The 72,089-nt window shown below is 39.4% G+C and overlaps 3 protein-coding genes and 1 pseudogene across 29 annotated transcripts in view; 1 reads left to right on the top strand and 3 right to left on the bottom strand.

The window, feature by feature from the left end:
- Positions 1–2,185, bottom strand: part of LOC148874496 (L10-interacting MYB domain-containing protein-like) — a 4,935-nt gene extending 2,750 nt beyond the window's left edge. Inside the window, exons 1-3 of one of the 10 annotated variants that reach the window (XM_088964350.1) lie at positions 1,918–2,037; positions 1,433–1,493; positions 111–306 (exon numbers count right to left, since the gene is read on the bottom strand). The gene's annotated coding sequence lies outside the window, so the exon portion shown is untranslated. Of the gene's footprint in view, positions 1–110; positions 307–1,432; positions 1,494–1,917 lie in introns of all 10 variants that reach the window. The other 9 variants (XM_088964351.1, XM_088964347.1, XM_088964349.1 and 6 more) reach the window with 9 other exon arrangements.
- Positions 2,186–11,986: 9,801 nt separating this feature from the next.
- Positions 11,987–16,687, bottom strand: LOC148874495 (L10-interacting MYB domain-containing protein-like). 16 transcript variants are annotated; one of them, XM_088965437.1, is made up of 9 exons: positions 16,187–16,406; positions 16,009–16,044; positions 15,701–15,831; positions 15,515–15,559; positions 15,373–15,428; positions 14,248–14,301; positions 13,529–13,885; positions 12,933–13,445; positions 11,987–12,851 (listed from the first exon to the last, which is right to left on the bottom strand). In XM_088965437.1, exons 7-9 carry the CDS (start codon positions 13,877–13,879, stop codon positions 12,240–12,242), a joined length of 1,476 nt encoding a protein of 491 aa, XP_088821563.1. In that variant the 5' UTR covers positions 13,880–13,885; positions 14,248–14,301; positions 15,373–15,428; positions 15,515–15,559; positions 15,701–15,831; positions 16,009–16,044; positions 16,187–16,406; the 3' UTR covers positions 11,987–12,239. The 16 variants fall into 16 exon arrangements, with proteins under 16 accessions (XP_088821563.1, XP_088821560.1, XP_088821561.1 ...); XM_088965434.1 differs by having other exon boundaries at positions 15,984–16,065; positions 16,187–16,403; XM_088965435.1 differs by having other exon boundaries at positions 15,701–15,834; positions 16,009–16,065; positions 16,187–16,403.
- Positions 16,688–34,141: 17,454 nt separating this feature from the next.
- LOC148874493 (uncharacterized) lies at positions 34,142–52,309 on the bottom strand. 3 transcript variants are annotated; one of them, XM_088979743.1, is made up of 3 exons: positions 50,661–52,309; positions 50,331–50,449; positions 34,142–34,464 (listed from the first exon to the last, which is right to left on the bottom strand). In XM_088979743.1, exon 1 carries the CDS (start codon positions 52,204–52,206, stop codon positions 50,785–50,787), a length of 1,422 nt encoding a protein of 473 aa, XP_088835869.1. In that variant the 5' UTR covers positions 52,207–52,309; the 3' UTR covers positions 34,142–34,464; positions 50,331–50,449; positions 50,661–50,784. The 3 variants fall into 3 exon arrangements, with proteins under 3 accessions (XP_088835869.1, XP_088835864.1, XP_088835876.1); XM_088979750.1 differs by lacking the exon at positions 34,142–34,464 and adding an exon at positions 48,983–50,167; XM_088979738.1 differs by lacking the exon at positions 50,331–50,449.
- On the top strand, positions 35,013–36,818 carry LOC148874494 (THO complex subunit 5B pseudogene; annotated as a pseudogene).
- Positions 52,310–72,089: the final 19,780 nt, after the last annotated feature.

Genomic DNA, 72,089 nt, shown 5'->3' with positions numbered 1-72,089 from the left:
CTACAAATTCTTGTTATCATGCATCTCCATCCATATCATAATACCTGAAAAACTCTACGTAAAATCAAGTCAATTCAACCAAGCATCAATTCCAGCTATTGATAACTTACTTTCATAGGCCCACTCTGAAACTCCACTCTATTGACAGTATGTCTATGCAGGTCCTTTTCTGCAATTCCGCTCAGCAGTCTTCACTATAGAAAAATAACTTTTAGATACTTCAGTAATTATAGGGCCACAGTTCACTGCATCTGTTCCAAGAAAGAGATGTAAAAGGGGGCCGTGCTACAAAAACATGAGCTTCACCTAAACAAAATTCATGACACCTTTTTTAAGTAAAGCCAATAGGAGAGCTAATATCATGCAATATCAACAATAGTTCCACCAATACACCATTCAAAGACAAACCACTTGATATGAGAAAATAAGTAAACTACATGTAGCCATGCTCCATATCCACCCTTCACCTTTGAAACACTGATGGACGTTTCAAAGGATTGACGCTGAAAATGCAAAGTAATGTATTGGAGGTGTGAAATGTGACTAAATTCCTTAAAGTAAATAAAATGTTAGATGAGAGATAAACCCTGTTTCGGAAAAATTTAATATTCTTTATCTTGATGTAAATTTCACTTCTTAGGAGAGGTAACATCCCGTGCCTCTCCAAGGGCTGGTTGTAATGTTTTCAATATTTGATCTATTTGATAATCTATCAAAATAATCTAATATTGAGCCCTCCATTTCTTGAAAGTTGAAGCCATGCTTCAACAGGAAGTCTAAAACATGTTGTCTTCATAAATGTGGAAGGAAAAAGTCCCAGCGTCATCTCAAATTTTACAGAGACAACCATAATATCAACATATAGTCTTTTGGTCTTCCTTTACTTTATTCATAACAGAATAAAAAATTAAACAACCAAAGATTGCTCTTTTTAGTTTTAAATTTGTGGGATATGGTAATCAAATTATATAAGCAGTAATTTAGCAGTAAGCAGCTTGCACTTGAAATAACAAACTAAAAATCCCAAGAGGGTTTCCTTTGATGATATGAGCTTTATGTACCAAAAAAGTGCTCGGGTCACCTATCCTACAGTTAAAATTCAAAAGTGTTCAAACTGGAGAGAGAGAGAGAGAGAGAGAGAGAGAGAGAGAGAGAGAGAGCATCCAGAATTTGCACCTTCAATGTTAGGAAAGTCTGAAGTTAGAATTGGCTATATTAAATTTTAATAAGAAAAGCCATACGCAAGTAGGGAAGGATATTATTGATGGATGAAATCACGATCTTTATACTAGCTAGTTCTGATATTCCACAATCGAATGAAAAAGATCGGAACCTAGTCGTTCGAGGCCGACAAAGAAAAAGGGAAAACACAGAACCAATGCCAAAAACATAGAAAAAGAATCAAGGGCTTGAGATTAAATAAGTTCAGAACCTCGACGGTGACCAATTCGTGCTTAACCGGACAACTCAATCATTTCAAAGGAATCGAAACCCTGGAAAAAGAATACTCAACATTCAGGGTAAGACCAAGAAAGGAGGGGGGAGATGGTTACGATAACATCTCCAAACTCAACATTGTTAGAATGTTGATGAATCGTAACAGAAGCAACAGGATTGATGAAAAGAATAAAAAAGTTAAAAAAAAAAAAAAAAAACTGAAGGATACAGTTAAATCAAAACCAATTAAACTTCCTTTAGGGGAAAAAACAGTTCTCAAAGAACAATGAAATTTGAGATAACCCAGAGGAAATTGTGCCTGAAAATCGAAATTGAAGTTGTAAAAAGTTTGAAAACCCCTGCCAAGGCATTCATGCGATAGATCCATTCGTTCTGAGTTTTCAATAAGCTTGTAATACAGGGATTCGTTAAGGTATGAGAAAGAGAGAGAGAGAGAGAGAGAGAGAAAGAAGGCTTCACCTAGTGTGGAGTAGAAACAAGGACGCCGGAGTTGAGAGGGTCGATGCCGGAGTCGGGCCTGGATCTTATTTCGTCCGCTACAAGTGGAAGAAAAGACGTTTCCAGGTTTCGAAAATCCACAATTTTTGTTTTCAAAAACGACTTTAATCTCTTGTGGAAGTGGAACCCGTCCGTTTTCCATGTGTTATGCGATTATGAAAAAAAAAGGAATTTCAGACAGTTTGTAAGACTGAAATGGCTGAATTGAGCTGAGCTGAAAGATTCAGCTAAGGTAGTTCAGTTGCTTGAAACGCTCTGAATAAGTATGTATTTGGTATAGCTTTTGATTACTTGATTTGTTTGTATAACCAAAATTAATAATAATGAATAAATTAAAAAATCATCGATAGACATGCACAAAAATCAATGCCAATTTATGAATCAGCATGATGGTTTAAATGATAAAGTAACGCCTATGTAACAGCATTCAACGCCCATTTGGAAGGGAATTAGTATTAACTTGAATGCTATGAAACTCTAGTGATATAATATATGATGTTTACAGTGATAAATTAAATGACTGTGGTCCAATGTATTCTTTTACTTCATGAATATCCAATTAATTTTAATTGAATCTTCAGGTTAGCCAAAAAAAAGTAGGTTGTGAAATCAATGACAGTGTCTGACACCAGCTATAAATGCAAAGTGAGGGATTGAATGGTTGTAGATTATATATAATTTATGACTAACAAAGGCATACAGCCATTGCATTTAGTTATCTAATCTCCCCAAATAAAGAGAGGGAAGCAAATGCATTTGACTGATAGTTGAATTGGGCTCTCAGGATTTTTCACTAAACACAGTTTATCCACCTTGGAAAGCCAGAAACAGAAATAGAGCTGTTTCAGCTACAAAATTCTCAAAACATTGCAGAATCATCAATCATGGGATGTTTGAAAAGGATTTCCTTTGGATTCCTTCCAAAAGTTTGTTGTTCACGAACATGTTTCCAGTGATTTTGTAATCATTAATGATTCACGGTTGTATAGTTTTGGCCCGGCAAAAGACCAATTAATAAAAATTACGTTCATGGTTGATCGATTCCTAATAAACGTTTTCATATCTGGTTATTGCCGATTCTTGGATAGCCTTAAGCTTATAGTCATTACCCTGAAGCCACTTTTTTCGTGTTCCCAAAGCTCAGAGCCAAAATATAAGGCTCACATGATACAAGTAAAGAATTTTGCTGAATCTCAAGAAACAGAATTTGGGCTTTGGGTTTTGGGAACGAGAGAATGACGGTTCAGCCTAGGGTCAGAATTTTTAGGCCCAAAGTATAGTTGGGGTTGTATAGAGTGGGGGTTTTTGACATTTTGAATGTTTATAGCTTTACAGTGAAATTCAGAAATGTGCATTGGGTTTCTCCGTACTTTTCCTATATATATATATATATACACACACACACACTAGCGGAGGGGGCCCTGCATTGCAGGAGCTCACTCATAAACTATCAGGCTCGAACTCGATTCGATTTAGAGACTTGAGCTCGAATCAAAAGCTCGAGAGTTCGAGCTCGGCTACCTTTGATTGCAGGTCTCTCAAGCAGTCGAGGAGCTGAGCCGAGGTCTCCCTCAATTGTCGAGGTGCCAAATCGAGGTCTCCCTCAACTGTTGAAGTGTCGAGTTGAGGTTTCCTTAGCAATTAAGGTATCTAGCTAAGGTCTCCCTTAGTTGATAAGGTGTCGAGCTGAGGTCTCCCTCAGTTGTCGAGGTGCTAAGCCGAGATCTCTCTCAATGACTGAGGTGCTAAGTCGAGGTCTCCCTCAGTGGTCAAGGTGTCATCTAGCTCGAACTTGATTCGAATTAGAGACTTGAGCTTAAGCTCAGAAGCTCGAACTCAACTACTTTTGATTGTAGGTCCCCTAGTAGCCAAGATGTCGGGCTGAGGTCTCTTTCAGTTGGAGAGAGAGTGGCATTCTTGTAATTTATAAGGAGAGAGAGAGAAATGACACTTGTAATTTGTAATAAAGAGAGGGAGAGAGAGAGAGAGAGAGAGAGAGAAAGAGTGACATTCTTGTAATTTTTATGAAAAAAAGGAAAAAATAATACTAGATTCCATTTCCCTCGTCCATCTCAATGACTGTGTGTGTGTACACACTTGGGTAATTTTTATTTTTTTATCAACAAGATCTTGTAACTTTTATTTTTGGTGATTAATAAATATTTTTATCACTCGATTAATGAAAAAAAAATTAAAGATATACAAACAATTGGATACGATAGGAAAATGAATATAAATCACATAAATACATTATTAACACTAAATGTAGAGTTGATTTATTTATTTAGTTTTTTGATTGAAAACGTTTACTTTCATTAAGAATATTAAATAAGCATCTTACACTATCAACCACTTAGACAAAGAGTGTTGACCCCAAATTAACATCAAGATTTATAGTACAGTCCAAAATAAGTTTTCCCTAAAGGTCCCCTGTTTTGCCAAGCTATCTGCCACAGAGTTTGCCAAACTCCTTACCCATTTGAATGTTACTCCAACTTCCCTTACCAAGCAGATTATTTCCCTTATTTGCTCTCTAAACTTCCATACACCCAACTTCTTTGTTTGCAGCCTCCCTATTAACAATTTAGAGTCTCCTTCCACCTCCAAGTTCTGAAACTCTCATTGCTTGGCAAATCTCAGGCCTTGTAGGAGAGCCAAAATTTTAGTTGTCAAAGAGTCTCTCACTCCTATGGGACCAAAGTATATTGCCATCATTCTTCCTTCCCCATCCCTAAAAACTCCCCCAGCTCCCAAAGGTCTTGGATTACCCATGGAGCTTCCATCAAAATTCAATTTTACCCTTTGTTGTGCTGCTGGTGTCCAAGAGGGCAAAAAGACAAATTGTCTAGTTGAAGAATTTGCCATTGCTAACCAGCCCCTTTGTATATCATCCACTGAAAAATTTTTAAATAAATCACTTACTTTTAGTCAATGTATGACTTTAATGGCTACACGGTCAATGATTTGTTCTATTGATCCTTATGCCCCTTGGAATATTCTGTTGTTCCTTTCTTCCCATAAAGACCAAACAATGGCCGCTCTTGTTGCCATTCACATCACTGGTTTGATCTTCTTTTTTGTAAATTATCTAGAGTATTAATCTTCTGAAGCACCACCTCCCAACTAAAGGCTCTTATTTTTGGGGGTACAGGACTACACCAAACTTTGTGGGAAAGGAACCTCCTAAGTATGAGGAATGAAGGGCGGAGAAGAAGGCACAAGTATAGGAGCCAGAGGGGGACTCTAACCAAATCTTGCTGTCATGACAAGATAGGTCTAGGAAAATAGTATTAAGAAGTGAGATTAGTTCATCTACTAAGTCCATTTCATGATCCCTCAACCCTCTTCTTAAACCTAGATCCCAAGAATTTTCATTAACAAGCACTAGAGAAATCACTTTCCCTTTGTTAAGGGACAAAGAATGAATAAATGAAAATCTGTCTTTGAGAGGAATGTCCCCAAGCCAAATATCCTCCTAGAAACGAATTTTATTACCCAAACAAGCATCATACTTGACTAACAGAAGGAAAGAAGGTAGCAAACTGTGAATTTCTTTCCATGGAGAAGCCCTTGTTGCCCTAGGATCAAGACCAACATCCCATTTGTTGTTTGCCATGCCTTGAATGCTTACAATTACATTATGCCATAGGTTCTCTTGTTCCAAAGGAAACCTCCACAGCAATTTACCTAGTAAAGCCATATTTCTAAGCTTGATGTTTCCTAACCTTAGGCCTCCACTATCCCTACTCCTTGAAACCACCTCCCACTTTACCAAAAGATTCTTTTTTGTTTCCCTGGCTCGCACAAGAAGTCTTTCATCAATTTCTCCAATTTATTGGCCACTTTTATAGGGATCTAAAAGGTTAAGAGGTAATAGATTGGCAAATTAGTCAAAGTTGACTTTATTAGGGTTATTCTACCCCCTAGAGATATGTAGTTTCTCTTTCATCCAACAAGCTTTTTTGTGAATCTTTCCACTACCGGATCTCAGAATCTAACTGAAGTCGAGTTCCCCCTAAGAGTAGTCCAAGGTACTATAGAGGCCAGTCACCTACCTCACATCTCAACAAACTAGCTCGTCTTTCAACCTCTCTCATCTCCCTATTTAATCCTGCTACATTATTTTTGCTCTAATTTACTTTGAGATTAGAAATCCTTTCAAAATGGGTTACCATCCTTTGCAAATTTGTCATTTCCTCCCTTTCTCCTTCACAAAAGATTAGAATATCATCTGCAAATTATAAATGGGTAACCACCACATTAGTCCTCCCAATTCTCCAACCTTGTATCAGATTATTGTATCAACCCTTGAAATCAAATTGCTAAACACATCTGCTATTAAAGTGAAGAGGAAGGGGGAAAGGGGGTCACCTTGTCGAAGGCCCCTTTTAGCTAGAAAGAAATCTCTGGAAACCCCATTAACCAAAATGGAACAATGACAGGAATAAATACAGCTCTTTATCCATTTGCACCATCTCTCTCCCAAACCTTTCAACCATAGCACTTCTAGAAGGAAATCACAATCCACCAAGTCATAGGCTTTGTCTAAATCCAATTTGCAAACTAGCCCTTTTTCCTATCTCCATTTTTCAAACTCCACACACTCGTTTGCAATAAGGATTTGGTTTGTTATTTGTCTTTCAAACACAAAAGCCCTTTGATGTTGAGAGACTAAAGAGGGAAGCACTTTTTTAATCCTCTTAATTAACACCTTGGATACAATTTTGTACATGATACCTACAAAGCTGATGGATCTAAAATCTTTTGGGTGGGAGGCTGAGCAATAGGATTTCTTCTTTTTCTCCCATTTGCTACTAAGTGGAAAAAGCTTGTATTTGCCATCACCTTCCTCTAACCATCGACATCTAGATTTTTGTCTCTAATAAATCTCCTCTTTCCTTAGAATCTCTTCCAGCTCATGCTTCAATCTCCATCTTTCATATTTCTCTTCCTCTCTTATTGTCCTTTCCCCTTTCAACTCATCTAATTACCCTATTCTATGTGAGATGTGTGTCTTTCTTTCCTCCAATATCCCAAATACTTCCTTATTCTACTCTTTAATCATACCCTTCAATCTTTGCAATTTTTAGTAAAATCTAACACCCTTCCATCTAAACTTCACTTGGTCTTCTTCCCACCATTCTTTTAATTTTGCTTTGAAATCTGGATGAAGCAATCACATATTCTCAAACCTAAAAGGGCAAGGCCCTCCTCCCAATCTTTCTTCAGAGATGTTAATAGGGCAGTGATCCGAGGTAGTTCTAGGCAAGGCTCTAACCAGTAGGCTCCACCACCCTTCCTCCTAGTCTAAAGTAAAGAGAAATCTGTCTAGCTTGCAACAAATAGGTGTCTCTTGAAAATTGGACCATGTGAACTTTGCTTGAAGATGGGACAGCTCTCTCGGATCATTTGTATCTACAAAACAATTAAATTTTCTCATACTAGAAGTAATCCTATGGCTAGGGTTATTTGATTCCTGAAGGAACCTGATCACATTGAAGTCACCCCCCAAGCACCATGAGCCCTCCCACAAACCCCTGATTGCTGCCAGTTCTTCCCAAAAACCTTCTCTCTCCCTATTGGAATTCGGCCCATAGATATTGGTTAGAACCCAAACAAAGCCATCTGTCTTTATTTTTAACTTGATTGAGGCTAAAAAGTTTCCTATTAGTTCTTCCATGCATTCAACATTATCATTATTCCATATAGAAGATCCCCAAGATTGTGAGAAGGCCTAGTTGATTCCCCTAGCAGTCCAAATTTGTCTTATTCACTTCCATCAATTTAGACTCTTGAATTAACACAAGGTCTGGCTTCTCCTTTCTTAACATCTCTCTTATTGTTCTTCTCTTAGTTACTCTTCCTAGACCTCTTACATTCTAGCTTAATATTTTCATGCAAAAAAACAAGCTAAATTATGTCTGCTTTCTGAACACTCCCTCTACTTTACCTTTTCCTATCTTTTCTCCCAGTGCTCCCTTTATCATACACCACATTACAATGCAACTTCTCCACCTCAGTTAACTTCTTCTTCCTTTTCTTGTTTGAGCCTCATTTGAGCTTACTTAGAACCTTTTGCGCACTCAATTTTTCCTTTCTCACCCTTTTTTTACCCCCTGCCTCTACCATTACTTTTTCTTGACCCTTTTTTCTTTGTAATCAAAGCGTCAAACTCTTTTCACAACTCTTTTGGCCTAAACTAAGGACTGTCACCCTTCTCACCCTTTCTCCTCTGATTTTCTAGTTCATCTTTCACTAAGATCCTAAAAATCTCCAAGATTATCTCCCAGATTCTGTCACATTCCTCATCAGTTGCCGACATCTTATCACTACCGACCACTTCTGTTGAAACATTGGCAATGGCAAGCTTGGGTATCGGGCTAGTCTCACCTGTGTGCAAAGGACTAGAAGGAGATAGATCAGTACTTACATAAACCAAAAGAGACATCATACCTTGTAACTAAGAGGGAGACGCACTAGGATTTGGAAGGTTCTGGTTTCTAGAAATTTGCCTTTTGCCAAGGGTGACAATTTTTGGATCAATACTTGGATAAGGGAATGGGGATAAGGGGTCTGTCATTGCCTTGCCAAGAGTCGGTGAGAGTGTTTTACTACATCCCGTTCCTTCTTGTCCTTAATCTTGTACGTTGCCTGGTTCTTTGTACCTTTCTGATTGAGATGCCCTCTCATCCAAAGGATTTATCTTTTCCACGATCGTTGCCCCTATTTCCAAACCAATATTGCTCTCTTCAAATAGTAACGCTACACCGTTCGCCTCCGCTGAATCAACCAAAGCTTTTATTTTGCTTTCCACACTTCCTGGGATAGGGGAAACTGTGAAGACTTCATCATCTGTATTCTCATCATCGATGCTCACTCAATCTGAGTCGAAAACACCACCCTTATCCCTTTGCCAATCGTACCTTGGGTTTGGTTTTTCTAGGCTAATAGAATAGGATAGCAGCTTAGGTTTCCATGTCCAAACTCCTCCCATAGTTTTATGCTCTTTCTGTTTCTCAGTTTGGTTGGACTTGGGTTGGGATGATGATACACCGTAATAATCATCTATTGTCACTCGAATCCTATCCCCTATCACATGATTTTTTAAACAGTCACGTGACCTATCTTTTGGTCCAATTCACTTAGAGGCCCACTTGTTTGTTTCAACCCATCTATTTGCACTCCTTTTTCTCCAACTACTCCCTTCAAGACATGCATTCCTTGAAGTAAGTTTGATTCATTTGACCCATTCAACTTGTTCAGTTTGGCACCAGAAGATAATGCTTGCACGAAGTTCTATTGACTGTCACACCCTTGCCTTGTTGCTCATGAAAGTTCTATTGGTTGTCACACCCTTGCATTGTTCAGTCTGGCACCAGAAGTAAGTTTGATTCATTTGACCCATTCAACTTGTTTATATCCTAGAATCTTTGGATTGCTTAAAAGTTATCTTTCCATTTTGGTGAAAGTTTCCATCTGCTTTTGTTTGTCCATCCCTAGACTACCACATAGAACCGACCCTTCAACCCCTTTGTCTTCCTCCTGTCTAGCATCCCTCCACAAGGCAACTTCAGTAGAGGTTGCTAACTACAACGATAGCAATACTCCTCCCACAAGGCAACTTCAGCTTCCTCGGTATCTCTTCTGGATTTACTCCACTCAGAAGAAGAGTTGCACTACATAGATCTCCCCAAAAAACACCATCTAATCGAGCACCACACAACAGAGCAATTGATTTTGCAATATCCTAATTCCACAAATAGAATGGCAACCCAACTAACCGAACAATCACATTATCTCCAATTGAGAAGAACTTGGAGTTGGAGCATGGAGACCATTTAAATTTTGAAAAGGTTCCTAGAACGTCTTGAATACATAACGCTTCAACATTTACCTGATTTTCAAGATGGTCCAACACTGCCTTCTCTTGCTCAAATAGAGTTAAAGTAAAAGTCTTCACCAAGCACAACTTAACCTTCAAGAGTTCTACAACTTTCCTCCAATCTAATACCCTCTTCTCAGCTTTTAAGATTAGCATGTTGTCTCAATGCCCTGACATCCTGTCTGCTACAAAGGAAGGATTACTATTGCTATGTGCCAATGCAAGGAGCTCCCTTTTTGGTTCCTCTTCCACAAGTGGGCTAGGAGTGCTAGCATACAAACTCTGGCCATTGTCCCCTTTCTCCATCATCTCTGTTTTTTTTTTTTTTCCATTTTCCTTATGTTTAGGAAGTTTGATAAAATACTAGCCACTCCTTTCCACCCTTGACTGTTTCTTCCTTCAAGAAAACAAACCATTTGCCTCTTTCCTTTAGCAAAATATTCAGAAAAAGAGATATGAATGATCCCTTTACATTCCTCTTACTTTGCATTACGTACTTGCTACTCATCTGGGATAACTTTTCTTTCCATATACACTACTTCCCTTTTGTTGCTGCATCAGAAAGGAACTCTTTCAGCCAGTTAATCATCTTAGTTCCTTCCACAAGCACCGTAGCCATTTTTTGTTCCCTTATCTTCAGGCTAAGTCTTCCTTTAATCCACATTTCTTCAAGAAGAAATTCTTTAGCCTCTACCTTCAAAGCTATTTTCCATTTTTTTTTCTCCACAAATCCTTTCTCCATCATTGCTCTCTACCTTCAAACCCTCTGCCTTCAAAGCCCTTCAAAGTTGTTACTCCCTTAACCATTTTTCACTTGCTTTTTTAGAAAAGCAATCGATGGAAACCTAACAACAGCTAAGAGATTATACCAACTCCAGATCTAGTGCATTTGAATAAGTGATTTTTCTTCAAGTCCAATTCAAATGCTGCCATATCAAAAGTGATTAACCAGCAACTGTCTCTTCTTCTATGCTTTTTGTTTCTCTTCCCTATTTTACTTTCTTTTTATGTTAATGAGGGTGGGCCTTGCCGCCATGGTGCAATGGTTAGGCTGCTTCATTGCGACTTGGGTGACCAGGGTTCAAATCTTGGAAACAGCCTCATGCATTGGGCTGCCCTTTTAGTACTATTTTATGATAACAATCATCATACAGCCACTTCACAGTCTTCACCACTATAGTGACAGTAAAAGTCGAGAGAGAGAGAGAGAGATTGTAGTAGTACACATCATACAATAATTATCACTCTCTTTCGGTTGTTAAAATTATAATTTTTAATTTTTATTAATTTTTTGGAAATTTTGTTTATTTAGTATTTGTATATATAAATACTAACTATTTTTTTTTCAAATAATAAATATGTTTCATTTTTAACATATAAATCATTTAAGGTAAATAAAATATTTTTTATAATTTTCAGTTTTTATTAATTTTGTTGAAAAGATTTATTTATTTAGTATTTTTTATATAAAGAATAATTCCATTTTTCAAATAAAAATGTGTTTTCATTTTTATTTTTAACATATAATTTATATGTAAATTAAAATATATAAATCAATTAAGGTAGATAAAATAAATTATTTTTATAATTTCCAGTTTTTATTAAATTTAAACCAACAAGAAAACGGGTGAAATGACTGGTAAGAAGTCCATACCAAATACAAGTTCTAGAAGGGAGAGAAGTCTTAAATTTGAACGTAATCAATATTCAAACTGGATAGCTTATGCTCTAATATCCAAGGCTAACCAGCATTAGGATGAATTAGAGGTCTTTTTTTGTTATTTTTTATTTTTTAAGAACAGGTGAACTAGAGCTTCAGTTCTTAGTAGAGGAGGGTTCAGTACTAATAGATTAACTAACTAAGATTATCTCAATACAAATAGATGTTGAGCCCTAAGCAACAATCTTAATAAACAATAACATAAAAGTTAACAACTAAAGCATGAAGCATTACAAATTGTACCCAAAGCATGCAAGTAGTAGAATGTTTGTTGTGTTGGCTGCACGGATGAACTTGATGCTCTTCAAGTTGATGTTGAAGACCATGATACCAAAATTGATTGTTTGGTTTCTGATCATCAAGAAGCCGATCTACCTTACTACTAGTGATCCTCCCACGTTGGGCAATGAAAGAAAAATGCCCACAGGTAGAAGAAGAGTTTGCCCCCTCAAGTTCCAATTGACCCCAGTATCATCCATCTATTATACATCAATGATACTATAACCACTATCAGACATACAGAAGAACATAGATAAACATACGTCTATCAGGAACTGACCAAAGGAGAAAAAAAATAAATAAATACAAAAGCAAACTATAGTTCCAAACTATCTAGAGGTCATAAAACAACAGACTTCCAATGGCTACAATTCTAAATCATTTAGGGGCTAGGGACACATCTTATCCCTGAAGGTCCTGCAGCCATGCTACCTGCAAGTCCCTAGACATGCCCAAGAATGTCTCTCTCCAATGTTCTTTTTCAAACAACTCAGTTGCTGCCTTCACTTGTTGAATTCGAAGCCCATGCTGAGAATGTATATCATTCACTACTTCCATACACTTGGTAACAGAAGTGTCTCTCTTCTCAACTTGTGCTTGCATCTGCCGTCGAGCCTCCTTTATTTCAGCTAACTGCATCTCATACAACTTAGACTTGTTCTTGCTTGCCTCTGCCCATGCTTGCATGGCAAACAACATCTTAGAGGATTGTCTGGGTTTCTTGGACTTCCTCATTAATGATAAAAGGTTATTCTTCCTGGTGTGACGCTCATTGGACTCATCAATGAAGTCTGTCTGAGAAATCTCTGCAGCTGATTCATTTGCATTAGTATTCTGTGTCCAAGTACCACGAGGATCCAAAGTTTCAGGAACATGTTTTATTTCATCATCTGAAGGGTCTTCATTGTTTCCAAATGCAAAATCTCCACTGGCATTTGTTCCTAAGAATATGAAATCTAATTCATCCAAATACAGGCACCCCTTCTTCCTAATTTTTTTGGCCCATTTGTACTTCTGCAATTTTAATTTTTTAAGGTTAGTGTCATATAATAGCAAAAGCAATTTCTATATACTTCACATCATTAAAGTCCTTACCGCATAGAGGCTCTCCCAGACATCAGTACTTGCCTTTAGCTTCTTTGTAACAGGATCTATTGACACCCCTGCATGCCCTGCAATGGTGTAATAGTTGGAATGTGTCGTCTTTAGTTGGTGGTACTTATTTTTGAATTGCTCTTTATTGTAATTTTTTTTGTTGATTCTGTTGAAATTTTCCATGATATACTTCCACCCATCAGTGTTAAAAGTAGAAGTTGGCCTGTTGTTTGCCTTTACTTGATGCACCATCAACTCAATAAAACTTTTTACTTCAGCGTTTGTCCAAGTTGCTGACTCGATTAGTTTATTCTCATCAATTGCAGCAGTATTCTGTGCCCAAGTACCATGAGGATCTGATGTTTCTGGAACATGCTTTACTTCATCATTTGAAGGGTTCTCACTGTTTCCAGTTGGCAAATCTTCATTACCGCTTATTCCTGAGAATACAAAGTCTAACTCATCCAAAAATGGGCATCCCTTCTTCCTAATTTGTCTGGAAAATTTGTGCTTCTACAATTTAGTTTTTATATCAAGTTAGCATCTCATAATGTAAAGACAATCTCACCATATTTCACACTATTAGAAATCCTTACCGCATAGAGCATCTCCCAAACATCCACATTTGCTATTGGTTTCTTTGTGACAGGATCTATTGACACCCCTGGGTACCCCACAATGGTATAATAGTTGGAACGCCTTCTCCTTAGTTGGTGATACTTATTTTTGAATTGCTCTCTACTATAATTCTTTTTGTTCATTTTGTTGAAGTTCTCCACAATATACTTCCACCCTTCAGAGTTAAAAGTAGAAGTAGGCCTATTGTTTGCCTTCACTTGATGTATCATTAAATCAATAAAGCATTTTTCTTCAGCGTCTGTCCAAGTTGCTACTTCAGGCTCATCTTGGTTACTCTCGTCATCAATTTGGACCTGTTGGGACTCCATCCTGTCCTGCCCAGAGAGGAAGCTTTATAAGACTACATAATATACACTACCAAATCCAAATCAACCTATACAAAATGAAGAACTTAAGATAACAATCAAGAACTCAAGAAATCTCCATACAAATAAAGAGCACGTTGAAAAGAAAAAGGATATGCAACTATTCACACTATTATACACAATTGTCTATTAACAAAACACCTAGTCCTCCTAGTCACCCAACAAACATATTTAAATAACCCTAGTTCTCCTGAACTGTTTACACTTCAATAAACCATCCTCTGTATACTGAAACATCTATCACTACTGGCCAATCACTTATTGATGAAAAGAAAAACAGCAGGTACATTAGAAAAAGGAAAGTTTCTTACTTGTACAGACGACGTGAATATAGGATCCCCCAAAAAAGGAATTAGTTCTTCTATCTATCATTGAAACAAAGAAAAATTTAGATTCTACAATAACATTAAATGCTTGTGAGGAAATTATATTGAACAGGTAATAAAACATAGTTCCAAATAACCATTAGAAACTCTTCATTCATCTGCTGCTATGTATTTTTTTTTTTTTTATCAACATCTGTTGTTACGTATTAATAATTGAAGTTCATCTAGGATAGCAACATTATTTTTATGGTCATAATAGCAGCCACTTTTTTATGGTTTCATCATTTCCCATGGATTGTTGGCAACCCTGCATCTTCAAATCATAATGCTTAACAAGTTAAGTCAGATTAAATCAATTCAACAAGGCCTCATACAACAGACTATCTGACATCATCCATGCAGGTCCTGCTCTACAGTTCCACTCTATCTGCATTATGTTTATGCAGAACCCATCCTGCAATTCCACTCAGCAGTCTTTCCCTACAAAAGAAAAATTGTTTAAATTTTCAATAATCATAGCCCCCAATATTCCAAGACCACGCTACAGAGTCGTGAGCTTCACATAAGCTCCATATCCACCCTCCATTTTTTTTCTTTTTTTGGTAATCTATCCACCACCTTCAAAACACTGATGAAGGACATATTTCAAAAGGATTATGACTGTGAATAACATATATGATATGAAATGCCTCCAAATTCTTCTAAACTATATAAAATGTTCCATGAGAAATAAGCTTTATGCCTAAAAAATACGATATCCAGCTTCCCATTTCTTAAAAATTATAGATTCTGACAATAGAACTTTTTCAACAGGGACCCTAGAACATGTACTCTCCATAAAAGAGAACAGAAAAATCTCAGCCTTATCTCGGATTTTATGGAGAGGACCATAATATCACTTTATAATCTTTAACCGTCCTTTACTTTCTTCATAACAAAATGATTAATGGAAGAAGAAAAGCTTCTTTTCTTTTATTTGTAAGGTCGAAGGAAGTTGTAACCAAATTATACAAACAGTAGTCTAGCAGCTTGAACATCAAAGATTAATCCATAAAAAACAGTGCTTATTTGATGCCATGATCTTTACGCACCAACGAGTGTTCATCTCACCTGTCCTACACTGAAAAGTGTTCAATCCAGAAGGGGAGCACGTCCAGAATTTGAACCTTGCATGGATGAGAAGCCTAAAGTTAGAATTGCCTACATTAAATTTTTATAAGCAAAACCATAGCTAAACAGATGAGGAAGATACCGGTAACATAATCTTCATGAGAGTTCTAAACCACCTCCTTAACTTCTGCAAATTCAGAAGAAAATATCAGATCCTATTCGTTCGAGGCCACCACAGAATAGGTAAAAAAGGACGCAGAAACAAGTACTAAAAACCCTAGAAATACAAATATAAAGTCTAAAATAAGATCAGAGCCTCGGTAGTAACCAATTCGTGCTTAGCTGGCCAACTCAAAGAGCCCAATATTATTGAAACGCTGACAAACACAACTGCTCAGATGTTCAAAGGAAGCGAAAAGTGGAAGGGGGATGTTAACCAGAGCACCTCCCAACTCAATACTACTTCAGTTCCGAGAAATCGTGAAATAAGCACCAAGTTTGGATCAAAGAAAAACATAGTTGAATCAAAAACCATCGAACTTAAATTCAGTACTACCAAAAAACAAAAACAAAAATTATATTCAGAGGCGGGGGAGGGGAGAAGTTCTCACAAGCAAAGGTAAAATTTGAGCTGACCTACAAGATACCGTGCATGGATCTTGAACGAAAAAGCTGCGCATAGATGGAAACTTCCTGTAATGAGATTCAGATGGTAGATCCATTCGGGGTAAATCTTGAATAAGCTTATAATAAGGGAATTTGAAGGTTTACACGATAGATAGAGAGTGGGAGAGAGGAGAGAAGCGAGCTTCACCTGCAACAAGTCTGAGCAAGAAAGCCGGAATTGGGGGAGGCGATCGCCGGAGACGGGGCGACGGGGCGACGGGGCGAGAGTTTTTTCCGTCCGCTACGAGTGGAAGAAAAGACGTTTTCGGTTTTGGAAAATCAGTTTTCAGAAAAGACTCTTTTATTTTTGTGGAATCTGTTTGCTCTCTCTCTCTCCCCCCACTCTGGGGATTTAGAGATAACCTAGCCGGTGTTTTTCAAACCACATCTTTGGGTTTAACCTGGGACCCACGCAATGGTTTTGGATTTTCATGATTTCCAAACGTGAAAACAGTGATATTGCGTTCTTTTAACGTCAGTAAATTTCTAAAGCTGGTCAGTGGTCACACACGTGATTGATTACCATTTACGATTTACCAATAAGAAAAAGACTAGCAGAGAGGAATATTAAAAAAAAAAAAAAAAGCATGTGTAAATAAGGGTGGGAAAAAATAATAATTTGAGTAAAATCATAAAATACTCAAGTTGTTTAGTTTAGTTATATTGTCAACCACGAATGTAGTATAAACAGTGATTCAAAATCAAAAGAGAGCCTTTCAGAAAGGTATTCCAGCAACTCAATAAATCATTAAAAGATAAGACAGAAAATTCTTTATATATGATGGCCCAATGCAGAGCTCTTAAGGTTATGAGTTTAATTAACCATTCAAGTTGTGTTTGTCTTAATTAAAAAAATTCATTGCACACAACCTCTTAAATTAGAGGGGGCGAAAGTTGTAAAGATATTTTCCCTCAAGGGATACTGGCAGATCGAAGGACCTGGGTAAAAATGAAATGCAATTTGGAAAATGATTCCATAAGCAGTGATATGGGTTGTATCACAAGAAAGCATAGATTGAAAGAATGGTAGGTTCCATCTAATGGACGCCATAAAGGTTGTGGAATGGGTGGGCGAATTTCAAAAATTTCCTACCTTCTCTCAACTGGGAATCATATTCCCTAAATTTAGAATACAATATTCAAGGATCCTACTTGAACCATAATCAAACCAGGTCTGTACCAAAAGACAAATGGGAGGAATATACATGATCCGGAGAAGCACTATCTCCCAAATTTGGTGTTCACGCCCAAAGAATGCTCCAAGATCCGTTCCTGCTGAATATGACACAGCTGTGGATGGAACAGAACCAGCAGAGTGCGTCCTACACACTGGATCCTTCACAAGAATCCTCTGGAAGTACTAAACACTGAATCTTTTTCAGTCTTCCTTGCAAGACTGATGTCAAGAACAGATTTCTTGACTTTCTTTTTCTGCAAAGATCTAATCTTGCAAAAATAGATGGCAGCGGCAGGAGGAGAACTCCAAAAGCGAAAAAGTTGAACTACTTCTTCTTTCTTTTTCTGGAGTATGAGATCTGATCTCAATTCGCAGGAACCTTTCTTGCTATTTCTCTTGATTCGAAATCTATTGTATTTCTCTCCTTTTTGGTTAGGGTTTCTCCTCCTTTCTTCTTGATTAAGAAACCTCCTAATTAGGAGTTATCCCAATCCAAATCAGTATTTGGATAGGGGATAATCTTAATCCTATCTGCAGATAAAGTTAGCTTACTCCTGATCTTATCAGGAGGTTACCAGATTCAAATCTAATTTGAATTTGGTCTCCAAGAGTGGATAAGGCTAAAGGCCCAATCCTTTTACTAACATTAATCTCAGATTCGCCCCAAGTATGGGTGATCATATCAGCCCACCTCGAAATGGGCTTCTGGCCCATTAAGTGTTCAGTGTCTAATTACTTTCCAATCTGCTGCCCAGTTGGGCTTCTTTGTATGGCGTGGGACCCAAGCATTGATCTACACACCAGTCACATGGGTTTGGCCCAGCCTTTAATACAAGGCCCAGCCGAATTCACTGAAAAACTCAATGAACCCCTTGAGTCCATCATATGGACCCTATGGGCCCAACACTCCAACACTTACATTAAGTGGTCCTTGGGCCAAGCCATCTTATAAAAACCTAGGGACTGTGGGCAGGTGCAAAATTAACCCATCAGGTATTATCCTCAATGGTCTTACACTTAACCTCTCAACCCTTAATGATCAAGCACTGCCCGACAAGAGAGGACCTCTCCCTCGGCTGCAAGGAACAGTGCCGCACTCTCCTCTCACATGGATCCCGGGAATTAAAACCATTTGCAAACAATTTGAAACCGTACATATATATATATAAATATATTAATTTTGCAAAACAAAATTCCAACGATTGAAATCAACTACCGGCAGTTTGGTTTCCATCAGAGAGTGCATTCCCGATCATTACCCTTTGTCCGACAAAGTGGCTGATTCTGTCACTATGATCACCAACTCAGATGAATTCTCAAACTGCCCCAACATACCCAGGTTTTGATCCCCGCTAAGGATCTCGTTGATTGGCATATCAAAGGTAGCCTGATCCAACACCTAGTGAATTGTCATAATCGAGTCTAAGGGTCAGGTGTAATTTTCCAGTTTTGCCCATCTATCTCAAAGGTCCAGGGCAATACTGGAAATCTGGTCCGGTTCAAGGATTCAAGTAATCCCATATTGCATGTGCCTCGGGTCTTACCGTGGTGGCTGAGACAGGCCATCCCAACACTTGGTGGCACACCAGTATCAGCCTTGGCAGGATAAATCTCCCCAGACTTATCCAACGGCTGTGAACATTTAAAACTAACACGAGTTTCTATAAATGTACAGTTTTAGGGTTTTACACAAAATTAAACCAAACAACATAAATCAAACATGCACTTTATTTATTTCCACAAAATAACAAAAGCACATCAAATCAGATTGAAGCTAAGGGCATACAAAAACTGTCTAACATGGATGCATTGAAAGAAGGGGGTTTTCCTAAATCTCATGTTTCCAGTTTAATATTACCCATCTAGCTGCATCATCAACTGCTCTGCCTTTTGCCAATTAAAAAAATGAATAGCATGTTCAAAAGAATGAGATGGACCCAGTAACAACATTTCTTTTGGTGTACCACTAAAAAATCTTAAGCAACTAAGATACTACATTTTTGAAAATCACAATGTTGGACAGAGATCATGGGGGTTTACTCAAGCTACAGGAAGGTGGAGGGAGACTTGCAGAATGTCGTAGCTCGTAGGGTGGATGAGAGATGGTGTTGAAGGGCTCTGGTATTTACTTAATCACATTAGAGAGGCCACATCTTTAGCAGCCAGAGTGAAATATCATTGATCTGGGTGCTTAGATCAGCCAACTTCCTAGATGATCCATCAGTGAGGAGCTGAGAGATTGGACTTATACTGGGGCCCTACTCCTAGAGTAGTTTGTATAGGTTCTCGTGTTTTGTTTATTGCTTATTTCTGTTTTTGATGGTATCCTCTTCTAGGCGTTGTTTGCCTTATCTTATTTGTTTCAGTTATCTATTGAACAAAATCAATAATAAACAACTAATCACTTAGGGTCCGTTTGGTTCATGGACTGGACCGAAATCGGAATTGGAATCACCTATTTCTGACACCTGTTTGGTTCAGTCAGGAATCGGAATCCTATTCTAATTGTTGCTATTTGGTTCAACTAGAAACTGGAATCGGAATCAGCCAAAATTTCCAATTCTACCCCTGTTAAAAAAAATCTCTAAACAACCCACTTATCATATATTTTCAACAAACACACATCGACAACCTGCTAACAATTGCATATATGGAGAAAGTATGAAAAATGAATGATAACCAGAATCCGTGTTGGTACTTGAGACAATCCAGCTCAAAGAAATCACTATACAGTCAAACACCGAGCCATTATACCCTTGCCAATAACAACCAAACACTGAGGAGAGCAATTTTATTGATTCCGGCCTGCAGGTTGACCTTTCCTCTAAGCATAAATCTCATGTTTTCCCTTGTCTCAAGGAAGGGCAGAATGGAAAAGAATCTAATAAATAATCAATCAACATTTCTTTGTGAATCACTGGCTCCATGAAATATACCTGAAAGTTGTCCATTGATAAAGGCATGCAAAGCATGCTAGTTGACTCCAAAATAAGAGTGGGGCTTTGACCTCCACACAAAAATGATTTTAATGAACTAATGTCAATACTACAAAAGCAATACAAAGAACTTATAAACCTGTAGTACAGAAATTCAGAAACCAATTATTTTCTGTTTCCTTGGAAGGAAGGAAATAGCAAGAACATTTCTTTAAGGTGTTATTAAAATACTGTTTAAATGGTAACACTTGCTCTTGCTCTACCAAAAAATGTTGCATAGAGGAGGGGAATTAGTTGATCAGGAGTAACATTTTGATGGCCTTCATCAAGGAATTTTCTAATAAATGAGGATGATGTTCAAGTTTGCAATCAAATGATCTTAACCATTGCATGTGTGACTAATGTCAAGTTTGCTTTTTGGTTGTGAAGAGAAGGATTCCATGTGGCATCCTGTCATTCACTATAAGAGCCACATGTAGAAGGGAAGGATTTCATGTGGCATCTTGTATTTCACTTCAAGAGCCACATGGAGAAGGGAAGGATTCCATGTGGTATCTTGTCTTGGATTTTTCTTTCCTGTTGTTGTTGCTTTTTTTTTTTTTTTTGTTGGTGAAAGCTATACCACAACTAGTAACAACACATTTTCACACTCATTCAATTTCCTGCAACTATTTTGATGTTCTGGTTTTGGCATATCTCCTGTTAAGCCCACCTCGACACTGTCTTCATGCATGCCACTAGTGAATGCAACAGTACTTGCTACAAGTAGCACATATTCAGTTTGTGTAGCTTTGAATTGTAGATTAGATCAAATCTTCATAATATTAGCAGGCTAAGTAATCAAATGGCTCTAAAATAACATACTGTAACCAAGGGATTCTTTCTTTATTTTCTTATTCTTTTCTGTTCACTCAATCTATAAATGTATTCAAAGGTAATGAAATTGTTTGAGCTCTTTCCCACCATTGGATCATTGCTTTCTCGTTCACTTTGTTAGATAGTTTTGTATGCCCTTAGCTTCAATCCAATTTGATGTACTTTTGACATTTAGTATAAATAAATAAAGTGCATGTTTGATTCATGTTGTTTGGTATAATTCTGTGTAAAACCCTAAAACTGGACACTTATAGAGATTCGTGTTAGTTTTTAAATGTTCACAGCTATTGGATAAGTCTGGGGAGATTTATCCTGCCAATGCTAATACTGGTGTACCACCAAGTGTTGGGATGGCTTGTCTCGGCCACCAGAGTAAGACCCAAGGCACATGTAGTATGGGATTACTTGAATCTTTGAACTGGGCCAGATTTCCATTATTGCCTTAGACCTTGGAGACAGATGGAAAAAACTGGAAAGTTACACCTGACCCTTAGACTCGATTATGACACTTCACTAGGTGTTGGATCGGGCTATCTTTGATATGTCAATCAGTGAGATCCTTAGCGGGGGTCAAAACCTAGGCATGTTGGGGCAGTCTGAGAATTCATCTGAGTGAGTGATCATAATGACAGGATCAGCCCCTTTGTTAGACAATGGTAATGATCGGGAATGCACTTTCTCTAATGAAAACCAAACTACCAGTAGTTGATTTCAATCATTGGAATTTAGTTTTGCAATATATATATATATATATATATATATTATATATATATATATATATATATATTTTTTATATATATTTGTATATGTACGTTTTCAAAAAGTTTGCAAATGGTTTTAATTCCCGGGATCCATGTGAGTAGAGAGTGTGGCACTATTCCTTGCAGTCGAGGCAGAGGTCCTCTCTTGTCGGGCAGTGCTTGATCATTAAGGGCTGAGAGGTTAAGTGTAAGACCATTTAGGATAATACCTGATGGGCTAATCTTGCACCTGCCCACAGTCCCTAGGTTTTTCTAAGATGGCTTGGCCCAAGGACCACTTAATGTAAGTGTTGGGCCCATAGGGTCCATGTGATGGGCTCAGGGGTTCATTGAGCTTTTCAGTGAATTCGGCTGTGTCGAACTCATGTGGCTGGTGTGTAGATCAATGCTTGGGTCCCATGCCATACGAAGAAGCCCAACTAGGCAACAAATTGGAAACTAGTTAAACACTGAACACTTAATGGGCCAAAAGCCCATTACGAGCTAGGCTGATATGATCACCCATCTATAGGGCGAATCTGAGATTAATGTTAGTAAAAGGATTGGGCCTTTGACCTTATCCACTCTGGGAGACCAAATTCAAATCAGATTTGAATCTGATAACCTCCTGATAAGATCAGGAATAAACTAACTTAATCTGCAGATAGGATTAAGATAATCCCCTATCCAAATACTGATTTGGATTGGGATAACTCCTAATTAGGAGGCTTTCTTAATCAAGAAGAAAGGAGGAGAAACCTAACTAAGAGAGAAAAACATCAGATTTCGAACCATGGTTTTTTAAGTAAGCAAGAAAGTATCTTGCAAATTGAGATTAGATCTCATACAGACTCCAGAGAGAAGAGAAGCAATCCAGCCATCTTCGTCCCAGGAGTTCTCCTCCAGCCGCCGACATTCCCTCTTACAAGATTTGATCTTTGCAGCAATAGGAAGTCAAGAAATCAGTTCTTGACATCAATCTTGCAAGAAAGACTGAAAAATGTTCGGTGTTTAGAGTTTCTAGAGGGTTCTTGCGAAGGATCCAATGTGTAGGACACACCCTGCTGGTTCCGTTCCACCCACAGTTGTGTCATCTTCAGCAGGAGCGGGTCTTGGTGTCTTCTTTGGGCGTGAACACCAACTTTGGGAGATACTGTTTCTCCGGATCAGATATAATCCTCAATTTTTCTTTTTGGTTCAGATCTGGTTCGATTATGTTTCAAGTAGAATCCTTGAATATTGTATTCTAAATTTAGGGAATATGATTCCTAGTTGGGAGAAGGTAGGAAAATTTTTGAAATTCGCCCACCCATTCCGCAACCATCATGGCGTCCATTAGATGGATCCTACCATTCTTTCACACTTATCTCTGACTATGAATTGAAACTTGGCTTAGACTCAACAAATCCAATTACTTATAATCCCTCTTATGGATAACTGTTTGACAAATGAATAAAATCAAATGTATATGACAAAACTATTTTTTTTTTATTTCTCTTATCAATTCTATATAAAAACTGGATTAGAACTATTAGGTAAGGTGATCCTATCAAAACCCAAATACCAAATACTACTATAGCTACTTCACTTTAGCTATGGTCGTAAAAACCGTAGTTAAAACATGGGATATAGCCACGGACAAGTTCATGACTGTGGCAAAAAGACGAAATGTAGCTATGGACATTTTACCTGTGGTTAAAAGTTGTTTGTTCGTGGCTAAAAGGTAGTTATATCCACGGTTTTAAAGTATCTATAGCTATAAATTACAAAAGTAGAAGACCTATAGCTACGGTTGTTGTGTTCGAAGCTAAAGAACTCTTTATCTGTGGGTAAAAGCTATAAATTGATTAGAAAATATTATAAAACAATAAATATATTAAGAATTAATAAACTAATAAATATTTAATAAATAGATAAAAATTAATAAACAAATAAATATTTACAAAATTTATTAAAATTAATAAATATGATTAATAATTAATAATTAACAAATTATTAGTTCATCACTATCGAATAACAATGATTATTAATGAATGCTGTTTAATAATAATTAAACTATCAACTAAATTATTAATAATTTCATAAGTACATTAATAAAAATGTAATGATTTCTAAAATATAAACAAATAAATATTGACTATTGTTTAATTAATTAAAACTAATCATAAAAAATAATTTAATTATTTAAACAAAATAATAATTTAAATAAATTAATAATAGTTAATTATCAATGAAAAATAATATCGACAATTAAACTGAATTATTTAATTTCATAAACAAATTATTGATAAAATAATAGTATATTAATTATTAATTAATTAATAATAAAGTAATTATTTAATAAATGAATACTTAATCAATTAATAAATCTATGTGCTCCATGGACCAAAGGCACCTTGGCTCACCTATTTTAGTATTTTACCAAGAGAACCCTTTTTTTCCTCAAAATGTAATTTTTAGCTTTTTTATATATAAAAGATGAAAAACTAAAATAAATTAATTAATAATAATTGAAAATAAACAATTAATTAGACATAATTAAATATGTAAAATGCTGACATGGAACAATTTGACCTGTTAGACACAGATGGTCGAGCTGACCCACGACCCGGAGGAAAAAACGATTCAGCCTCTTCGCTAGTTTTTAAAACATTGGTTTCATGCCTAGAACTTGGCCCGATCTTAAGCCATAGCCCATATGATAGGTGCAAAACCCGGTCAGGCCTGATTCATTATAACCCTCAGCTTACCACGAAATTTCCCTCTCCATTGAATTTCCTCTTCCCGCGTGGTCTCTCTCTCTCTCGCCTCTCTATTGCGAAAAACCTGCAATGAACCCCATCTTCACTATCTTCCCCTCTTTCACTCCATCTCTCCATCAACAAACCTTCTCTCTCTTTCTCGCGGTTTCTCTCTGTCCATGGTCTCTCTCTATCTTTCTATCTCAACAAACCCTTGCGTAATAACTCTGTACCTATGGAGAAGAAGATACCTATGAAGAAATGCACGGTTTCTCTTGAGTTGAAACAAGTTGTGGTAAGATTACAGGAACAAATCACTTCTTATTTCCTTTATTCCCTTAAACATGGCCAACTATTTAGCGTATTTTCTGGTTTCACACTATCTAAGCCTTTTTTTTTCACAGAACCCCATAATTACTTCTATCATTTTGTCAAAATGATTAAGTGTTATCTTCGCATCAGGATCATACTGAAGGCCACGTAACAACTAAGCGTTATCTTCCCATCCGGATTGGGAGGAAGTGATTAGCCTTACCAACTAATAGTGTTATCTCCAGATAACACAGATACGGATTCTATCATGGCGTTGATCTTGGAACTACTCCGTGAAACCCGCGAGAACTCCTTATATAAAGGCCTCCCTCCCGGGGCCCAAGGTACACGCGCAATTACTATTTACTAGCTCTCTTGCTCTTTAATTACTCCCAGTTTTCACATACTGACTTAAGCATCGGACCGACCTCGTCAGGTAAACACCCTCGGGTTCTCTGGATTCTTTCTGTGCAGATTCTCTACGTCTGCCATCTACTGGAAGTCAAATCACCTCTAGCTAGGAGTAGCCAGATTGCGCAACATCATCTCTCACTGGCAAGCTCTCCAATAGTAAGAAAACCATTCTTCTTCTTCTTCTTCTTCTTCTTCTTCTTCTTCTTCTTCTTCTTCTTCTCTATTGACCAAAACCTTAACCCTCAATTTTTTTTCGTTCAAACTCCTATTCTCAGGCATGGCATCTTAAATTCCCATTACTCCATTTTTTTTCACTTTTTCATTTTATTATTTGCTTACTGTGTGCGAAACCTATTTCTTATGCGAAATCAAATGCCCTGTATTATTGAATGTAAATTCCATTCAAATTTATCATTTCAATGTTATTCCATATATTGATTGTTGAACAACCGTGTATCAAACCCCCTTTGGATGTATTTGTACTGTGTCATTTCCAATGTATCATTTGAATGTTGGGAGAATGACCGTTCAGCCTAGGGTCAGAATTTATAGGCTCAAAGTATAGTTGGGATAGGTGCCATCTCAGAATTGATGCCAATTCACGAGCGGGCATTGATGTATAAAATATGGATTTTTGACCTTTATAGCTCTGCAGTGGAAATCAGAGATCTGCATTGGACTCTGTTGAATGTTTCATGTATTAAATGTTTATCTTTTGTTTAGGGTCAAACAACAGTGTTTTTTCTATCCATTTTTGTATATATATATATATATATATATATATTATTTGAATGTTTCTAATTCGTCATGTGTCTTTTAGCAGAGGGCCACTGCAATATATGGGTGTTTCAGACATTTCATCCATGGGTGGTGTTCTCTCCCTCACAAATCAGTCTCTCTTCTTTATTACTACATTAATTAATTTAAACATGATAAATTAATTAAATTAATAATTTCATTACATACTTAAATTGCAATAATTACTTAAAAGTTTCAAATGGTGACAATAAACATATTAATTTGGTATAATTTGTTTAATTTAACCTAAAGATTTTGCCCAAGCAAAACTTGGAAAATTTTCTAAATGAGTCAGTTAGGTAAACTAACCATATTAATTTAGTATAATATGATTAGGTAGGCTTGTTTAATATAACCTAATTGATTTGACATGGTAAATTAATTAAATAACTAATTTAGTCATATACTTAATAGAGAGAGAGAGACCCTCACCAGCCCCTGCAACGCAGGGCCCCCCCTGCTAGTGTTTAGTGGATTGTTCAATCTTTTCTTTGCTTAATGAACTTGAAGGGAGATTGCTTGTCTATAGAAATCGGAAAGTAGTTCCCTGTTACCAAACACCCATTTCGGGTTTTTAGTTTGAAAAGCATGCTTCGGAAGCAAAATTTACCAAGTAGGTTATATAGCCAAAAGTCCAAAATAAAAATCCAAAAGCTAGCTTTTCTATTTTGGACTTGAAAAGTTAAAAAGCAAAAGCTTATCCAAACAATGCCTTAATTTACTCTGATTCAAAGGTGGTGTTTGGTTTCCTTTGCCATTTTTTGAGAAAACAATACTACATCATCAGAACCATGTCAGTGACCATACCTTGTCACACTCTGAGAAAGTAGAAATTGTAAACATGACATTACTAAAGTGGATTGAGAACCAGGGACCATACATTTTTTACCGTTTTCTTAAAAAATGATTGACCAAACAATATATCATAATGCATTTTTAGCCTTTTTGAGAATATTTGATGTGACTCCAACGTGGTGCCACTTCTTAGGATAAAAAATAGCATTGAAACTAGTTTGACCAATGTGACTCCAATGTTGGCCATTGTTGCAATTAAGGGCAGGTCTTATTGGCTTTTGCTAGGGATGTTAGCGGTCCAGTTCAATTCAGTTTAGAGAAGACCTCAAACCAAACCAATAAGTTACGGTTTGAGTAATTCCCAAATCAAACCAAACCATTTTAGCATGATTTGGTGTGATTCCTAATATAGTTTGAGGAACTTTGGACCATTCTTTGATTCTATTGGGCTTAACTCAATTAGAAAGCCCAAATAACACCCCTAAAAATTAAAATTTAAAACTTTTATTTATAATTTTTTACATTTGATTTAGAGATGTTATATGTATAATATTTATACATCATTTATTTTTATAATTATATTGTGTATATATATAAAATTTCGATTTATGGTTTAAACTTTTGTTCGGTTTATAAAATCCATGAAACCAAATCCAAACCAAAAAATGTGAAATCGAACCAAACCATTTTTATGTTTAGACCAAGTCAACCCACAAATTCGATTTAACTTTGCAGTTTGAACCAAACAATGAACACCCGTAGCTTTTGTGTTTGTGATAGGAGCTTACTCAAAAACACTTCTATGCAGGGAGATTAACCGTGTCACAGACTGTCTATGTATAACCGATTCCAACCCAATAATTAAGCGAGACACAAATTATAGAACCAGAACCAACATAATTGGTTCGAGCAGCTCAGTTCTGTTGAGTAGACAATGACAGTTCTGGGTGAAGTTGGTGGATCATGGTCTTTTTTGAGCATGTTTCTATTTGTCGTGTTGTGACTTAAACAATACGATTTTTTTTATGCAAGCATGACATGATAGTTATGGATTCAGATCTCCTACCAACACTGTTCCGCCATAAATATTCTCAATATGCGGCTGCAGTGGCCCATTGGAATAATGTTGGGAGCGTTCCGTTGGTAGCAGATCCCTATTGATAGTTATATGGCATATCTCACATGCCAATAAGCCGTATAATCCATATCCACACTAGTCCAAAAACTGAACCATGAACAGAATAGGTTATTTTGTATTGTGTGGTTAAGAAATATAGTGTATTGTCATTTTCTGAAAAAGAAAATGATACACTTTATGAGTTAAACCATCTTTTTTAGAACCACAAACCAAACACCATCTTAAGTGGAGTGGTAGGATTTAATTTTGATTGTAAAAGTTGATTTTCAGGAAAAAAAAAAAAAACTGTTTTGGTGAATTTGAACCGTTATTTCTTATTCAAGCAAGGTCTGACTCTGATACTACAATCACTCGAAACAAAAAGAAAACATGTTTATTGTGGGTTATTTCCTTGAAATATTTCCTAATCTAGTCTAATCGTTGTTGATTTTTAAAATGTTTTAAATGAAAAACTTTCACATTCTTTTTACTGACATCTTTGTCGGTCGGGCCAAGTTTGAGAAAACAAGAAATTGGGCTGAAACGCAAGAAAGGTGTGACCATTTTCTTGTTGAGAAAATGGAGTGTTACCATGTGAACTGTGAAGTAGTAGTCTCATTTTAGAGCACGGGTCTCTAACCTGTAAGGGAGCAAAACCATGACTAATGAATTCATTGGCCTTTTCAACAGTTACTTATTTCATATGATTTTTCATTTGTGCCTCCCCTTCTAAATGGGCCATAAGCCCCTACCCCAATTGCTGATGTACTACATTCATGTTTCTACTTGGATTGGGTTGGGTGTGGGTCGATGCCCATATTGATTCACTAACCCACTATGACCCATTATAATTGTCTGTTAATGGAGACCGGATATTCTCCTCACACCTGGCGCCTCTCAGGCACCTCACACGCACATCCTACCATGCATTGGGAACATCTCCCGTACTTAATAGTTAGTGGGTCATAGAGATCGGATTTGGTCTTTACACCGTCCTCACAACACTTATAGCTCTTCATTTGGAACATCTCTATTTATCTTTATTCACGGGGAGATGTTCACAATACACGTCTGCAAGTGTTGTGAGGACCAAATCCAGATTCTGGGTCACAATTCACCTTGACTTCACCTATCCTTACCTACCCATATTGACTCTCACCAAGTATAAATGCTTTTTTCCATTATTTTTTATTTTATTTTGTTTTACTTTATTTTATATTTCTAAATCAAATGCCACAACCAGGTCGGGTCAAGCTGTATACCCAAAGCCAAATATAAGAGAACCACTTTGTTCATCCATTCATCCTACTAATGTAATATGTTTTACATCACATTAGTTACTTTAAGTAATGCAATTGATGAAAAAAAGAGATTGTTGGTTTTACATGCTTGAAAATGTTTTATATGTTCGATTTTATTTTTAAATTCACATTTGAATATGCTTTACATGTTATATTTATGTATTTAATTTTAGATAATAGGTTTTTATAACATTTATTTTAAAATTTAGTTTATATATATTATTAATATTATGTTTAATATATTTTTTTTTATTTTTCTGACTTTTTTTTTAATTTTAACTTTTTTTTTTTTTTTTTTTTTTGTGCCTTGCTTCAAAAAGGCGCATGCCTTGGGTGCAAACTGACCCCTACGCTCCTACCCTTTTATTTGGTAATGTTGTAGGATTATCATAATGAAGAGGTGAAGGAGCACAGACATCCCTACCTTCTTCTTTCTCCTTTACTTATTAGCCAACAAAATGGCATTAGCCCCTCTCCTTATAGGAAAAGGGGTTTATATAGAGGAGGGAGGTGGTTAAGTAACTCTACACCCCACCCCTCTCTTCTTAGGGTGCCAAGTATCATCCCACTTAAAATGGGTTAAGGATGTAAAAGAAAACTCTTCCTTCCTAAGGTGACGAGTGTCCCCCCCTTTAAAGTGGTTAGATGAGGGAAAATAACTTTCTCCCCTAGGTGACATATATCCTCCCACTTAAAATGGTTAAAGGAGGAAAAATAGCCCTCTTGTTAGAATAAGACAAGTGGCATCCAATTATAAACAAGTGAGACACCTCACAAGAAAATTAATTAATATAAATTTAATTCTTTTGGGGTCTGTTGTCTCATTAAATGGGCTCTACTACAGGCCCACTATGGTTATTGCATTACAAATAAGGCCCAATTAACTTAGGGCCCGTTGTCCACTAAACTGGACTACAGGCCCCTTTCTTTCCTAAATTACTTCAGCCCATCCATAGGACTGACTGGGCTTAAAAAGTTGAGTTGGAAAGAAAGCCCATTTTTCTTTGTTTCTTTAAGCTGTGATTTGGAGTAGCTTAATAACATGCTCCTAGTCCAGCAAAATAGCACTCCCTAACCGCAGATAGCACTCCCTATTTTTCCTTTTTTTTTTAATCCATAACCCAAACTACTTTTTTGTTATGGAACATAAATAGAAGCAAACCCCATTAAGCTCCCAAACAACCAAAACTTTCCCTGCCCATTCAAGTATAGCCCAAGTTTACACACATTCTCCTTTTTTTTTTTTTTATCAATAACAGTGAAATTTTATTAATGATAAAAACAGGATTACAAAGGGATGGAGCTAAAAAGTCTTAACTCCAGCTACCCAAGAAACTTTCTGATCATGCAGTGATTACAAAACAGCCCAGAATAATGTGTCTCTATTTACCCCTTGCCTAGCTAGACCATCAGCCAATGCATTTGCCATTCTCTTAATCCAATTACATTGAATTTCCATGTCCTTGGTTAACCACTTATACTTCCTTTTTTCATTGTTGTATTTCCACATCATAGCACTGTCCTCTTTTAGCCATTTCACCACCATTTCAGAATCACCTTCTATAACCACCTTTTTGATCTTCATTTCCTTGACCCTTTGAATCCCTTCAATAGCTCCAAAAATCTCAGCCCTCAATGAGTCTCCCACCCCAATCGGCCCGGAGTACATGGCTAACAAGCTTCCACATTCTCCTTCTCGATCTCAACTCCAATGAACCTACCTACATAGTTGTCAAGGCGATGCCTAGGCAACAAGGCACCCTTGGAGGCTCGCCTGGCCTAATCTCCAAGTAGCTTTGTACATTGTGTTATAAAATACTTTTATTTTCTTAATTTCTTGAGATTATAATTATAAAATAGACATTATTAAACTAAAATATTCATTTTGTTAAATACTAATTTCCTTTTACTATTTTCTTGTTTGTTAGGGTTTAATCAACACAAACATTGCTAAATGCTGTATTTTCTTCTTTTTCTTATGAATATGTTGATTTTCTACTTTAATATGAAGTGTATACTTATGAAAATTATGGATAATTATTAAGGAACTATGGTTATGGAACCTAGGGAACTACCTAGGATATGTGTTTTTTCTTAACAAAATCCATTACCTAGGTGGGTGCCTAGGAAATTAGGCAACAAGGCACTATCCTGTCTCCTAGCCTCGCCTTGGTGCCTTGAAAACTATGCCTACCTACCAGATAGGGGTGATCATGGGCCAGGCCCGGGCCGGGCTTTGCACATATGATAAGGGCTATAGCTTAGGCCCGGGGCCGGCCCGACCCAGGGTTCCAGACCTGAAACATAAGCCCTAGCCAGGTCTATATGGGCCTAGGCTAGGCCGGGCATAATTCCGAGCCAATGTCACTCATAAAACATTATATATCTATATATTAAATGACATAACATGCAATATAAACTTATTTTATACATTATATAATATAAAATATTACATATAATACAAATTATACGTGTCATGTTATAATATTTATATATAAAATATATAATATAATGTAAAATAACATGTATACATATGTATACATTATACACTGAATGTGTAAGTTTAAATATATGCGGGGCGGGCAAGGCCGGGCCTGAACACAAAACCCAGGCCCAAGCCTGGAATTTCCGGGCCAGGCTGAAATGATCACCCCTACTACTAAACATGCATTCAAGACCTTCAATCTCTCAGTCATCTTCCTAACCTGCCTGACATCAACCTGAACTGCTCCACATTACCTCACTCCGAATGCCAGGTGACTCTCTAATTGTCGTCATGACAGTCCAGTCCGAACCCCAGCCTGCCTCACTTCAAATGCCTAGCGTCTCGTTCATGGCATATCTGATCTAATGTGTTCTCCAAAATGGCTCTTCTGGAGCATTTGACAGCTCCATCTTCTATTTACAACCTTTCAAAGATGCAAATCCTTCTGTTTTGATGTCCTGGGGTCAAGTGATGTAATTGTACTATTGTTTTGTTGTCTCCCACCCTTTTAGATTTATCCCCATCAACCAACATGACTATTAACTAACTGGAAAACCTTAATTTTTAAAGGAATTAAATGTCTTAAAAAGTCTTATAGGCTCAAATTAAAATACATAAGCATAACATAAAATTCAAAATGAAAGTAAAAAGCAAACAGAATGTGGTTGCTAAGGTGCTTCAAGCATGTAAAACTCTAAATGTAATTATCCATCTCCTAGTTATATTTGCTTCAAGTAGCTAGTATGATATTAGTATTCTGCATTCTTTATCCCAAGGGGGCGTTCTTTTTCTGTATTTTGAGAGGGGGGAAAGTTGGTCAATGGGATTTTGATTCCCATTGACCAAGAATTTCCATGTTTTTTTTTCAGATTTATGTGGGGACCAGGGAAAGTTTATTTTCTCAGGTAAGTGATACCCATCTCATGGGATAAATAACTTTCCCACTTGGGGGGAAAATTGCCAACACTTGAATGGGATAAAAATGACCCTTTTAATAATGGATTTTTATGGTTAAAATGGTCATTGCTTTATTTACATGGGAAATAAAAGAACATGGGCAAATGCACTTACCCGGATAAGTCTTTCCTGGGAAACACTTACCCGGGTAAGTAACTTACCGAAAAGCGAACGGGGCCTAAGAGGTGAGGTTGGGGGCCTTTATGAAGGCAGAGGGATGGTAGGCCAATACAAGATTATTAGGGGACTCAAGGGCAACACTCCCAACCTGAATTTTGGCCTATACATTAGGGGGTTCATTTTGTGATATTTGACAAAGTCCATGCTATTTTAGAGTTAAGGATCAGAAACTAGATGTATATTTCTTGCTTCTTTAGTGAAAACTTTTGGGTTCAAGCTCTTATCTGCAATAACAGGGCTTTGGGTATTCAAAAGGTCTTTGTTTTTTGCTTTTTTTTTTTTTAAGTTAATAGATCATTACTACTGTACAAGCAACAACAAAATGTAATTTAGAAATAATACCTTGTTATTATCAATCTTTCTCATGAAAATTCTGGGTAAGAGTTTTTTTTTTTTTTTTTTGATAGTTCAATTACTGGGTAAGAGTTGAAGGACTGCATATCTTGCAAGTAATGAAGCCTCCATGACTGGAAGTGTACACACTCATACATGAACAAAGAGCTTCAATTAACCACTTTTTGTACACATAAGCCACTTAAGCTGTTAAGAATACTTTGGATCCACAGCACTATTAATTCCAAACTAAACTATAAAAAGAAGAGATAGGAGAAAAAAAATAAGGAAAGCAAGTCTAGAGAAAAACAAAGGGTGGGACGAAGAAGGTGGAGAAGAGGAGTGTCCGGAAGAGGATGACTGAAGAATTGAAGCTAGGAGAAAATAGTAGGGAAGAGAGGGAAGGAGCATGAAGTTATTGAGCCGGATCTAGTGGGGCTGTGGGAAGGAAGAAGAAGGATCCAGATAAGGTACCTGATCAGAAATCTTAAAACAGAATTAGTGCTGCAGCAGGAAACAAAATTTGGAGAATTTTTGTATTATGAATAAAACTCGAAATTTGGGGGGGAAGAAGAGGCAGAGTGGGTGGATCTTAAAGTGTTGGGGCTCTAAGGGGGTACAGTCGGGAGCTTGGATGTAATTGTAGCCTTGTGGGTAAACTGGCCACAGATTGTGTGTTTGTCACTCCAGATTTTGACCAAGTCAACAGATCTGATTTGCTGAAAAATTTTTGTAGTAGCCTTGAATTACAACCGTGTGATGTAGTGCTCTTATCAGCAAAGGTGGAATTACATCTATCATATCCATGACTTACCTTAGAACAGATTGAACAACAAATAGGCAAAAGGATGCAATACTACTTGCTTCCTCTTCAGAATCATAAGCCATACCAAATAAATAGAACTTAAAGAAAAATAAAAGCCTGGAAACAAGAAACCAACTGAGGAAAAAAAAAACTGATGTTTGAACTTTTTTGAAATGATAGAACAAACCATTTTACTTTGCCTTTTCCCAAAAAAGAAATCCATATGGGAATCACCAGGTAATAGTAAATAAACTACAGTGTTAAACATGAACCAAAACATAGAAGCCAAATTGAATGCTAACCTCCTTGAACCTCCATCTAAAAATGTTTCACTGGTGGCAGCAAGTAGAACAACATCGACTAGATTGCTCAAGTTCTCATAGATAACACCTCTTTTGCTTATAATCCCCAATGGCCCAATCCACCCAAAATGGAGCTTGGCCTAGGTCTACAATGCACCTGCAAACATGACAAGTAACCATGATGATAGCAGAAAAAACATCAAAGGATTGGGAATTTTCCTTTTTCCTTTTTTTCCCTCTTCTTTTTTTTTTCATGGAAAATGTATATACTGAACCCAAAAAACAAAAAGCACGCACTATATCAGGTCAGTTATTCCATGCGACTAATTTATGAAATATTTATCTGCCATACAAGTATGAAAAAACTGCTAGGAAATATATCCAAATTCTCTATATTTTATTCCTTAGCTTTTGCATCTTCTGAAATTGTTGAGAAGAAAGGAATAGGAAACTGCTCAATGATAAGACCGATGTTATGGACGCATTCCTCGGGAAGACGTACCGTCACCACCGGCAGCAACAGGCACCTGACCCACCGCCAGCAGCAGCAGTGATTCAATGATTCTCATCCTATCCAGTTCGGCAACAGCAGCGTTATCTAGATTAGATTAGATCATCTTGCTTGTTCTTATCTTATTCTATCGCTCTTATCTTATCCTGTTAGTAGCTTATCAGATTAGGATTAGCTTATCTTATCCTTAGCAAGATAGAACTGGAAGTCTCCCTATTCAGCAAGGAGAGTTCGGTGATCTCTTGGACAAATCACCCTCTAGGACGCCAAGATAGGTTCAGCTAGGAAGGGGAGGAACAAGGGAAAACAGGAGCTTTTCCCCATGGACCGACCCGTGACGAGATCCAATTCCCGGGCCCATAACAACTTGGTATCAGAGCCAACTGTCATGGGAGATCTGGAGCAGCTATCATCCAGGGTCCACGAACTAGAGCATAGGCTCGTGGAAACCAGCGTGGAGGTTTGTGAGGTCAAAGACGATGTCCGGGAGGTGCGACGCTTGCTGGAATCGTATTTCTCTAACAAGGAGAGGAATCCAGAAGGGGCTGTAACCACAAACAGCCGCCGACCAGACTTGACGGAGTCGTCCGGCGAACAGCAGGTCGTCGCCCCGGTAGCCGCAATCATCCCCAAGTACAACAGGCTGGAATTCCCGTCGTACAACGGCAACGGAGACCCCTTAGGCTGGCTGTATCGTTGCGAGCAGTTTTTTTGGAACCAACGGATAGATGACCGGGATAAGGTAAATCGTTCTGTATTGCTAGAAGAGGATCGTGTTAAAGCAGAAACAGAACGTGCTAAGGCACCAGTAGATTTCACTACATTGCAGCTCCACAATTTGATGTATGAGAAAATTCATTTTGTGAAAGCCATAAAGGTGCGCAAAGATTTCAAGTCAAAGTATCCGGATATTGAACTTGTGCCTGAGGAAGAGTTTTTCAGTTCAGCCCCTCAAGATATTAAAGGATCTGTACTATCAAAAGACAGTGCACATGACCTGATGCTAAAGCAGCTTAATTTTGAGCTTTTCTGGCAAAAAGAACTATGCAAACTTCATGAGAAACTGGAGCAACACAAGAAAAGCCTTATGGAGACAATTTCACACCGAAAGAAGTTCCTTTCAAGTCTCCCAAAATCTCTGAAGAAAGCATCCTTGCCTGTCCAACACCAACTAGGGGTTCTGCAAAAAAAGAAATTAAAGCAGCATAATTTAGCAGAATTACTACCACCTCCACTCTATGTGATTTACTCACAATTGCTGGCTCAGAAAGAGGCATTTGGGGAGAGTATTGAATTGAAAATTATAGGAAGCATGAAGGATGCTCAAGCCTTTGCCCACTAGCAAGCAATTAAGGACAATGGTGTTTCTACAAATACAAAAATGAATAAGTTGGAGGATGATGCACCTGATGAGGAAGAGGAGGGCCAAAGAAGGAGAAAGCGGCCAAAGAAGGTTACTGGAAAAGAGAACATTGACCAATCAGGAATCTATCGATCTCATCCTCTTAAAATCATCCTTCATATACATGATGATGAGGTTTCAAATCCCAAGCCTGCAAAACTGGTTACTCTGAGGTTTGAATACTTATTGAAGTTGAATGTTGTATGTGTTGGGATTGATGGCTCTCAAGAAGGACCTCAGAACAACATCTTATGCAACTTGTTTCCTGATGTTGAAGTCTTGGTTGAAGTCTTGGTAGAATGGTGTAATTTACCATCAGCTGAAGCCACATGGCTCCCATTGGAAGAGTTCCACGCCACATATCCAGAGTTCGAGCTTGAGGACAAGCTCGTAGTCCAGGAGGGGAGTAATGTTATGGATGCATTCCTCGAGAAGACGTACCATCGCCACCGGCAGCAACAGGCACCTGACCCACCGCCAGCAGCAGCAGTGATTCAATGATTCTCATCCTACCCAGTTCGGCAACAGCAACCTTATCTAGATTAGATTAGATCATCTTGCTTGTTCTTATCTTATTGTTCTTATCTTATTCTATTGCTCTTATCTTATCTTGTTAGTAGCTTATCAGATTAGGATTAGCTTATCTTATCCTTAGCAAGATGGAACTGGAAATCTCCCTATTCAACAAGGAGACTCCCTTTGATTAGGACTCTTGTAATCTCCTATTTAAGGAGACCCCATTATTGAATGAGGATATCAAATTTCCAGTCAAGAAAGAGTAAAAGGAGAGTTCGGTGATCTCTTGGACAAATCACCTTCTAGGATGCCAAGATAGGTTCAGCTAGGAAGGGGAGGAACAAGGGAAAACAGGAGCTTTTCCCCGTGGACCGACCTGTGACGAGATCCTATTCCCGGGCCCATAACAACCGAGGACAGAAATACTATCATACAAAGTATCACAATGAAAGTTGTTCATTGGGTCAAAACAGCAAAGCTCTTCAAATATTTCACAACGGATGACATCATTCAAGGATGTTATTGGGTAGCCACCAGCCAGCTCTCCAATCTCCAAGCTGTTTTAAGTTTGCAACAGGAATCAGCATAGGAACAAGTGATCATCCTGAATTTGATGGGTGCAGCAGGGGCAATTCAAGCCAATCGAGGATAGAAGGGATGTATAGAAACCACAATGGAGGCATATTAGTAGCATTCTCTTTACCTGCAGGTTTTGGAAACTCAACAAAGGCAGAGTTCTTATCTGTTTTGCAAGGTTTGAGACTGGCAAAAGACCTAATCTATACAAAACTGTTTATAGAAGGAGACTCTATAGTTGTAATGGGCTGTATTCAAAACAAGGACAAAACTCCTTGGCAGTTCAGAACGGTGTTTTAAAAGGTGTGGGAGGCATACACCTGGAGGCGCACCTCCAGGTGAGGCACCCCAAACACTCTGATGCGTATGGCAGAGGTGCTGATGCCTCTGAGGTGTGTACGCCTCAGGTCCATGAGGTGCATGCCTCATGTGCCCCATGACCCCTCATACAAATAAGGCGGAAAGAAATAAACAAAAAAGAAAGGGAAGGAAAAGAAACAAAGAAAGAGAAGGAAAAAAGATGAAAGAAAGAAAATAAAAAGGAAAGGAAAGGAGATGAAAGAGAAAGGACCTTGGCTGGAGGGCTTCACCCCCCGGACCCTCCTAACAACTTTTTGAATGCAGCCCAATTTGGATATTTTGTGCCAGGGGGTCTTGCTCCACTTCGACAAGAACCCCCCCCCCCACCCCTCTAGCTCCCCCTCCCTCCTCATCCCCCTTCTTTTAAGGAGGTTTATGCCTCTTATGTTCTGAACCACGCCTCACATCTCCATGCAATGAAATGCCTCATGTCACACCTCCGTGTTTTAAAGCATTGGTTCAGAAATATTATGAAGTTAAAGGTGCTCACAAAAGCAAGAAAGTGTATCACAAAATGGATTTATAGATCCACCAATGGCCCAGCAGATGCTTTGGATAAACAGGGAGTGAACAAAGAAAATCAATTTTAGGAGAGTAGGTATGGGGGTAGATTTTGTTGTATAACTGTTTATGCTTTGGGTATCCCAATCTCTAGGATGATACAATTTGTATGTAACTTATTTATTAGATTTTAGTGGTCATCTCGTCATTTCACAAAATAAAAAAAAAACAGATATACCAAACAGTATGTGAACCAAAAATAATAAAATCTATGAAGTCACCAAATGCATGGGAAAAAAAATTCACAAACCGAAACTTACCTATCAGGTAGCATGCATATAAACATGTGAAAGGAGTTTTGATATCTGCATTGAGGTCAACTGATAATAATGGTGGAAAACAAAATAATTCTCTCTTATCAATGTTTAGGAGAATATTTTTTTTTTGTATATATGGTATTTCCCTCAGATCTTATACCTTTCCTTACAAGTAATCAAAAAAAATATATATTAAGGATGGAGAAGATATACAAAAGCAAAGAGAAGCACCAAGGTCCTCAAGTGTCAAGGACCAGTATATGATGAATCTACCAGCACTGGCACATAACTGTGGTAGACTTGCCCCTTCCTTCAGAATGGTGAGTTTCCGCTCACCTCGGAAGCCTCTTCGAGGGAGGCTTGACCTCCTGAAACAGAAGATGGAGAGAAAAAGAGAAGGGAAGGAAGGAATAAACTGGACTCAGGGAGAAGAAAATTAAAGGAGAATCATTCATTGCTTTCATTATATGATGATGGCCTTATATAGCTGCCCTACAGGTGTCATATCAGAGGGAATATCCTCTGATTTCTGGGTAACTAACTCTGGCAGATAACATGGATGGAATATCCTCTAGCGGCAGAGTAACCAACTCTGAGTGTAACTAATTCTGGGGCTCTGTTACCTGTCTTCTCTGTCTCCTTGTGAATGGCTGATGGGTGGTGGCCTGCTCCATCCACTCCCCTAGTGGGTTCTGGAAGGAGTGTTTGGGTCTCAACAGTTCCTCCTCCCTTAGCACTGACCTTGCCCTCAAGGTCTAGGTTGGGAAACCTCTCATTCAGCCTTAGATAAGGTTCCCAAGTGGCCTCTTCTGGAGGCAGTCCGGCCCATTCGACCTTGGCTTCTGGCACAATCTGCCCTCCTCGCTGAACCCATCGGAAATCCACAATCTTGATAGGCTCCGTGTAAATGTCCCCTTCCTCTGTAAATTGGGGTAAGTTGGGTGAGATATGTTAGACAGTTTTGTATGCCCTTAGCTTCAATCTGATTTGATGTACTTTTGTTATTTAGTGGAAATAAATAAAGTGCATGTTTGATTCATGTTGTTTGGTTTAATTCTGTGTAAAACCCTAAAACTGGACATTTATAGAGACTCGTGTTAGTTTTAAATGTTCACAGCCGTTGGATAAGTCTGGGGAGATTTATCCTGCCAAGGCTGATGCTGGTGTGCCACCAAGTGTTGGGATAGCCTGTCTCAGCCATCAGGGTAAGACCCGAGGCACATGCAGTATGGGATTACTTGAATCCTTGAACCGGACCAAATTTCCAGTATTGCCCTGGACCTTGGAGATAGATGGGCAAAACTGGAAAATTACACCTGACCCCTAGACTCGATTATGACATTTCACTAGGTGTTGGATCAGGCTGCCTTTGATATGCCAATCAGTGAGATCCTTAGCGGGGATCAAAACCTGGGTATGTTGGGGCAGTTTGAGAATTCATCTGAGTGGGTGATCATAGTGACAGAATCAGCCACTTTGTCGGACAAAGGGTAATGATCGGGAATGCACTCTCTGATGGAAACCAAACTGCCGGCAATTGATTTCAATCGTTGGAATTTTGTTTTGCAAAATTAATATATTTATATATATATATGTATGTACGGTTTCGAATTGTTTGCAAATGGTTTTAATTCCCGGGATCCATGTGAGAGGAGAGTGCGGCACTGTTCCTTGCAGCCGAGGGAGAGGTCCTCTCTTGTCGGGCAGTGCTTGATCATTAAGGGCTGAGAGGTTAAGTGTAAGACCATTGAGGATAATACCTGATGGGCTAATCTTGCACCTGCCCACAGTCCCTGGGTTTTTATAAGATGGCTTGGCCCAGGACCACTTAATGTAAGTGTTGGGCCCATAGGGTCCATATGATGGACTCAAGGGGTTCATTGAGTTTTTCAGTGAATTCGGCTGGGCCTTGTTTTAGAGGCTGGGCCGAACCCATGTGGCTGGTGTGTAGATCAATGCTTGGGTCCCACGCCATACAAAGAAGCCCAACTGGGCAGCAGATTGGAAAGTAATTAGACACTGAACACTTAATGGGCCAAAAGCCCATTTCGAGGTGGGCTGATATGATCACCCATCCATGGGGCGATTTTGAGATTAAAGTTAGTAAAAGGATTGGGCCTTTAGCCTTATCCACTCTAAGAGACCAAATTCAAATTAAATTTGAATCTGGAAACCTCCTGATAAGATCAGGAGGTAGCTAACTCTATCTGCAGAAAGGATTAAGATTATCCCCTATCCAAATACTGATTTGGATTGGGATAACTCCTAAAAAGGAGGTTTCTTAATCAAGAAGAAAGGAGGAGATTTCGAACCACCTTGAAGAGATATAGGATATCTCCTGCGAATTGAGATAGGCTCTCATTCATACTCTCCAGAAAAACAGAAAAATCAGTTCAGCCTTTTCGTTTTGGAGATCTCCTCCTGCCGCCGCCATCTGCCATTGCAAGATTAGATCTTTGCAGAAAAGAAAGTCAAGAAATCTGTTCTTGACATCAGTCTTGCAAGAAAGACTGAAAAAGATTCAGTGTTTAGTACTTCCAGAGGATTCTTGTGAAGGATCCAGTGTGTAGGACGCACTCTGCTGGTTCTGTTCCATTCACAGCTGTGTCATCTTCAGCAGGAACGGATCTTGGAGCATTCTTTGGGCGTGAACACCAACTTTGGGAGATACTGCTTCTCCGGATCAGGTATATTCCTCCCATTTATCTTTTGGTACAGATCTGGTTTGATTAAGGTTCAAGTAGGATCCTTGAATATTGTATTCTAAATTTAGGGAATATGATTCCCAGTTGAGAGAAGGTAGGAAATTTTTGAAATTCGCCCACCCATTCCGCAACCTTTATGGCGTCCATTAGATGGATCCTACCATTCTTTCAAGATTGGGGTATGATTCCCCACAGCTTTCCTGAGAAGTGAGATGTGAAACACCGGGTGAAGTTTCGAGGTAGCAGGGAGGTCCAATCTGTAAGCAACAAGGCCCACTCTCTCCAGTACCTTATAGGGCCCATAATATCTAGGAGCTAGCTTGTGCCAAGCCTGTCTCATCACTGAGACTTGGCGGTAAGGTTGGACTTGTTGGTAGAGTCATAGTAGACCTTCATCCGTTGCTGGGCTTTAATCAAATTGGCCTTGAGCAGTCAAAGGATCTCGTCTCTTGCCAGTAGGCGAGTCTCTACTTCTGCCACCTTAGCCGACCCAAATTCATAAGGTAATATGGGAGGAGGTTCTCTGCCATATAGAGCCTTGAAGGGTGTCATTCCTACCGCTGATTGATAAGTCGTGTTGTACCAGTATTCTGCCCACGGGAGCCAGTGGGCCCACTGTTTGGGCTTCTCCCCTATGAAGCATCTCAGGTAGGCTTCTAAGCACCGATTAAGAACTCCAGTCTGTCCATCAGTCTGGGGATGGTAACTTGTGGATGGGTGCAGTTGGGTTCCTTGCAATCAGAAGTATTCCTTCCAGAATGAACTCAGGAAGGCAGGGTCACGGTCCAAGACAATGGATCTTGGTGTCCCATGCAATTTTGCGACGTCCCGTATGAAGATTTCAACCACCATTGCTGCGGTGTAAGGGTGAGGCAGGGCAGAGAAATGGCTATACTTGGTGAGACGGTCAACTACTACCATGATAACCTCCTTCCCTAAAGAACGGGGAAGTCAGGTGATGAAGTCCATGGAGAGGTCTTCCCATACTTGCTCTGGAATCTTGAGGGATTGTAGAAGGCCCGTGGGAGACTGTGAGGAGTATTTCTATTGTTGACAGGTTTGGCATTCGGATACATAGTGTAACACGTCTTTGCGCATTCCTACCCAATGGTAGTGGCTGCTGAGCCTCTTTAGAGTCCTTAGCACTCCTGAATGTCCCCCCAAAGTGGAATCATGAAACAACTTCAATAGTTCAGTTTTTGGCTGGAATTTGGAGCAATCACGAACCTGCCCTTAAAGAAGAGGTCTGGTCCTACAATTTGGTAACCTGCAACCTGGGAAGGGTCCTGCCTCAATTTTTCCCTAATGTCCTGTAGCTGCGAGTCAGACCTTGCCTCTTGTCGTGTGGCTTCAAACAAGGGAAAACTGGGCTGAGAGTAGGTTAGTTGGGCCAGCTCCTCTACCCATGATAAGGCATCAGCTACCCTGTTGGCGGGCCCAGATTTATACTCTATTCGGTAGTCGAAGCCCATCAGTTTACTAAGCCATTTTGCTGCTCCGGGGTGTGCACTCTTTGTTCTGTTATATACTTCAGACTTCATTGGTTTGATCTTATGATAAATTGGCGTCCCAATAGGTATGCACGCCATTTCTGGACTGCCATTACCACTGCCATCATCTCCTTGACATAAGTAGACGGGTTTTGGTGAGCGGCTGATAGGGCCTTGCTGAAGTAAGCAATGGGGTGTCCCTTCTGCATCAGGACGGCCCCTACCTTGCACCTGAGGCATCACACTCTATCTCAAAGGGCTTGGTGAAGTCTGGAAGAGTAAGGACTGAAGGGCTCGAAACTGTTAACTTCAAGTCTTCAAAGGCCCGTTGGGCCTCATCAGCCCAGCTGAAAGAATCCTTCTTCAACAGACGCGTTAGAGGGGCGGCCATGAGCCCATACCCCTTAATGAAGCGCCTATAATACCCGGTAAGCCCAAGGAAACCCCTGAGAGCCTTTACAGTAGTGGGCTTGGGCCATTTTTGGATGGCATCTATCTTTTCTGGGTCTGCCATGACCCGCCCTGCTGCAACCACATGGCCTAAGTATTGTATCTGTTTTTGTCCAAAAGAACACTTGGTCATTTTGGCATGTAACTGATGTTCCCTTAGAGTGGTGAGGGTAAGTTTCAGTTGTTCCATATGGGTGTCCCAATCCTTGCTGTAAACCAGAATGTCATCGAAGAATACTAAAATAAATTGCCTTAAGAATGGCCTAAAAATGTCATTCATGAGGGCCTCGAAGGTGAAGGGGGCGTTTGTGAGTCCAAACGGCATAACCAGAAACTCATAATGGCCACATGGGGCTGTTTTGTGGATGTCGGCCTGGTGAACCCGGATCTGATGATACCCGGATCGCATGTCAAGTTTGGAGAACACCTATGCTTCTCTTAACTCGTCCAACAGTTCATCAATGAGGGGTATCAGGAACTTGTCCTTCACTGTAATCTGATTCAGGGCCTGGTAATCTAAACAAAACCACCAACTACCATCTTTCTGTTTTACTAGGAGTACAAGGGATGAAAATGGGTTGGCGTTGGTCTGTATATGCCCCTTGTTCATTAGCTCTCTTACCACCTTCTCAATTTCTAGCTTCTGGAAATAGGGGTATCTATATGGCCTCACATTGGCTGGTTTAGAATCTGGTAAGAGGGGTATCTGATGGTCATGGGCCTGAGGTGGAGGTAATTGGCTTGGTTCCTTGAACACATCACCAAACTGATCGAGTATCAATCGTAGTGTCTCGTGTTGGGCTTCCGTGGGTTGGCCACAGCCTTGATTGTTTAAAGTTGGAAATGTGGGTTGCATGCCTAAGTGCATAAATAGGAGCTATCAAGTATCCTTGGAGGCCCATAACATGGAAGCTATAGTATCACCTTGGGGACTCGGAGGCCGCACCCCTTGTAGATGGCAAGTCTGACCATCCTGATAAAAGTCCATTGTCATTTTGGCCCAATCACAAAGTGCAGGCCCTAGGCCACGTAACCAATGAATTCCCAGAATAATATCAACCCCTGAGAAATCCAATGGGTGGAGATCTACCACGAAATAGTGGTCTTGTATAAGGATCTTTTCCTTCTTGCACACACCATCACATAACATCTAACTTCCATTAGCCACATAGATTGAAAAGAGTGGAGTGGGTTGTATAGTCATACCTAGTTGCCTTGCTAATCGGCAAGTGATGAAATTCAGGGTAGAGCCTGCTATGGGCCCGGGCGTAGGATCTCGTCACGGGTCGGTCCACGGGGAGAACCTCTAGTTTCCCCTTGCCCCTCCCTTTGCGTGTTGACCCTATCGTGGCAACCTAAGGGGTGATTTGTCCAAGAGATCACCCTAACTCTCCTTTACTCTTCTCTTTGACTGAAATTTTGGATGCCTTTATTCAATAATAGTGGCTCCTTAAATAGGAGATTACAAGAGTCCTGCTCCTAAGGAGACTCCTTGCTTAATAGGGAGACCTACAACTCTATCTTGATAAGATAAGACTGATAACATAAGATAAGTCTCTCTTAATCCTAGTCTAATAAGATAAGATAATCTCTCTTAATCCTAGTCTAATAAGATAAGTCTCTCTTAATCCTAATCTAATAAGATAAGATAATCTAATCTACTAACTTAATAAGATAAGAATAACAAGATAGTCTAATCTAATCTGCTGAATGGATAAGACTGTTGCTGCCGAATTGGATAGGATGAGAACACCGGATCATTGCTGCTGTTGCTCCCAGTACGCATCCACATCACTACTCCCCTCTTGGACTACGAGCTTGTCCTCAAGCTCGAATTCAGGATGGGTATCGGGAAACACCGTCAAAGGAATCTCGGATAGGTGGAATGACTTTGCCCTCCTGGATCGGGTTCCAATGAAGAGGGTTCATCCTCATCTTCCTGTTGTTTCACCAGGAGGCAAAAAAGTCTCTTGCACTTGTGCCCTGCTGAGTAGAGTTCATCGCAATTAAAACATTGTCCCCTCGCCCTGTGTTCCGCCATTTCAGCCCTGGACAAGTGCTTAATAGGGGGTGCAACGACGTTGCTCCCCACACTAGATGCTGATCTAGAATTGTTGCTCGTCTGTGGCTTCCGTTCTTCGCTGGCTGCTGAATATGGAGCCATTCCGAGTGGTTCCGGGGATGCCCATGCTGATGGAGGCCGCCCCATACTGAAGGTTTTGCGGCTGAGTTGTAGTTTGCGTTCGAAGGTGCGAGCTATATTCATGGTTGTAACCAGGTTGGGGGGATTCTGCATTTCCACGTCCACCCGTAGGGGTTCTGCTAACCTAGCAGTGAACATGTCTACCTGCTGATCCGGTCGCACTGAAGATGCCCTCGCGAGGAGGGTCTGGAACTGGCGCTGGTATTCTACCACCGTGCCGGTTTGTTTAAGGTTAATCAGCTCGCCTAAGGGGTTGCTTATCAATGGGGGCCCAAATCTAAGAAGGCAGTAGGACTTGAATTGGGTCTAACTGAGCCCAGGTTCTTCCTGTTCTAATCGATAGAACCAGAGTTGCGCTTCCTCTATTAAGTGAAAGGCGGCTAGGCTTACCTTATCCCGGTCGTTTGTCCGTTGATTTCGAAAAAATTGCTCGCACCGGTACAGTCAGCCCAAGGGATGTCCGTTGACATTGTACGACGGGAATTCTAACCTGTTGTACTTGGGGATGACTGTGGCCCCCTGGTTGCCGAACTGTTGTTCGCTAGAAGACTCCGGCAGATCTGGTCAGCAACCGCTAGTGGTTGTCACCCCTTCTGTGTTCCTCTCTTTGCTAGAAAGGAATAACTCCATCAGACGCCGTAGCTCCTTGACTTCGTCCTTGATTTCCCGTACTTCCGAGCTGGTCTCCATGAGCCGGTGCTCGAGTTCGTGGACCCTGGACGGCAACTGCTCCAAATCACCCATGACACCTTGCTCTGAGACCAAAATGTTATGGGCCCAGGCATAGGATCTCATCACGGGTCGGTCCACGGGGAGAACCTCTAGTTTCCCCTTGCCCCTCCCTTTGCGTTCTGACCCTATCGTGGCGACTTAAGGGGTGATTTGTCCAAGAGATCACCCTAACTCTCCTTTACTCATCTCTTTGACTGAAATTTTGGATGCCTTTATTCAATAATAATGGCTCCTTAAATAGGAGATTACAAGAGTCCTGCTCGTAGAGAGACTCCTTGTTGAATAGGGAGACCTCCAACTCTATCTTGATAAGACAAGACTGATAAGATAAGATAAGTCTCTCTTAATCCTAGTCTAATAAGATAAGATAATCTCTCTTAATCCTAGTCTAATAAGATAAGATAATCTCTCTTAATCCTAATCTAATAAGATAAGTCTCTCTTAATCCTAATCTAATAAGATAAGATAATCTAATCTACTAACTTAATAAGATAAGAATAACAAGATAGTTTAATCTAATCTGCTGAATGGATAAGACTGTTGCTGTCGAATTGGATAGGATGAGAACACCAGATCATTGTTACTGCTACTCCCAATACGCATCCACATCAGAGCCACTGTCAATCAAGATCATCAGAGATCGGTCCACCAACCTTCCTTCTACTCGCATGGAATGAAGAGGGTTGAGGCCCATGAGGGCATGTAAGGAGATCTCGGCTCCAATAGGTTAAGGTTCATCTGAGATCAGTTCACAGTCTTCTACGTGTTCTAGGATGATCCCTTCCGGTTCTTCCTTTGTCTGAAAGAGAAACAATCGCTGGACTCTGCACTTATGGCCCGGTCCAAACTTGTCATCGCAATTGTAACAGAGGCCCTTCTCGCGTCGGTCCAACATCTCAGCCCACGAGAGGCGTTTGAAGGGCACAGTGGGCCTGGGCAAAATGGGCTTCTGAGAATCCCCAACTTGTTTCATGGGTTGTTGTTTGCCCCGCTAGGGAACCCTCACATTCGGGTAGGATAGCTTGCTGGTTCTGCGCATACTATCGATCTTCTCTTCTTGTAGGCGAGCCATACGCACCACCGCCATGACTGTCGCTGGTCGAAGAGCTCTCACTTCCAGGCGGATGTCTTCTTTGAGACCTCCCACAAAACACCCCACCAAGGCCTTCTCCGGCCATCCATGTACTCTAGTCGCCATTCTTTCGAACTCAAGCTGGTAGTCTGCTACCGTCCCAGTCTTTTTTAGTCGAGTGAGGAGTTCATCATAATACACGAACGTTGTCGGCCCAAAACGGATGCACAGAGCTTCCGTGAACTCCGCCCCAGTTACCTGAGGATGGGTTTGTCGATACCACTGGAGTCAGAGAATAGCGTCTCCTTCTAGGTGAATGGAGGCGATGGCGACGCACTGGTGTGCAGGGGTTTCATGGTACTCAAAGAATCTCTCTGCTCTGAAAATCCAAGGAATGGGATCTCCACTAGAATAGTTGGGAAATTTGATTTTAGAGACCTTTTCAGCGGGGTAATACCCAGTTCCTTGGCTACCGGAAGCAGAGGCGTCAACCCCTGCTAGATGACTGGTCTTGCCGGACTGTTGTTGAGAAGCGAGGTTACCTTGAGATCCCTGAGTTCGTTCAGTACCTGGTGGAACTCAATCTCAAGTTGGTCGACTCTATCTTCCATGGTAGAGGATCTTGTCTACGGCATAGCTGGTCTACGACTTGGCTCTGATACCAACTTGGTGAGTTTCCACTCACCTCGGAAGCCTCTTCGAGGGAGGCTTGACCTCCTGAAACAGAAGATGGAGATAAAAAGAGAAGGGAAGGAAGGAATAAACTGGACTCAGGGAGAAGAAAATTAAAGGAGAATCATTCATTGCTTTCATTATATGATGATGGCCTTATATAGCTAGCCTACAGGTGTAATATCAAAGGGAATATCCTCTGATTTCTGGGTAACTAACTCTGGCAGATAACATGGATGGAATATCCTCTGGTGGCAGAGTAGCCAACTCTGAGTGTAACTAATTCTGGGGCTCTGTTGCCTGTCTTCTCTGTCTCCTTGTGAATGGCTGATGGATGGTGGCCTGCTCCACTCCCCTAGTGGGTTCTGGAAGGAGTGTTTGGGTCTCAACACAGAACCTCTACAATTCCTTTCCCAATCATCCAAAAAATGGCTGCAATAATAAGAGATATATAGATTCTTTTTCATCCTTGTGCATTCTGTACTTTTTTGGGATGTGGAGATCCTAATGATTCAAATTGTTAACTGTAAAAACTTTGTCAAGGAAGATAAGTCACATAAATATCCCTCTATTCTGCATCATTAAAATGTTTATAATTAATCAGAAAAAGTACTGATTTTGTCATTTTTATAGTTTCCCATATAGATTCTTCAATTTCATTCTGACCAAGCCATGTGAGCAAACTCTCAGACAATAATGCATCTTGCAAGAGAGAACACTGGGTTAGAAATTTGTCACATTTGGAAAGTAAGATTTAGAGCTTCAATTCAATACAAATTAAACACATTTATATTCAGAGCCATAGAATCTTCCTATAGAAGCTAGCAATCCAGGATGCCTATACAATTTTCAAGACTAAATTTTATAAATTTGTGATTAAATGAAAAACATTTCCAAAATTGTAAGTGAGGAGATTCTTTTACATTCAACTCAAACAAAGTTGATTAGGCACAGAGAAACAAGATTTTATCATCATAACAGCAACCAGGTTGGAGTTACAATTCTTGGAGTCTTGATAAGATTAGCTAATAACACTAGGAAGAACCACCAATACAATACTGGGTCACAAGAGCTCCATTCCTTTTGTCATTCACTGATGTTTGATTAGATAATGCATTTATTTAAAGATAAATTATTGTATTAATAGTCAAAAAGAGAGACAAACATATGACATGCAAAAAGCGTTTTTACATTGGCTATACAATTCCGTTTCCATGAAATTAACATATAAATATTTATACAAAAAGTCAACTACAGTCAAATCCTTTGAACTTCTTGTGAACTGCACACCAGGAAGAAATCTTCCCTTAGATTTTCCCTAGAAGGTCAGGGGATGAAACACTGGAGTTTTCAGAAACTCTGCCATTTCTTCCTTCCATGTGCACCGGAATACTGCCAACAGAATCAAGTAATTCAAGCCCCCACAAGACTTTCCCTCTGCTGCTTAAACCTTCCAACTGCTAAGTGCATTGTGGGAAACATCCAACCCATCTGAAGGTATTGAGAACAGTCCACCAAAGTCCAAACCTCAGCTGTATAAGGACAATGCAAAAAGATGTGATTTGCAGATTCCAAAACCTCTGAACAAAACACACACTTGGCAGTTCACCAAGTCAACCAACATACTCCTTAAAATTTTGTCCCGAGTCAAACACACTTCTAAAGCTATGGTCTAAACAAAAATCTTAATCTTTGTGGGAGCACTTGAGTGCCAAATTCTTTTAGCAGGAAATTCATAAGCAGCTTCGTGACTCAGCTTCCTATAAAAGGAAATCCATAAGCAACTTCTCCCAAATCCAGCTTTCTCAAATCAGACTGACCCACTTGAGGATTGATCCCCTGAATTCTTTGAAGGAGCTCCATCAACTACTCCACTTCCCATACATTTAAATTCCTTCTAGAAATAGGATTCCAGGAGATTGTGCCATTTGTGGCTGAATAGGAATTCTTAACTATCACCTCCTTATTCCGTGCTAACATCAAAAGGGACCCAAAAACATCCATTAGAGGCTAATGTCCACACCACCTGTCATACCAAAATCTGATTCTTTCTCCATCACTTGCCTTGTAATGGATACCCTTGGGAAACACTCAATAAATCTTTTCAATGCCCTTCCAAACAACGTTCCTCACTATATCACCAGCACCATTTTCCAAATAACACAAGATTGATATTCCACTGAGTGAACACACACACACACATAGCCTAGACTTGCATCTAGCACCAATTAGCATGCCAAAGTATTTTGTAGGCAGCATCCCTACATCACACCTTAACACCTCACCAAATCAGCCATGTGAGGAATCTTCCCAACAGCAATCAATTCACTCTTTTGAAGATTGATCCAAAGCCCTGAAACCAGCTCAAATCAGCTTAAAATGTATTACAGAATTTCTATATTTTCACCCATTATCTCACAAAGGAACAATGTGTCATCAGCAAATTGTAGCAAGGAAATATACACCAAGGCTATGTACATGGAGATATACACTATGAACTTTAATATCATACTAACCAAAAAGCAGTATATCCTTGTAAAAAAAATGGAAGTCCTTTCAATCCCTTGTGAACAGCCAGACAAGAGCGCAGGTTGTCTGTTAACTGATATGATACCTGGTCAGACTTGCCATGAACCTGTTGTTTTATCTAAATATATATTACTAATGTGACATGAGCAAGGTATTCAGAAACATGACAAGTGAAGCAGACTATAGTAAACATTTGATAAGATTTACAGATGAGAACTTGAACAAATGAGATAATGGTAAACCCATGGAGTAAACAAAAAGAGTAAGGCTATCAGCAAATGCATGGAGAGAGAAATATTATACAAACACAAGCCTACCTGTGAGGTAGCATCCATGTAAACATTTCGATGGAATTCTCAACTCTAAATTGAGGTCAACAGATGAAAATGGAAATAGAGGGTCATCTGGAAAACAAAATCATTTTCTTCTGAATATCCAAATTCAAACGCCACGAAGGGATATCTCCAACTGTTCTATCCTCTTAGCCAAGTCATGCTTCCCGCAGTTCTTCAATCCATCAGTAACCACATCAAAGCTCTGTGCCTTCGGTGACAAATTCAGCTCTGTCATCTCCACCAGATAATTCGCAGCCTCTACAAATCTTCCACCCCGCCCACACATCCTAATCAACATTGTATACACTGGCCGGTTTGGGGGATGACCCTGGGCCTTCATATCACTGAAAAAACTAAATGCATCATCAAACTGACCCCTCCTAAAAAGGGCTTTAAGTATTGGAGCATATAAACTTGGAAATGGTTTGTGCCCATCCTCGATGGATCTATGGAGCAGCCTAAATGCTTCATCAATCTGACCCAATTTCGAAACAGCTGGGATCATGATCTTGTAAGTGCTAATATCTGGACAAAGCCCCAATCTACAAACATCATGGAAAAGATCAATACAGAAATCAACCTCTCCAGTATTGCAAATAGCTTGCAGTAGAGAATTGAATGTCTCAATGTCAGGCAAAAACCCCTCCTTTGTCATTTTCCTAACCAATTCCTTGGCCGATTCAAGGTAACCCGCATTGAGCAAACCATCAATCAAAAGGTCACGACCGCGAACAGGCGGGCTATATCCCTTTCGACTCATCTCTTCTAGAAACTCCTGTGCTTCCCTGAGTTTCCCCGCCGAGCACCAGCCATTAACAAGAATAGCAAAAGTCCTCTTATCTGGAACTCCTCCCTTCCTTATCATCCGCCGAATCAAAGCATAAGCCCCTTCGAAATTCTTAACCTCACAGAGCGCGTAGAGCAGAGCATTATAGACCTGGGTCGTCTGAGAACAATTGAAATTCTTCATCCGATTAAAGACTTCAACAGCCCGATCGACGAGCCCATGCTTCCCATACGACTCTATAATCATTGAGAATGTCTCGGGGGTGAGAGAAAACTCTTGTTTCTTCATCTGTTCTGCAACCTTCCACATGGTTTCCCAGTTACGGGTCCGGCCTAGGGTTTTAATGAGTTCTTCGAATTCAATGGTGGTGGGTTCATATCGAGGCTGGTTTCGAGCCCAGTTGAAGAAACGAAAGGATTCGATTCCGCACTTACCGCAGCTCCTGAGGACTCGATAGACGAGTTCGGAAGTGACATTGATTTGCATCTTCTGGAGGGTTCGTTCCATGTAGAAATCACGGCGAACAATGTTGGAGATGTGGTGGATGGCGGCAAAGTATTCGTCGTTGGGCATTCCTCTCCCATGGTGATGATGATCGTCGTCGTCGTGTGGGAGTTTTGAAGTTTGAGTCGTGAGAGATCGGAAAAGAAAAGGAGTTGTGGAGGAGATAGAAGGGAAAGTAATTGGTTTTCTTGATGACCGGAGAAGAAGAATAAGAAGTGCAGAGGAAGACGGTATCATGTCCACGGAGTATGTATTCAGGCAAAGTTGCAGGCTTACTAGAACAGCAGTAGCTACATCTCAATTTTCTACGATGTCAATTGCCTCTGGGCTCTAGGGTGATCATGGGCCGGGTCGGACCACGCTTATATAAATTTTTTAAACTACTCTTATGGTTGGCTTAGTTAATTGATTAATTGATTAACACTACTCCTATCATTTCTAATAATTGATTAATATTTTCCTTATCGTTAAGGTTCTATCATAAATCATTGTGCTAATTCCAACCCTATTCGAACTCAGCCCACCGCCACAACTCTCCACTAGATTTCGTCTGCTCACGTTCATCTGCCGGAAACATCAACTCTATCATCCCTTATTTTCTTAGAATACTGCAAATTCCAATTCCCTCGATGTGGACTCCATGCTGATCCGGTACTCCCATGCCACATGTGCATCCCTTTCACCCTCCGCCGACGTTTTACCATCTCAAATCATCGACTCCACCAAGTTTCACCCACTGCTCCTCCATCGCTCCAACATATTGCCTCGTGGCTCTTCACCATCCCCTCTATCGTCGATAGAAAACCTGGAGACTCCGCCCTGCGAGGGATGATGAGCTGTTGATGCTTCCGATAAAACAACAAAATTTGGGTTCCTTAGCATCATATGCAGGAGTCTTTCTCTAGTGGTTGTGTTCCCAACCATCCTTCTTATAATCCATATGAACAGGTGCTTCTGTTTTTCTTATTTCCGTTCAACGCATCAACGACGACATTGCACCCTGCCAACACTGCCTACATACCTCACCGCCATGAAACCACAACTAAGAAATATAGAGTGAATGGGATTGCACAAAGTGCAACGGATTACGACTCGTCGATTGGATGAATGGATGGACCGCAACTATCACTGGTGTTGTCTGAGGTGTCTGAACTGAACAATTTATTGCCTTTTCAAGCATGCAGTTCAGCCGCTCCGTGGTGGATTAATAGGCCATAGCAATCTCCAGTATCTACTGTATTAAGAGATTGACTGAGAGAGAATACTTAAACAGGGGAGGTGAGGTCGATGGGGAAGAAGAAGAAGAAGAAGAAGAAGAAGAAGAAGAGCGGGAAGAAGAGAGAGAGAGAGGAAGAGGGAAACGATAAGAAATCGGAAGGAGGTGCTACCGCTTTGCGTCCTCTATTCGCCAATGACAGAGAAGGTAAAGATTCCGGTTCTTTCCCATCAGATCACGGTACCCAGTCAAAGAATCCATTCAAGGCCATAGAATATACGGAGAGGAGAGGCAAAACCGTGGAATCTGCCAGAGGAGGGGCGGTGGTATCTTTCAGGTAGTCGGCGACGTAACTCTGCATGCGCCAGAGGTTAGCAATGGGGGGCTTGAGGCCTTGAGCGGAGATCAAATTAATCTCCAGGAAGAGTTTCTGGGTCTAGGTGGAGATTTTGCAGCCGACACGGTCGACACGAGTGCAGAGCTTGGTGACAGAGTTAACCCAGGTGAGAGTGTAAGTTTGCATATGTCGGAGGTTAGCAGTGGGGGGCTTGAGGTGAGTTTCCGATTCCATGGCGTGTTGCTCTTTAAGTCTCTCTGGTTTCGGTAGGAAAGAGTGGAATATCACAAGCCATTAGAAATTTGGAATATAGACATAATCCAAACTGAATGGTTTTGGCGTAGGTATGCCCCGTTGTATAAGATTCCGATCCAATGGTTCTTATGTGACAACGATCCAAGACCTTCACCGGTGAAAATCCCTCCGGCCAATGTAAAGGCGAAAGTTTGAAGGAGAATAAAGGGTAAAATAGGTTTTTTGTCTTTTTGTTAATGAATATTAACGGGACAGGCCCAATGCTAAACTTAAGGGTACACTTAGTCAATTAGCTAAACTTAAGAAATTTACCCTATGTATTATATTTAAGAAAAAATAGGGACAGGCCCAATGCAGATTTTTGAATTCTACTACAGATTTATAAACATTCAAAATGTCAAATACCCAATCTTTGAACCAATGCTCGCCCGTGACTTTGACATTTTGAATGTTTATAGATTTGTAGTGGAATTCAGAAATCTGCATTGAGTCTCTTCATAGAGAATGACGGTTCAGCCCAAGGTCAGAATTTTTAGGCCCAGAGTACTGTTGGGGTAGGTACCAGTTTGGAATTGATGCCAATTGACGGGCGGAACCGTCATTCTCCCGTATACTTATTATATAAAACAGTTTATATTTTATAATGAGAAAAATTCCAAATTAATACCCTGTAATTCAAGTAAGTCTTAGTTTAGTACTCAAATATTAAAATGTGTTACTATAATACTATAAAAAACTGTCAATTTAATGATGGCATGATGACTTAAAACTTTTAACGCTAGAAGAAAAATGATATGTAGTGGCGTTTGAAAACGCCGTTAAATATAGGCAAAAGTGCCACTATAGGCTTTGGTGGCGTTTCTAAATATAGGCAAAGGTGTTAGTGGCGTTTAATTATTTTTTTTCTGTGGCACTTCTATGGATACCAATAAAACTTATTTTTAATGGCATTTATCTGCTCTTGAGTGTTACTTAGACAAATGCCAGTAAAACTTATATTTAGTGGCATTCTCAAACGCAATACTTGATTTTAATAACATCGTTTATTATTACATTTAGTGGCATGGTGCATATATATATATATGTAGTAAAAGATAATTAATCGATTAGTTGCACAATTTGACCAAATAACCCCTTTTTTTTTATATATACAACTATCACTTTCAAGTCATAGATCTATAGTGGATAGTCTCAAAACCAACAAAAAATCATTTTGCTCTATGATGTTCAAAGTTTTCATCAAAATCCAAGGTATCTTTAATACCCTCCATGTTAACAATTTCTTGAAAAAACATATACATCTTGTTAATAAAAACTAGATACGATATTATATCTTGGGATCTAATAATAGATGGCTGAGAGATAGATAGATAAATAGAGAGATGTTAAACCCTTGAGGAGACATTACATAACAAATATTATATCTTTGTTGCAAATGGACTATTTTGTACGCTTTCATTAATTGTTTTTTTTTTTTTTTCTAGGACAGCATACAAGTTTATGGCTGTATCTTTAAGAGTTCTCACCTGGTTTAAAAATGGAGAGGGCTTATGGAAGGCCAAACATGCATGTATAGAGCTCCAAGTCCTTGTTGCGCCTTTTGTGCACCACGGCCCTTCTCTCCTTTGTACGTATGGTCTGATTGCTATCTACTTGAGTTCTAACATGCATGTTACAACTATTTCAACAGATGGCTAACACCAAAGGGAAAACTTGGGTTTTCAAAATATTAAATAAGGAAATTGATGTTATATGCAAAGAGGTATTTAGATCATTTCAGAAACCAAAGAGGTGCTTTGAGTATTTCTCAGAAACCACAAGGATAGTTTAAATATTTACCTCTGTTACAATGTTATGGTTTGTGTTGATAGTACTTTTCAAATGGATTTTTATGATCTGACACTCGCATTCTTTCATATTCAATAATAAATCCATTGCTACTAGCTAGTTTTTAGATTTCTTTTTCTGGTTTTTTATTAAGTGGTCAAAGCTTGTTCATATTTGTGTTCTCAATGGATCTATGGCTAGACAAGAGAGAAATGAAGAGTGAACCACAAGAATTTACAAGTGTCATTTCTAGACAACAATGAAGCATTACTAGTTCACTAAGAGAAAGGATATTAGGAACTGATATGGCTGTGCTTAGTTAGAGCAGATTAGGGTAGTTTATATATCCATTTAGAGAAAAAAGAGGCCAACCGCTCATCCATCAGAATGTCAACTAGATTGAATAAACCATTTGAGTGGTTTGAATGGCCTCTACTGAGAAATTGATTTACCACATCAAAAAGAGCAGCCTATAGTTTACTTGGGTTTGACCATGACTAGGAAAAAAGAGCAGCCCCAGCCCCATTCATTTGGAATTCTCATGGCCAAGTGAAACAAATAACCAATGCTTGGACAACTTAACACGTGACAAAAAATTAAAGAAAATCAACATTACCTAGTCCTTGGATAGATTAACATTGATTGAAATCTAAAACTAATATTTGAACTTTCCTCATGAACAAATTTGTTTCAGAGACTGAGAAAGGATTATACGATGACATCCCACAAGGACAAGTTGACTTCAAAGTTTCACCTGTCTTCCGTATCAGATTTAGCGAAGAGTCTTATCAAGAAGATGTTAACACATGACCCTAAAAAATGGATTACGTAAGTAATGAATTACATATTAAAGTCTGATAGGAAGAAACAATTCTAGTTGTCTTTCCCTTCAGTGATGAAGCCATATACTGAGTAATTCAAATCCCAAAAAACAGGTTATTTCCACTCTTCTACCTAATGTCTTTCAGTTATGGCTTATCCTAGTAGGCAAGATTAAGACTAGTCAAAACTTTTCCAATTAGTATAAAACCTTATAAGAGCAGTACAAGTAAATCCATATGGTTTGAAAATCTAGGTAAATTTTGGTTGAAGAGACATAGGTTATTATCAAGAATTTCATGGAAATTATCCAGATCTCTATTCATTGGAAGACCATGGATGCTAAATATTCCAAGGAAATGAATTTAGTTTGGTGCTACATGAATTCAGTTCTGGTTTATTGTGTAATTACTAATTTGGATTTACAAGTTCAGATTTCTTTTCCACTTTGTTTTTATCATAAGTAATTTGCCCATGTGGTTTTGTCTTCATGCATGACTCCTTATCACCCATTTGTGTGGTTCCTCCAATCTCCTTATTTTAACCGACTGCACTGTTCTACTTTTTCACATACAACTTTGCTTTTGGGCTCTCTTACTCTCTTCATTTAAGCTTATAATAATTCTAGTTTCTCTAGCTTCTTCTTCACGGAGCTACTTCTATCTCTTCTCCTCATCCTCATGGTTCCCTCAATCAATGCTCAGTGGACACCTTCACCCACATACATGAACTAAATGTACATACTATTAGAGTCACTATACCTCATTAACATTTATAAGGTGTGGAAGAACAGAGGGAAATAAATTGATGAATCCCAATCTACCATTTCTGTTATTTTCTTTTCATAGAAAAATTCCCAACCCCACCTAACTCAATGCTTATGCAAGGAATGAACGCACCAATTGGGAATGAAATAAAACATCTTCACCAGTTGTAATAGAAACTTACTTTGTTGTTGAACCAAAAACTTTTCCTAGTGTATATTTGCCCAAATATCAAATGTCTACAACCTACAAAAAGAAAATAAAAATTAGTAAATCAAAGGTTCTAAAAAAGTAAAAAAAAACTAAATTTCAGCTCTAGTTGGTTCATTTCCATTACTTTTCCTAGACAACTGTTCCCATGTAAAAAGTCTTAATTTAAAGAGAATCATTTTATCTTTAATAACAAACTATTGTATAATTTACCTCCTCTCTTATTCTAGCGAAGCTCTTTGTGCCTGTAGTGTGTCTCATAATTTGTTTTGCACAGATCTCCTTGTTTTCCACACTACGAGCCTGTAAACAATAATTAAACACAACATAACCATAAGGACTAGGAATATTAACTTCATGGAAAGAGAATAAAGAAATAACATTCCAATCCAATGGACAGTCCACCCTTGAATTCTTTCCAATTTACTAAGGGTTAGCTATCACTGCTATCAAGCCACCACCTCCTATGCATCATGTATTGCCTAGGAGAAACCTAGCTCATATGGTTCAGCATCAAGAAAAAATAAATACTAAGCCAGTTCTAGGGTTTAGGGGTTTACCTTACTTGAACCGACTCAGGGAACTAGCCTTGGTTGGCCTTGGTGAAACCAACCTTGGTGGAAGTAGCCTTGAAACCAAACCTTCCCTTTTGTACTTTATGCAATGAGATGAGTATCCAATTATCAATGAACAGGAAAAAAGGATTCCTACTTGTGCTAGCAGTCCTTCAGAGTTGGCATTTGAATGGGCTTTCAAAAGAAGGCAAGGTAATTTGGAGAGCAGGTCTAGCTTTAGTGATCTGGACAATATGGACAGAAAGAAACAAAAGAATGTTTGAAAATGTGTATGTTTCAGAGGATAATTTATGTAAAGTTTTTCTGGGGTAGGATGTATTCATGGGTAGGAAGGATCTCATAATCTGTTTAGGAATCGATCTTATAGCTCCTTTTGTAATCTTGGAGTTCTTATTTTTATCTATGCATACTGAGTAATCTTTTAGTTTGATGTACAACTTCTGTTTGAGCACTGCACAACTCCTTGTAGAGATTTTGTTATTAATGTTTTTTGTCTAATATATTACTTTACCTTTTTCTCAAAAAAAAAAAAAAAAAAAAGCTGCAGCATTGCGTCCATGAGTTGTTTAATCCCCTTCTAGAGACTAGATTCTAGGAAATATCAACTAGCACTTAAATAAAGAAATCAAACATGGAAGTCAACTAACACTTAACTTTCTACCACTTTAAAATTCAGTATGCACAATCCTTTGAATCAACCATGATTAAATTGATCCAAATCATTAGGACCCATCCTATGCTAGAAGTTCACAAATATGAAACTTTCAGGCAGTTTGTAGGATTTGAACAGTTTCAAATTTCAACTTAACCACCTGCTTTAGTTTACTTAAGACAAGAAGATGTTCCAAACTATAATTTCAGTAACGGTAAAAATTGATTGAACCATACCCTCAATCATGAGCAAAACCAGAAGATTGTTAACCAAACTAAGGGCTTACGTATAAGTCATTAGTTTATGAACTCAAGCCCGAGATCAGGATAAAGAAGTTTATGGCAAAAGATGTTAGGAGTCAGTTGTTTTGAGTGAAGCAAAGTAGTGAGTCGAATGGCATTGTTTTTGTTACCATAGATGGTGTGTACATGAATTGGTATGGATAACCAATAAGCTCTTTTACATGAGGGATTCTCTTCTCCTACCATACTTGTATGATTAATACATTTATACTCTTTATTGATTTGTTGCAATTACAATCCAGTCTAATCATTAAACTCTAGAATCGGTAACAATAGGAAGTGCAAAATCTAGGTCTAACATCAAAAATAGAAACACCGTTTTGGGAGCCAGGTGTTACATTGTTAGAAAATCATCGACTGGACTAAAGAACCCTCTAATCCTGTTGTTTAAGCTGCATGTACACTATACACATGGTGCCTATTGTCATCTGACCATGTCACCCAATTTGTCAGCCTCTTGTTTATTAAGGTTTTATTAGCAACTACCAAAACCTTAGGCCACACTCGATAGCACATAAAAATTGACCAACGAGTTCTGAAATTTTTTACTTTTTAGAGGTTAGCAGGAAAAAGTATGATTCAGAGGTCAAGGTTGTAAATCTTGTGGGAGTAGAAGGTTTAATCTTTATAGGTCTATAAGCCCGTGATAATCTTTGTCTGGTTATTCATACTGCAAGGAGTATTTTATGCAGTTATTTGAGTGTGAGGTTTAGGTCATTAAACTAGTTTAGGTTTGGGACATTAAATATATAAAATTTCAAATAAACAAATCTAGCTAAAACAGATTCACAAACCTTGTTCATTGATTTCAGCATGAACATAGCTATTGCATGCTTCTCTATTTTGTTTCAGGTTATTGCATGTTGTATGACCATAGATCAAAACTTTGAGAGATGCAAATACAATAAAATTTGTATCAATGTTCCTAGGTTAGTATATATAATCTGATATATCACATACAATCTTTAAATGTTAAATTCCTAATGCAGAAGAGGAGGTTAAGGGGATTTATGACTGCATGCATGGATCGTGTTCAGACCTTCTCAATAGTAGAAGTTGAAGCTCAATTTTATATATTATTTGAATGGTTTTAGTTAAGGAAGCTGATGAATATAATATTGAGAAAAAGGAAATTGATGCAGATTTCTGCATGTTCAATTCAATGAACACCAAATAATCATATATACTTGCAAAAAAAGTTTTAGAATAAAAGAAAAGAGAAGACAAGAGAAAGACGAACCAGAAGAGAGGGGCTGCACACATAAGTAGTGCTGCCACACTAAATATCTAGCTCCAAGGTAGCTTCCTACAATCAGTCACCACCAAAGAATAGGTGAATCTAGCCTCATCATTCTCGGGCTTACATTTTCTTCATCATCGTCGGTGTTGTAAACTCCAATGTCATAAAGAAATTGCTTATTCTTGTCAAATCGAACAGTCAAAATTTCAAAGAAAAATGAAAACCCTCAAATCCTGTAAACCACAACGGCAATAATCAAAGTTTCTCAATGTTGGAAAATAATAATAAATAAGCCAGAATGGATCTTATCGGTGAACACTTTCCAAACCAAACTTCGGTAGTGCTGTAGAACTATGGAGACGAGACTAAGATTTGTAGATAAAATGAGGGCTGAGTCATGCCACTTAGTCACTCTCCTTAAAACTACATTTGCCCCCTATGGTGTAGCCGAGTAATTGCAAATCGGTCGTCAAGATAAAATAGCCCACAAGATAATAGTAAATGTGCACTCGCTTACCAGACCGTCGTGAACCACAAAAGAGAATGCCCAGGAAACAAGATAGACAGAGAACTACGTTTTTGTTGTTACATTGGGTCGACCACAACTCTATTTATAGAGTGTTCTCAGTCACGCAAATGGGCACAGATGTGTCCTTTCAGATAGAAGTGTCTCTCCAAAACAATGATAAGGCACTTGTTCAGAGAGACACAGAGACACAAAATGAATAGGTAGAAGATAAACGAAAACATTTAAAAGAAACTTTGAAATTCAAAAGTCAAATCGGTTTAAGGAACCGGTTAAAGGCAAAAATGATCCGGCGTGGCACATGCATACATGCACATGCACCCATGCCACAATCCGGCTCGGCTCGGCTCGACGCTCTCCTCCTATGGGTCCTTACCCATAAGGAAAGTAATCCTAGTAATAAACTCCAAGAGAACACTTTTCCCAAGCAATATGGGACAAGAGTCTTCTATCGACATGCGAGAAGAGGGAAAGAGAGAAAAGACAAAACTAAAACAAAAAGGACAGAGAGACGAGATTCTTGAAATTTTGAATCTCCCCTCCAACAATCCCCCACAACATTCAAAATTAGAAGAAGACTGGACATCCTAAGTATCACAGTGAGAAAAGTATTCATGCTGATGTCTTTTGGACTTCAACCAACACTTAGGTATGACAAACTATGTTACAGAGTACGGGTAGAATCAGACTCCTTCAACCTTTCCTCTTTGTCATAACTAGCTAATCTGACAACCAAATCAACTCACCAATTCCTTAGTGGTTCTTTTATTTTGGAATATTTTGGCCTTGTTCCCCTCTTGGAATCATGAGTGTTTTAGAGAGTCAGCCCTTGGAGCTCTCATAAAAGCGGCCACACTTCACACTCACTTAGGTTGGTAATTTAGCGTGCACTACACACATTGTTCTTAACTAATTAAGAGTCTTATATCACCCTCCGCAAATTGTAGTGAGCACTATCTTCAACATCTGTAATGGGGCACAAATTAATAGTACTTTCTCAAGTCATCTAGTGATTCATTCTTACCCATTCAACCTAATTCCAGGGGTCCCCTTTCAGGCTTTCACATAGGTTGGGTGTCTATCACCAACGACTTATTAATGGTTTTCATCCCCACTCCTACCGATGCCTCATAAGTCACTTTAGAAGTTTGTGGTTTGGTTAACGAATGTACAAGGTTCTTTTAGACCTTACAAAATCCAGCTTGATTGTACCTTCTTTGAGGTATTGTTCTATGAAGTTGTGCCATAGGAGGATGTGCTTTCTTTTACCGTTATATGTTTTATTCTTGGCTTTGGATATTTCTACTTGACTATCACAATGGAAAGATATGGATGGAACCACCATGAACAAAGTGGTATATCTACTAATAAGTTCCTTAGCCACTCTGCCTTGGGCCCTGCCAATTCTAATGCAATAAATTCGGCCTCCATTGTTGAACTTATGTTATCAGACCATTTCACAGATTCCTAAGAAACTACTCCACCTCCTAAGGTAAAGACATACCCACTAGTGGAAGTACTATAATTTGAATCTAAAATCCAATTTGCATCAGTAAAGCCTTCTAAAGCATGAGGAAAACCTGAATGATGCAAACCAAAGTTTATGGTTCTCGTTAAATATTTTAATAACCTTACTAGAGCTTCCTAGTGCTCATTCTCGGGATTATGAGTTTGCTGACTTAGTTTTCCAACCGCTATTGCTATATCTAGTCTTGTGCAGTTCATTAAGTATGACAAAAATCCAATTATTCTTGCATACTCCTTTTGTGAAACAAGTTCTCCTACATGTGTTTTTTAAGTGGATACTATAATCAAGAGGTGTCTTAACAGGTTTACAGTCATAGTGTCCAAATTTTCTAACTATATTTCCACATATATAGTGTGATTAAGAGAGGATATAGTTTCCTTCTTGTTTTTCGATTTTAAACCCTAGGATTACATCAACCTCACCCATGTCTTTAGTGTCAAATTTGGACATTAAGAATTGTTTTGTTTCTTTTACTACTTTCAGACTTGTATCCATTATTAGCATATCATCAACATATAAACAAATCACGACTCCTTTATTATCTACAAAATTATTGTAGATGCATCTGTCAGAATCATTTCTGCTATATCCATTTGTGATCAAGGTTTTAAAACCGACCTAGAAACAGAGCCGCTATGGCCATTGGTTCTCGGGCCAGAGGTTTGACCATCTAGGTCAAACGATCCAGACGGTTTGATTAGATTAGGGAAAATATTTGTGGTTTTCATTCTTTTATGAGAAGAGAGGTTGAGATAGAGATGGTTATCAGTTGAGAAAGAAAGAAGAAGAAAGAAAGAAAGAAAGAAAAAGGAAGGAGAGAAAGGAAAGGGATGAGAGCAAGAGGATGAATAGGAAGATCCGGTGTTCACTGGTGATAGCGACGATGATGGAGATGGTGGCAACAACAAAATGCAATAACAAGTCAACATCCATTCTTGTCCCTCTCCTTCTCCCTCTCTCTCTCTCTCTCATCTCAAATCTCTCTGCTCCAATCTTTTTTCTGGCATCTCTCTCTCTTTGGGAAGTGGGATCTCGGTGATCTTTGATTTGAGAGACCCTCTCCATTTCTCAACATCTTTTGTTATTAAACAATGAACCATTGTTTGGGTCGAATGGGTCAATGGTTCAACCGCCCGAGTCAGCGGTTCTTTGACCAAATCAACGATTTTTTTCCCAGGAACAGATCAAGGGTGAAGCGGAACCGTTTGCCTAGATAGTTTTTGGGCCAAATGATTCGACCATCCGAGACGACAACAATTCAAAAACACTGTTTGTGATTAACACATTATCAAACTTTTCATGCCATTGTTTGGGAGCTAGTTTCAAGCCATACAAAGACTTAATTAGTTTACATACTTTGTTCCCTTATTCTGGCACTATGAGTTTTCAGGTTGCTTAATATATATTTCTTCCTCTAATTCCCCATTTAAGAAAGTTGTTTTTAAATTCATTTTATGAAATACCAGTTTATAAATGGATGTTATAGCAAATAAAACTCTACATTTCTTTTGTCTAAAGCCTTTAACAACTAGTTTGGATTTAAATTTATCTATGGTTCCATCTAGCTTTAACTTCTTAAATATCCACATACAGTCTAATGCTTTAGTTCCAGGTAGAAGATCCAACTAGCTTTCACTTTTTATAGCTTCTTTCCAGAATACTGCATAAGGGGAGGTTACTGCTTCTTTATATGTTATAGTCTAATGCTTTAGTTCCAAGTAGAAGATCCACAAGTTCCCAATTGTGATTAGTAATCAAGGAGTCTATTTCACTTTTTATGACTTCTTTCCAAAATACTACATAAGGGGAGGTTACTACTTCTTTATATGTTACAATCTAATGCTTTAGTTCTAAGTAAAATATCCACAAGTTCCCAAGTGTGATTAGTAATCAAGGAGTTCATTTCACTTTTTATGTCTTCTTTCCATAATACTGCATAAGGGGAGGTTACTCCTTCTTTATATGTTACTAAGTCTTTGTCAGCTAGAAACATGAACATTCTATCACCCAAGTTTGTTTCTTTCCTTTGTCTTTTACTTCTCCTTAAGTTCGATTCTTGATTACTCGAATTAATGTTTTCAATACTATGTGAAATATTGTCTTATTGAGTATTTAACCCTTATTCTTGTTTTCTGTTATAAACTTAGGGTGGTTCCCTATTTATAGTTTCCTTATTCAATGGGAATATATGCTCAATGGTTGTGTTGTACTCTACAACATTATCAATTGTTTAATAACAAGGTAAGCTACACTGTATTGTGCATCTCCAATGAATGCACAACTATAGATTTTTTGTCCCAATTTTTTTCTTTTAGGTTCTAGAATCCCAGCCTTTTGCTAAACAACCCCAAACCTTTAAGTAGTTTAAACTAGGTTTCCTGATATGCCAAAATTCAAATGGTAATTATCCTTTCTTCTTGGGAGGTACCCTATTGTACAAGTAACAAGCCATTAGGATTGCTTCCCCCCACAAGTTTAAGGGTACACTTAAACTAATTAATATAGCATTCATTATTTTCTTTACTGTTCTGTTAAGTCTTTCTGCAACTCCATTAGATTCGGATTGGTAAGGGTCCATAATTTCATATATAATTCCATTTTCTTCAAAGAACTTCTTGATGGTTTCTTTATCATACTCATTCCCTCTATTTGTTTCAAGTCTTTTCATTTCTTTCCTAACTAATTTTCTACTTCAGTCTTGTATGTTATAAAAGCTTGTTCAGCCTCATCCTTTGATCTAAGTAAAACAACCCTTGCATATCTAGAAAAGTCATCTATGAAGGTTATACGATATCTTTTTCCTCCTCTAGTTTCATGAAACTTAAGATCCCCTAAATCACGGTGTACAAGTCATAGTAATCTGGATCCTCCTTCTACACTTCTATGAGGTTTTTAGTAAATTTTTCTTCTACACATACTTAGCATTTTTCACTTGTAAAATTTATAGGAACATTCAAAACTCCTTACTTGCATAATCTTTTTACATAAAGAGCACTATGATGTCTTAATCTAGCATGCCAAATACCAAATGATTCAACAATATAAGTAGAAGAAGAAGCATTCTTATTCATAATAATATCATAAATACTTAGTACAAATAATCCACCATCATTATACCTGATGCTGTGCAATCTGGCTGCTCCTAGCTGGAGGTGACTTAGCTTCCAATAAACGACGGACATGGGAGATCTGCACAGAGAGAATCAAAGAATCTGGGTGTGCTTACCCGGCGAGGTCGCTCCGATGGTTTAACTAGGTTTCCTGATATGCCAAAATTCAAATGGTAATTATCCTTTCTTCTTGGGAGGTATCCTATTGTACAAGTAACAAGCCATTAGGATTGCTTCCCCCCACAAGTTTAAGGGTACACTTAAACTAATTAATATAGCATTCATTATTTTCTTTACTGTTCTGTTAAGTCTTTCTGCAACTCCATTAGATTCGGATTGGTAAGGGTCCATAATTTCATATATAATTCCATTTTCTTCAAAGAACTTCTTGATGGTTTCTTTATCATACTCATTCCCTCTATTTGTTCTAAGTCTTTTCATTTCTTTCCTAACTAATGTTCTACTTCAGTCTTGTATGTTATAAAAGCTTGTTCAGCCTCATCCTTTGATCTAAGTAAAACAACCCTTGCATATCTAGAAAAGTCATCTATGAAGGTTATACAATATCTTTTTCCTCCTCTAGTTTCATGAAACTTAAGATGCCCTAAATCACGGTGTACAAGTCATAGTAATCCGATCCTCCTTCTACACTTTTATGAGGTTTTTAGTAAATTTTTCTTCTACACATACTTAGCATTTTTCACTTGTAAAATTTATAGGAACATTCAAAACCCCTTACTTGCATAATCCTTTTACATAAGGAGCACTATGATGTCTTAATCTAGCATGCCAAATACTAGATGATTCAGCAATATAAGTAGAAGAAGAAGCATTCTTATTCATAATAATATCATAAATGTTTAGTACAAATAATCCACCATCATTATACCTGATGCTGCGCAATTTGGCTCCTCCTAGTTGGAGGTGACTTGGCTTCCAGTAAACGATGGACGTGGGGGATCTGCACAGAGAGAACCAGAGAACCCGGGGGTGCTTACCCGGTGAGGTCGCTCCGATGGTTAAGTCATTAACTTGTGAGCTGGAGGTAATTAAGAAAGCTAGAGAGCTAGTAAGTAGTGCCCACAAAGTGTCTAGGTTTTCATATACTAGAGTCCTCGTGGGTATTTTGGAGTGGTTTTGAGTTCCATGATGAGGCCCCATTACCGAATTCATGGGAGATAACATCACCAACCGATAAGGCATATCGCTAGTGCCCAGATTGGTCAGAGTAGATAAGGCCAGCTATTATGAGGCGTGATCCTGTGAAACGTGGAATCCGATGATGAGATCTTTGGGGTTATCATGTGGAGGCCGGTCAATATTATCTAAATTGATTCCCCTCATGTCCGACCTGTTACGAACGTCGAGGTGCTTGGTAACCGAGGTGATCTTAATGCAAGCGTGCCCCAAAGTGAACTTATCCCGAGGTGGATTCACTTTCGAGGTGGGCCTGTTCCGAGGTGGTTCGGTTATCTGAGCTTGGTCTATCACAGACTTGGGTACATTTGGGATGAGCTATCATTCTGTTAGCTAGGATGTTTCCACGTGTCCCTCTATTATTAGGTCGAGCCAAATCACCCTACATCAATTGCCCCCAACTCCCCAAGCTAGGGGCCCTGACCTGGTGCAGGGATTTCATGACGAGCCAAGTGGATTTGGTCTGATAATTGGGCAGCTAGTCAGATAACTCACGAGTCAGACTCGTTCGGCCACCCGACTCAACTAGGAAAACGCAGGTCGTGTCTGGTTTATGCGTGAACGTCACACGAATTATAAACTTCACAGATGTCAAAAAATGTGCTAAACCAAATTTACCCTTGGGGGACGTGCAACCGGTTTTCTTAGGAGCTGTAGGATTGCTTTAATCTCGACCGTTAGTTCTCAGACATAGCAGCTATAAATAGAAGGTTCCGCGACTCATTCCTCACCACAAATTCTACAATTTGAGCTCTCTCGAGGTTGCGTCAAAGTCTTCCAGCTCGGTTTTCTTTCCGCTTCCCACCTCGTTCCTTGATTTTGGTGAGTCTCTTTAGCTTTTTCCTGTTTCCAATTATGTCGAGCTCTAGCATAGATAGACTTGTAGATAGTGTTAGTGAGGAGGGCATCATTGTTCTTGCCGGGGAAATCAGCCCACGGCAAGGTGCCTCCTCTCTCTGGTCTGCAAAGGGAACCTCTGACCCCAAAGTTCGGCTACCTCAGCTCAGGGAGACCAAAGCCCAGGAAGAGGGTCCGTCCTCCAGGTTAGAGGCCCCAACTTCCTCTCGAGGTCAGAAGCCTGATGACTTTGGGCCTTCCAAACTGTCTTCGGACAAGTTGTTGTACCTGGCATCTCGGTATCACTTTCCTGATAACTTAGTCTTTAGTCTTCCACTAGGTTAGTACCCTTGGGATCACGACCACAGCGAGCTCGCTGTTTTTGAGGAGCAGCTCGCAGAAGGGCTGCGCTTCCCTCTTCATCCTTTTCTTATAGAAGTTATTAGGTTCTATAACATCACCATCAACTAACTTCATCCGAACTCTATTCGAAACATAGTTGGTACCATTTCCTTGTTCCACGCCTATGACCGTCCCTTAACCCTCGATGTCTTTAGCTCGATCTGCGCGATCAAGCAAAACTCAACCTATCTACGCAGAGACGTATGACAAAGCTATTACATCTCCCCCAGGCCTGAATTTAAAATCTTGTCTGGCTGCCCGAACAAGGTTCTGGCCTGGAAAAGACGGTACCTCATCATCCGTAATCTGGAAAGGTGGTCTTTTCCAACCCACTGGAGCGTGGCTACCCAGGACCCTGGGGTGATCTTGGATACGGAGACCAGGGTGGTGATTAACTCTTGGAGGGACCTCGGCCTCGAGATGAAGAGCTTCTTGGCCGAGGAGGCGCTGGTACAGGCTGGTTTGAGCCCTCCTGGTAGGTCTTCTTTCTAATACTTTGCTTAAAACACCCTTTATGCTTTTTGACTAACTGTCTATTTTCCGCAGCCACGATGTCCGAGGTTGATGCAGGAAGTCTTTTGATGAGTTCTCGGAAGGGGAAGAAGCGAAAGGCTACAAAGAGGCTCCATCGGGAGGAGACTTCGACATCTGAAGTAGCCGAGGCCTGGGTTGCGGAGCCAATCTCCACCGAGCCCCCAAGGGAAGAGGCTCAACCCACAAACCTCGAGGTGGCTGTGATGGAGGGTTGCGAGGAGGAAGTCCATCCTCAGGAACTGGAGGATGCATCTGTGATAGAAGAGCCCGTTGTCGAGCCAAAGCTCGCTCCTACTAACAAGGAGGAGAGTATTACAATCCATGTGCTCGCGGTGCAGAAGAGTCGGGATGCTATCTTTTCGAACAAGGTCGCACACTGGGCCGAGATACTCCCGAGGTGGCTTCTGGGACTGGCCTCGAGTCACTGCATGGTGGTAAGTGTTCTACCTTCGGTTTCACTTTTTTTTTTATTTACCTCGATCTTCTTTTGATAGGTCAATTCTGCTCTTCATGATTTAGCTTGTTAGTCCATGATCTAGTCGAAGCAAGCTCGAGATGCCAAGGTGGAGACACGAAGGCTCCATCGCGAGATGGACTTAGTCCGGGGTGAGGTACTTCGGGCAAAGAAGGGAGCTGAGTGCCAGAAATAGCTAATTCTGGACTAAGAGGGGCGGATCTCCTCACTAACTGAGGAGAATGCCAAGCTCAAGGAGCAGATTTCTGTGCTGGCCACGAAGGAAGAGGAGTTGATCATGAAGACGACCGAGGAGAAAGTGCGGTTTCAATGCAAAATTGAGAACCTTGAAGCCCTAGTCCAAGAGCGAACTTAGATCCTCGAGACCACCATTGAGGAGGCACGGTTAGAGGAGATCCAAGGCCATAGAAAGCTTCAAGGAGTCCTCAGAATTCCACGCTCTTTAGGTCGAGTATGGTTCGAGCTCCTACCATTCTATGTTCAAGCTAAGCAGTTATCTAGTCCGGTAGAAGTTCCCTGATCTCGACCTTAGTGCCATCACAACGGCGGGCTTAGCTCTAGAAGTAGCTATGGCAGCGAACGAGGAACTGGACTCTTTCGAGGAGGAGAGCGATGACGAGGTCGAAGTAGTGGACCCCTCAGATGTGGTTGGCAGTCCTCCTACCTAATAGTCTTCCCTTCTCTTTGTTTCTTTTTGGATCATGGATGTACACCCCGAAGCCATTGAGCTCGTGTCACAATGAAATCTTTTGTACTTACAATCATAATGAAATATACCTTTTGATTAATCTTTGTGTAACAATATTCTAAGTGTGAGTGACTTCCGATCTGGGCAACAAAAGTATAGGTTACCCAAATTTCCGAGCTACCGAGCTGGACAATAAGTCAAGATAACTAACCAGAAAAATTTTCTAAGTGTGGATTACTCCGAACTGCCTGCCCAAACTAGTAGGAGTAGCTCGCATACGTGCTACTCATTTAAATGTCAGTTGTCCCTAACGGGTCCAACCTGCTGTTTTACGCCGAAGTGGGCTAGACATCATAGGGCTTACACCCGAAATGTTTATGCCTTAGGCATTTAGAGGTATTTTGCCTATGCCGAAGAGGTGACTAGGACTTATATGCCCATGCCAAGGAGGTGATTGGGTTTTGGGTGCCCATGCCGAAGAGGCGATTGGGACTTATATAATGACGATCCATCTATTCGGTACCTTAGCCCTTAGGCCTTGGGGGCGACTTATTGTCTACCCTTTTCGATTCTGCCCAAGCCAAAGAGGCGACTGGGGCTTATACAATGCTGAGGTCTTTTATCAGCTCGACACTTTTAGTTCTTAGACTTTTGGGAGTGACTTATATTCCACTTACTAGTTAGACGATTATAGATAGTACTATCTCAGGTTGTTGACGTTCCATGCCCGGGGCACCTATTTCCCTTCTAGGGTTTCGAGCTCGTACGTACCTTCCCCGAGCACCCATTTTACTCAGTAGGGTCCTTCCCAATTTGGTCCAAGCTTACAAACACCAAGATCAGGCACGATGATTTTACTAAGCACCAGGTCTCCAATGTGGAAGTTCCGCTTCTTGACTCTGGCGTTATAGTACCGAGTCACTATCTGCTAGTAGGCCATGGTCCGGATGTACGCGAGGTCCTGTACCTCTTCAACTAGGTTGAGGTTGGTGCGTAGCTCGTCATCATTTGCCTCTTTTTTGTATGCCTCCATTCGTAGCGTAGGTACCTCGATCTCGGCTGGGATCATTGCCTCCATGCCATAGGTGAGGTTGAAGGGGGTTTCACCCGTTGCGGTCTTCAAGGTGGTTCGGTAAGCCCATAGTACACTGGGTAGCTCATCTACCCATAGACATTTATCTCGGTATAGGCGTGCTTTCAGTCAATGGAGGATGGCCCTATTCGTGACTTCAACTTGACCATTTGCCTAGGGGTGTGCCACTGAGGTGAAACTCTGTTGTATCCCCATCTGACTGCACCAGTTCTAAAACCTGATGTCTTCAAATTGTTTGTCGTGTTCAGAGATAAGCACTCGGGTTAGTCCAAAGCAGCACACTATGCTTCTCCAAAAGAAGTTTTGGACGCTTTGTGCTATGATCGTCGCCAGCGATTCGGCCTCCACCCACTTTGTGAAGTAGTCTACTGCTACCACTAAGAATTTCCTCTGTCTTGTCGCTGGCGGGAAAGGTCCAAGGATGTCGATCCCCACTGCGCGAAGGGCCATGGGCTAATGAGATACTTTAGGTTGGCAGCAGGCTGGTGGTGGACGTTGGCATGCATCTAACACTTGCCGCATCTTTTGACGAGTTCGAGCGCATCTGCCTTCATCGTTGGCCAGTAGTAACACTTGTCACATCTGCCTTCATTCTTCAATTTGCGGGGTGGTCTTATATCTAAGATGGCCTTGATTTTGTCAGGATTGGCTTCGATACCACGTCGATTAATGATGTAACCCAGGAATTTATCTGAGATGATACCAAAGATGCACTTGTTAGGGTTTAACTTCATATTAAACTTGCGCAAAATTTTGAAACCAGAGTGTAAATCTTTTATTAATTCTTTTGAAAATTGAGTTTTAATGACCATGTCGTCTACATAACATTCTACTATTTTTCGGTTAACGGCTCAAACAGATGGTTTACAAGTGTCTGAAATGTTGCCCCGGAATTTTTCAGTTCAAAGGGCATAACCTTATAGCAGTACAGGCCTAGCTCGGTTATGAAGGCCATTTTTTCCTTACCAGAAGGGTCCATCCTGATCTGGTTGTAGCTCAAATAAGCATTTAGAAAGCTCAACAACTTGTGTCCTGAGGTCGCGTCCACCAGACGGTCGATCTTGTGAAGTGGGAAGCAGTCCTTTGAGCAAGATCGATTCAGGTCGGTATAGTCGACGCACATGTGCCACTTACCATTGGTCTTTCTTACCAAAATGGGGTTAGCCACCGAGCTCGGGTAATGGACCTCCCTGATGAAATCGACTGCAACAAGCTTCTCGACTTCCTCATTCACTACTCTCCAATGCTCTGGGGCTAGGTAGCGTTTCTTTTGTCTAACGGGCCTAACTATAGGATCAGTATTCAATTTGTGAGTGAATATTCTAGGGTCTATGCCGGGCATCTCTGCCACGAACCATGCAAATATATTTAAATTTCGAAGTAAGAAGCTTACCAGCTAGGAACATAGAGGCTCCTCAATCGATTTTCCGATTTGGAGGGTCTTGGCTAGATCTTCTGTTGAAATGGGTAAAGGAACCATCTCTTCTACTGGTGAAGCTCGTTCCTCATGGTACTCCGTAGGTCATTCCAACT

Source organism: Nelumbo lutea, chromosome 1 (genome assembly GCF_056320005.1).
Source record: "Nelumbo lutea isolate HS-2025 chromosome 1, American lotus-T2T, whole genome shotgun sequence".
Taxonomy (NCBI): Eukaryota; Viridiplantae; Streptophyta; class Magnoliopsida; order Proteales; family Nelumbonaceae; genus Nelumbo; species Nelumbo lutea.
This window is presented reverse-complemented; position numbering and strand designations above follow the sequence as displayed.

Excerpts from the sequence above, each read along its gene's own strand:
- LOC148874495 (XM_088965429.1), bottom strand. The coding sequence starts at position 13,879 with ATGGAGTCCCAACAGGTCCAAATTGATGACGAGAGTAACCAAGATGAG. Across the intron at positions 13,446-13,528 it reads TTTGGGAGATGCTCTATGCG|AAGCACAAATTTTCCAGACA; the intron begins GTAAGGATTTCT and ends ACTAAATTGTAG. Across the intron at positions 12,852-12,932 it reads TCTGGGAGAGCCTCTATGCG|AAGTACAAATGGGCCAAAAA; the intron begins GTAAGGACTTTA and ends TTAAAATTGCAG.
- LOC148874493 (XM_088979743.1), bottom strand. The coding sequence starts at position 52,206 with ATGATACCGTCTTCCTCTGCACTTCTTATTCTTCTTCTCCGGTCATCA.